At 38.9% G+C, this 72,089-nt stretch overlaps 1 protein-coding gene across 1 annotated transcript; it reads right to left on the reverse strand.

Moving 5' to 3' along the window:
- Positions 1–26,829: 26,829 nt before the first annotated feature.
- Positions 26,830–49,068, reverse strand: LOC132485893 (dual specificity protein kinase CLK4-like). The gene is made up of 14 exons (XM_060092498.1): positions 49,044–49,068; positions 46,091–46,251; positions 41,202–41,256; positions 39,279–39,446; positions 38,138–38,228; positions 37,673–37,739; positions 34,617–34,733; positions 34,358–34,524; positions 34,057–34,151; positions 33,677–33,806; positions 30,819–30,901; positions 27,924–28,003; positions 27,111–27,201; positions 26,830–27,028 (listed from the first exon to the last, which is right to left on the reverse strand). Exons 2-14 carry the CDS (start codon positions 46,249–46,251, stop codon positions 26,894–26,896), a joined length of 1,440 nt encoding a protein of 479 aa, XP_059948481.1. The 5' UTR covers positions 49,044–49,068; the 3' UTR covers positions 26,830–26,893.
- Positions 49,069–72,089: the final 23,021 nt, after the last annotated feature.

The following is a 72,089-nucleotide window of genomic DNA, read 5'->3' on the forward strand; positions in this document are numbered from 1 at the left end:
GATAGCTTTTTCCTGCCCTCTTCCCTTCTACCTTGGCTATTCTTGTGTGAAGACATGTGCTTGGAGCTGCAGCAGCCATCTTGTGACCATGAGGAAAGACCAAGTGAATGGCAGCATTTTGTCTGTGTCGAGGCGTCAGGAGGACCTAGATCCATGTGCGGCACCCTTCGGCCAGCCTGAGATCCAGAGTCAGTTCCCCTTGATCGCCCAGCACCCCCAAGCCACTCCCGGGGCTCACGATACACCAGAAATACATCTACACGTGGAACACCTCCTACAGAACACCTACTGAACACTGGCAGAAGACCTCAGACCTCCCAAAAGGCAAGAAACTCCCCACGTACCTGGGTAGGCAAAAGAAAAAAGAATAAACAGAGACAAAAGAATAGGGATGGGGCCTAAACCAGCGGGAGGGAGCTGTGAAGGAGGAAAAGTTTCCACACACCAGGAAGCCCCTTCGCGGGTGGAGACTGCAGGTGGCAGAGGGGGGAAGCTTCGGAGCCGTGGAGGAGAGCACAGCACCTGGGGTGCAGAGGGCAAAGCGCAGAGATTCCTGCACAGATGATCGGTGCCGACCAGCACTCACCAGCCCGAGAGGCTTGTCTGCTCACCCGCCGGGGTGGGCGGGGCTGGGAGCCGAGGCTCTGGCTTTGGTTGGAGCTCAGGGAGAGGACTGGGGTTGGCGGTGTGAACACAGCCTGCAGGGGTTAGTGCACCACAGCTACCTGGGAGGGAGTCCAGGGAAAATTCTGGACCTGCCGAAGAGGAAAGAGACTTTTTCTTCCCTCTTTGTTTCCTGGTGTGCGAGGAGACGAGATTAAAAGTGCTGCTTCAAGGAGCTCCAGAGACGGGCGTGAGTCACGGCTAACAGCGCGGACCCCAGAGATGGGCATGAGATGCTAAGGCTACTGCTGCCACCAACAAGAAGCCTGTGAGTGAGCACAGGGCACTATCCACACCTCCCCTCCTGGGAGCCTAGGCAGCCTGCCACTGCCAGGGTCCCGGGATCCAAGGACAACTTACCTGGGAGAACGCACGGCGCCCCTCAGGCTGCTGCAACGTCCCACTGGCCTCTGCCACCGCAGGCTCACTCTGCATCTGCACCCCTCGCTCCCCAGGGCTGAGTGAGCCAGAGACCCCCCAGGCAGCTGCTCCTTTAACCCTATCCTGTCTGAGCGAAGAACAGACGCCCTCCGGCGACCTACACACAGAGGCGGGGCCAAAAACAAAGGAGAGCCCTGGGAGCTGTTAGAACAAAGAAGACAAAGGGAAATCTCTCCCAGCAGCCTCAGGAGAAGCGGATTAAAACTCCACAATCAACTTGATGTACCCTGCATCTGTGGAACACATGAATAGACAACGAATCATCCCAAATTGAGGAGGTGGACTTTGAGTGCAAGATTTATTATTTTTTCCACCTTTCCTCTTTTTGAGAGTGTGTATGTGTATGCTTCTGTGTGAGATTTTGTCTGTATAGCTTTGCTTTCACCATTTGTCCTAGGGTTCTATCCGTCCTTTTTTTTTTTTTACTTAAAAAATTCTTATTCTAAATAATTATTTTTATTTTAATAACTTTATTTTATTTTATCTTATTTTATTTTATTTTATCATCTTTCTTTCTTTCTTTCTTCCTTCCTTCCTCTTTTCTTTCTTTGTTTCTTTCTTTCTTTCTTTCTTTCTTTCTTTCATTCTACTTTTTCTCCCTTTTATTCTGAGCCGTGTAGATGAAAGGCTCTTGGTGCTGCAGCCAGGAGTCAGTGCTGTGCCTCTGAGGTGGTAGAGCCAACCTCAGGACACGGGTCCACAAGAGACCTCCCAGCTCCACATAATATCAAATGGCGAAAATCTCACAGAGTTCTCCATCTCAACACCAGCACCCAGCTTCAGTCAACGACCAGCAAGCTACAGTGCTGGACACCCTATGCCAAACAACTAGAAAGACAGGAACACAACCCCACCCATTAGCAGACAGGCTGCCTAAAATCATAGTAAGTCCACAGACACCCCAAAATAAACCACCAGACGTGGACCTGCCCACCACAAAGACAAGATCCAGCTTCATCCACCAGAACACAGGCACTAGTCCCCTCCACCAGGAAGCTTACACAACCCGCAGAACAAACTTTAGCCACTGGTGACAGACACCAAAACCAAAGGGAAGTACGAACCTGCAGCCTGAAAAAAGGAGACCCCAAACACAGTAAGATAAGCAAAATGAGAAGACAGAAAATCACACAGCAGATGAAGGAGCAAGATAAAAACCCACCAGACCTAACAAATGAAGAGGTAATAGGCAGTCTACCTGAAAAACAATTCAGAATAATGATAGTATATAAGGTCCCAAATCTTGGAAACAGAATAGAGAAAATGCAAGAAGCATTTAACAAGGACCTAGAAGAACTAAAGATGAAACAAGCAATGATGAACAACAAAATAAATGAAATTAAAAATACTCTAGATGGGATCAACAGCAGAATAACTGAGGCAGAAGAACGGATAAGTGACCTGGAAGATAAAATAGTGGAAATAACTACTTCAGAGCAGAATAAAGAAAAAACAATGAAAAGAACTGAGGACAGTGTCAGAGACCTCTGGGACAACATTAAAGGCACCAACATCCAAATTTTAGGGGTTCCAGAAGAAGAAGAGAAAAAGAAAGGGACTGAGAAAATATTTGAAGAGATTATAGTTGAAAACTTCCCTAATATGGGGAAGGAAATAGTTAATCAAGTCCAGGAAACACAGAGGGTCCCATACAGGATAAATCCAAGGAGAACCATGCCAAGACATATATTAATCAAACTGTCAAAAATTACATGCAAAGAAAACATATTAAAAGCAGCAAGGGAAAAACAACAAATAACACACAAGGGAATCCCCATCAGGTTAACAGCTGATCTTTCAGCAGAAACTCTGCAAGCCAGAAGGGACTGGCAGGACATATTTAAAGTGATGAAGGAGAAAAAAGTGCAACCAAGATTACTCTACCCAGCAAGGATCTCATTCAGATTTGATGGAGAAATTAAAACCTTTACAGGCAAGCAAAAGCTGAGAGAGTTCAGCACCACCAAACCAGCTTCACAACAACACATGCTAAAGGATCTTCTCTAGGCAAGAAACACAAGAGAAGGAAAAGACATATAATAACAAACACAAAACAATTCAGAAAATGGGAATAGGAACATACGTATCGATAATTACCTTAAATGTAAATGGATTAAGTGCTCCCACCAAAAGACACAGACTGGCTGAATGGATACAAAAACAAGACCCATATATATGCTGTCTACAAGAGACCCACTTCAGATCCAGAGACACATACAGACTGAAAGTGAGAGAATGGAAAAAAGATATTCCATGCAAATGGAAATCAAAAGAAAGCTGGAGTAGCAATTCTCATATCAGACAAAATAGACTTTAAAATAAAGACTATTAGAAGAGACAAAGAAGGACACTACATAATGATCAAGGGATCGATCCAAGAAGAAGATCTAACAATTGTAAATATTTATGCACCCAACATAGGAGCACCTCAATACATAAGGCAAATACTAACAACCATAAAAGGGGAAGTCAACAGTAACACATTCATAGTAGGGGACTTTAACACCACACTTTCACCAATGGACAGGTCATCCAAAATGAAAATAAATAAGGAAACACAAGCTTTAAATGATACATTAAACAAGATGGACTTAATTGATATTTATAGGACATTCCATCCAAAAACAACAGAATATACTTTTTTCTCAAGTGCTCATGGAACATTCTCCAGGATAGATCATATCTTTGGTCACAAATCAAGCCTTGCTAAATTTAAGAAAATTGAAATTGTATCAAGTATCTTTTCTGACCACAATGCTATAAGACTAGATATCAATTACAGGAAAAGCTCTGTAAAAAATACAAACACATGGAGGCTAAACAATACACTACATAATAACAAAGTGATCACTGAAGAAGTCAAAGAGGAAATCAAAAAATACCTAGAAACAAATGACAATGGAGACAGGACGACCCAAAACCTATGGGATGCAGCAAAAGCAGTTTTAAGAGGGAAGTTTATAGCAACACAATCCTACCTTAAGTAACAGGAAACATCTCAAATAAACAACCGAAACTTGAACCTAAAGCAATTAGAGAAAGAAGAACAAAAAACCCCAAAGTTAGCGGAAGGAAATAAATCATAAAGATCAGATCAGAAATAAATGAAAAAGAAGTGAAGGAAATTATAGCAAAGATCAATAAAACTAAAAGCTGGTTCTTTGAGAAGATAAACAAAATTGATAAAGCATTAGCCAGACTCATCAAGAAAAAAAGGGAGAAGACTCAAATCAATAGAATTAGAAATGAAAAAGGAGAAGTAACAACTGACACTGCAGAAATACAAAAGATCATGAGAGATTACTACAAGCAACTCTACGTCAATAAAATGGACAACCTGGAAGAAATGGACAAATTCTTAGAAATGCACAACCTTCTGAGACTGAATCAGGAAGAAATAGAAAATATGAACAGACCAATCACAAGCACAGAAATTAAAACTGTGATTAAAATCTTCCAACAAACAAAAGCCCAGGACCAGATGGCTTCACAGGGGAATTCTATCTAACATTTAGAGAAGAGGTAACAGTGATCCTTCTCAAACTCTTTCAAAATATAGCAGAGGGAGGAAAACTCCCAAACTCATTCTACGAGGCCACAATCACCCTGATACCAAGACCAGACAAGGATGTCACAAAGAAAGAGTTACAGGCCAATATCACCGATGAATATAGATGCCAAAATCCTCAACAAAATACTAGCAAACAGAATCCAACAGCACATTAAAAGGATCATACACCATGATCAAGTGGGGTTTATTCCAGGAATGCAAGGAGTCTTCAATATATGCAAATCAATCAACATGATAAACCATATTTACAAATTGAAGGAGAAAAACCATATGATCATCTCAATAGATGCAGAGAAAGCTTTCGACAAAACTCAACACCTATTTATGATAATAACCCTGCAGAACGTAGGCATAGAGGGAACTTTCCTCAATATAATAAAGGGCATATATGACAAATCCACAGCCAACATCATCCTCAATGGTGAAAAACTGAAAGCGTTTCCACTAAGATCAGGAACAAGACTAGGTTGCCCACACTCACCGCTCTTATTCAACATAGTTTTGGAAGTTTTAGCCACAGCAATCAGAGAAGAAAAGGAAATAAAAGGAATCCAAATTGGAAAAGAAGAAGTAAAGCTGTCACTGTTTGCAGATGACATGATACTATACATAGAGAATCCTAAAGATGCTACAAGAAAACTACTAGAGCGAATCAATGAATTTGGTAAAGTAGCAAGATACAAAATTAATGCACAGAAATCTCTGGCATTCCTGTACACTAATGATGAAAAATCTGAAAGTGAAATCAAGAAAACACTCCCAATTACCACTGCAACAAAAAGAATAAAATATCTAGGAATAAAACTACCTAAGGAGACAAAAGACCTGTAAGCAGAAAATTATAAGACTGATGAAAGAAATTAAAGATGATACAAATAGATGGAGAGATATACGATGTTCTTGGATTGGAAGAATCAACATTGTGAAAATGACTCTTTTACCCAAAGCAATCTACAGATTCAATGCAATCCCTATCAAACTACCACTGGCATTTTTCACAGAACTAGAACAAAAAATTTCACAATTTGTATGGAAACACAAAAGACCCCGAATAGCCAAAGCAATCTTGAGAAAGAAAAAGGAACTGGAGGAACCAGGCTCCCTGACTTCAGACTATACTACAAAGCTACAGTAATCAAGACAGTATGGTACTGGCACAAAAACAGAAATCTAGATCAATGGAACAGGATAGAACGCCCAGAGATAAACACACGCACATATGGTCACCTTATCTGTGGTAAAGGAGGCAGGAATGTACAGTGGAGAAAGGACAGCCTCTTCAATAATTGGTGCTGCGAAAACTGGACAGGTACATGTAAAAGTATGAGATTAGATCACTCCCTAACACCATACAGTAAAATAAGCTCAAAATGGATTAAAGACCTAAATGTAAGGCCAGAAACTATCAAACTCTTAGAGGAAAACATAGGCAGAATACTCTATGACATAAATCACAGCAAGATCCTTTTTGACCCACCTCATAGAGAAATGGATATAAAAACAAAAATAAACAAATGTGACCTAATGAAACTTCAAAGCTTTTGCGCAGCAAAGGAAACCATAAACAAGACCAAAAGACAACCCTCAGAATGGGAGAAAATATTTGCAAATGAAGCAACTGACAAAGGATTAGTCTCCAAAATTTACCAGCAGCTCATGCAACACAATACAAAAATGGGCAAAAGACCTAAATAGACATTTCTCCAAGGAAGATATACAGACTGCCAACAAACACATGAAAGAATGCTCAACATCATTAATCATTAGAGAAATGCAAATCAAAACTACAACGAGATATCATCTCACACCAGTCAGAATGGCCATCATCAAAACATCTAGAAACAATAAATGCTGGAGAGGGTGTGCAGAAAAGGGAACACTCTTGCACAGCTGGTGGGAATGTAATTTGGTACAGCCACTATGGAGAACAGTATGGAGTTTCCTTTAAAAACTACAAATAGAACTACCATATGACCCAGCCATCCCACTACTGCGCATATACCCTGAGAAAACCATAATTCAAAGAGAGTCATGTACCAAAATGTTCACTGAAGTTCTATTTACAATAGCCCAGAGATGGAAGCAACCTAAGTGTCCATCATCAGAGGAATGGATAAAGAAGATGTGGCACATATTTACAATGGAATATTACTCAGCCATAAAAAGAAGTGAAATTGAGTTATTTGTTGTGAGGTGGATGGACCTAGAGTCTGTCATACAGAGTGAAGTAAGTCAGAAAGAGAAAGACAAATACTGTATGCTAACACATATATATGGAATTTAAGAAAAAACATGTCATGAAGTACCTAGGGGTAAGAGGGGAATAAAGACACAGACCTACTTGAGAATGGACTTGAGGATATGGGGAGGGGGAAGGGTAAGCTGTAACAAAATGAGAGAGTGGCATGGACATATATGCACTACCAAATGTAAAATAGATAGCTAGTGGGAAGCAGCCGCATGGCACAGAGAGATAAGCTCGGTGCTTTGTGACCACCTGGATGGGTGGGATCGGGAGGGAGATGCAAGAGGGAGGAGATATGGGAACATATGTATATGTATAACTGATTCACTTTGTTATAAAGCAGAAACTAGCACACCATTGTAAAGCAATTATACTCCAATAAAGATGTTAAGAAAAAAGAAATTAAATGTAAAGTTGTGAGAGGAAAAAAAAACAAAAAAAATAAAAATAAAGTGACAGGGTAAACAAAACCAAACCAAAAAAAAAAAAAAAGAGAGAATGGCAGAGAATGACCTGGCACCCAGTCATGGCCCAGTCATGGAACTAACCCAGGATCTGCAGGCTGACTTCCAGGATTCTCAGGTTATGCAAGATAATTCAATGACTGTACTGTTTAAGGAATCACACTTGGGGATTTTGGTACTGACCATCAAAGACTTACTGACCACCACTTTCCTCTACATTATCTTATTTGCTCATCAGTACACAGGTAGTTGCGACCATCATATTAGGGAAGAGGAAGCTGGAGCTCAGGAAGTTGAAGAGGTTAGATGCCAGGGCTAGTAAATAGTGGGACTGAAACTCCATTTATCATCTACCCCTCTCTGCCTGCTGGTATAAATTCATTCAGCTTTCAGATCCCCGAACTTCAGGAGCAATGTTGCAAATCTTCAAAGCTAATGTGTAAAAGTCCAATTCAACAATTCCAAAATATATTTGTGAAAGGAATGTCCCAACAGTTGGCTCATTCTAAATGTGCTGCTATTATTATAAAGTTCTCCTAAACTTCTGCAAAAAAAACAAGAAAAAAAAAGAGTGGAGAGATAAAGTGAGCATGCCAGGAAGTAACTATAAACTTCTTTGGTTTGGGAGCCAGGAAATGTCAAGGAAACAAATGTAGCTATGATTTATACTCCATCTCCAATTGTGCCATGGGATTCAAAAATTGGCATTTTTATTAAAGCATACACCTTAGAGCAGTCCTGATAAGTGAAAAGCTTCTACAGAGGCCAAAAAAAGCTACATTTGATTCTGGGTTTTATGGTAACTTAACCAATATATATAGTTGATGGTAGGGAAGGAAAGGGCTTGAATTTTACCCTGAGTCTCTGGGTTTTTCTTGTTTTCAAACTGATTGGTCTGGAGAATGGAAGACCAACAGCCAACAATAAATCCATTGTAAACTGAAAATAGTTTCCTCTGAATACAACAAAATATTTCTTTAATTCTTGCATTAAAATTTTTGCTGTAGTATAGCAGCTATTTTATATACTCTAAAATTTAAGCTTTTATAATACTGTAACTATAGGTATAACTAATGGGGGGTTGATTACCGAGGCAATCTCTTTAAAGCACTTTAAAAGCATAATATCATATGCTTGTTTTGCATTTATATTTTTGGGTCATACTGAAGATACTATTGTTAATGACTCTTGCTCAAAAATCTTGCTTTATTTCTGAAAACCATTTCTTTATTTTGTACCACGGGAAGGGTCTTTAATAATGATGAGTTATCATGAATATCCCTTTTTTGTAGCTTCTATAGCTACATTATCAGGCACATCAGCCAGTCCCAAATAAGTTAGTTCACAGTTCTATTCCCAAGGGAACAAAGACAGTGGGTCCCATATTAACAGTGGCTTCTGTTGGCTTATTGTTTCCTTATTTTTTTCTGACATTAAAGTTGTGTATGGTTGGTAAGGATTTCTATTCTCTGAAAACAAGCTTGTTGGTAAAAGGACAAGCTGCAGGCATCCTCACATACACAACTACTTCAGCACAGGCTGAAAGGATGCTTCACTGAGAACAAATTAGAACTGAAAAACATGTTCAAGTACAAAGGTTCTTTCTTTAAGAGATTTTCAGTTCATTATTTATTTGTCCTTCATATCGAGGAGTTTTTCTAAAATATCTTCACATTTATTTAAACCCAATTACCAACTCCCACTATGCACCTCCCATGAGTCCCCTCATCTCAGCCAGGGACTCTCAGGGTCACTGGCCAGGCCATGTACATTTCCCATCCAGTGACATTTGTAAGAAGAATGGCTAGGAGCAGGAACAGACTGGTGCCCTGGGAAAGAGATGCCTTTTCAGAGGGACACTCAAACAGCCAGAAGCTGAACCCCAACTGCATTCATAGTGTGGCATCTCAGATGCTCCAAGTAGAGACTCCTCAACACCAAATTTGGTTAGCTAGTAGCACGAAGTGTTAAGATGTGTCCTATGCTAATGGTATAGCCTGCAGAATGCTATAGCGAATTTCAAGTGGAAATCCCAGTATTTCAAATTTTCCCTTCCCCTCACTAATGAAGAGGAAAGAAGTAGGGAGGCGGGGGGAGGGTGGTATGGAGAGAGAGAGAGAGAGAGAGAGAGAGAGAGAGAGAGAGAGAGAAACAGAGAGGGTGAGAGAGAAACAGAGAGGGAGAGAGAGGGGGAATACTCTGCCCAGTAACTCCTTGAAAGCAGGATGAAGCCTCCTATGATCTGCATAGTTCAGGACTTGAAAATCTCAGCAGTGGCTGCTTTCCCAGGACTCCCCTCCCTATTAGAATGGACACAATTTGCAAGTTCCTTCTAAAAGGTTTTACTGCGATTTCTGATTTACTCAATCAAAGCTTGCAGTTTATTTTTTATTAAGTAAAAGTGGCCCCCCATTCGAAAGAACAGCCACAGTTATAGCACTAACAGGGAGAAATTTTACTGGCCCTCCATAAATCAATTCAACATCCTTGTCTCTAAGGATTTGCCAAAAGGTAATGGGCTGCAATTATGAAAACATCACCAGGAGTTGCCAGCAGGGCTCCAGAGAGATTTCTAAAGTCTGCAGGCACTTTCAAGAGGAACATAGGAAATCATTTCATGAAGCAGCAATTTTGCCCAAAACCAAGTTAGAAGAGATGTAATACTGGCTTAAATTAAAGTGACTAAGAAATAGGTACGGTGAACACAAAGGCATGGTACAGTCTTCTCCCATTCACCTTAAAGAATCCAAATTAACTCAAAAATGGATACACAGCTACATTAATAAAGATCACAGCTGGGCACAGTTCAGGGGAAATGGTAGTAACAGCCCTGCCCATCCTCTCCTCTACCTTGAAACACTGTGGTGCTATTCATACTACAGTTGAGGATGCCCCTTTGGGGAGTATGCTTGCGACCTTGGGGTAGCTGCCTTTCCTAGGAAGAAGAGGATGGCTCAGGCAAGGGAGGCCAGCACAAACAGGGGCACTCTGGCCAGTCTACCACCACTGTTCTATGGGGAGGTGCCCTGCTGGAGGTTTTGATCAGCATGATGGGTGAGAGATTTGAAGTCCCAAATGTGGCTCCTGCTTTGAAGACACATAGCAGCAACCTTAACAGAAGTGTCAGAGAGTCTCATATGATGCTTCCAGCAAGGAAACTCAGCATCTGCTGTGTCCACAATGCCCAGGTGGCATCGCCTAGGTGGCGTCGACCGAATCCAGAGTCTGTATTTTTTGGCCCAGACTGTTTTTTATTCCCCTCACCCTGCCAAGCTGATGTTGGCACCCCCTCAGGTCTGGGTTGCCCTGGGTGAGCGCTGAGCCCAAGCAACCCCAGGCACAGCACAGCATCTCCAAGATGGACCTGTTCTGAAACACTTTCCTGAGGGGCCGTAGGGTGGACAGGGCAGGTTGGATTGACCATGTCCCTCCAAGGGCCCCGGCCAGGTTCTGACTGAGGTTTCCTGCCACCAGGAAACCTCCGTTCTGCTGGGGGCCCCACACCTCTGCAGGTATATCAGCGTTGGGAACAGTAGCTGTTACCAGTGACAGAAGTCACCACACACTTCCTGCAAGAGCTTCTTCATTATCCTGCCACAGGTAGGAAGGCAGGCCCTTAATGCAGGCGGGAAGCCACCGGTCCGAGCGCACACACCCGTGGAGACTCGCCCCCAGATCAGTTATTACAAAGCCCGCAGTCTTTCCTCTTCCTCCCCCTGCTCGTCCCCGAAACAGCCCTTCTAGGTCGTTTTTCACGCAAGCAGACCCTGAGGCTGGAGCGGGAACAGCAGGACCCCTCGGCCGCTAGCATCCCGGCCTCCCTCCCCACCCCACCCCACCCCCGACCCCACGCAGGCTGTTCGGACGGACTTGGGCGCTCACGGCTGGCGGGCGACCGCTCCTCACCGTGACGGCTCCCAGCGCACGGACACTCCCAGCCCCGGGCTCAGAGACTTACCTCGCGCAGCAGGTGCTCCAGTTGCGGCTCGGCCCAGGCGACCAGGGTGTCCAGCGACCCCGCGCGCCACAGCAGCTCCCGCTCTTCCTCGAGCGCCGCCACCCGGCCCTGCAGCGCGGCAGCCTGGACACCCAGCAGCAGGCAGGCGACCGCCGAGCCGGCGGAGAGCAGCAGGCACAGCGCGCTCACCGCCCAGGTCCCGGCTGCTGTCGCGGGGAGCCGCGCACCGCCGCCGCCCGTCTGGCAGCCCTTCTGCGCGTTGCCGCCGGCGCCCTGGCCTGGACTCATGGTGTGCTCATCGCGGGTTGACTCTCAGAGAGGACGGTGCACAGAGCCGGGGTCGCTGTCTGAGCATGCTGGAGAGCCCGAGGCATGAGGTCGGCCCGGCACGGGGCTTGGCCTCTGGGCAGCAGCGGACTTCGGCTCACGCCCCCTTCCCTGCCGCCAGCTCCTCCACAGCGGCCTCTTTGGGCAGTTTCCTCTATGCAAATAGACCCTGCCAGAAAAGGAGCCGGGACCCACCCAGGGGAGGAGCGGCCAGGCCGGCACTGCGCGGCGAGGGGGCGGGGGCAGAAACGGAGCTGGCTCCTCGGAGCCCCACAGCGCGTACCTGGCTGACCCCGCGCGCAGCACGCACCTCCGCCCTCACCTGGACGCCGGGCTGCACCCACTCCCGCGCATGCACCTCTGCGACTCCGCAGCCCGAGTTCCAGCTGCGATCCCAAAGGTCTGTGGTGCACCCAGAGACTCAGAGCGCCTTCTGCAGCCTACCCCTGGCTGTGGCATCATTCATTTGTTGGGAAAATTCCCCTCGACTTGTGAATTAACCTGACACTTTGAAGTGTCAGAAGTTTTGAAGTACGAAACTTCAAACCCTGTGGAAAACTTAGTGAATCCTTTCTAGATGGTGCCCTAGCGCCGCTTGGTGGTGGAAAGCGACCTCTTGTGCATTCATATTTACAGACACAGTCAGGGTCGGGATTGAGCCCAGTGGAAGGATGCCTCTTAGAATATTTAATACTCTCACCATTTTTTATGTGCCAGACATCCGGTGCTAGAAACAAATTGTAAGACCTTGTTCCTGACCTAGAGAAGTCTTTCATTTGAGAAAATTTAGGCTTTAACAAATGCAAATGATAGGGGAAAAGAACTCCAACTTTTGATGAGCTGATGGCTTAATTCTGTAGTGGAAACACAACTTGGCCAAAAATAGTCATCTAGTATGCACCACATTTAACCTATACTGCGATTCTGATGCAAATGTACACCCCAGGGGTAAAGTAGGAAAGCCTGAATGAGAATCAAATGGCCGGAACTGTCTTTTTCAAGAAAGGGGGGCAAGGCTGGAAGTCAAAAACATTCTCTGCTGGCTCAGATTCCTACCAGGCATATTGTATCCTAAAATGGGTCCCACATAACTCTCCCACTAACTCCAGTAATAATCAAATAAAAACAACAGACTTGCTTGGACCTTTGTAATTTGGGCAAATCCACAGCCGTTTTTGAAAACAAGACCTGTTATATCTTCCCACTCTCTGGGTATCTTTGGATTTATTAGCGTCTTTGGATAGATTACTTATCACTTAATGCTGTTGAGGACCTTCAGCTGACATATTCCTCCTTAACTCCTGAATTTGGAGGGGAAAGTTACCTCCAAGATTGGAATAAAACAAATGGTTGGCATCTCACCTCTGCAACTTTGTAGCTGTGACCTTAGGTAACTTGGGGTCACAGTTAAGTGGTTATACAGAGATAGGTCTTGCTAAGATCTAGCGTATGCCCAATAAATTGTCTGAAAAGTACTTGCTCAGCAAACTGGATTGTCTTCTTTGAAAAGAGGCCAACACCATGTACGAGTGGGCACATCATTCTTGCTACAAGCACATAGGCAAATTGCCCAACACCTTCATGTATTGTTCACCATATTCCAGAAGCTTCTGTGTATTAAACAAGCCAAGCTCATTGGTCTCTTTGACCTCTGCCCTTGCCTACAGCCTCACTATCTGGAATATCCTGCTCTCGATCTTTGAGCAAGTTCCTCCTTCAGGTCAAGGTCCTCAGGTCCTTAAACCTCACTATCTCCAAAAGACCTACCCAGACTGTCCAATCTAAGGAGGCTTCACTCACAGTCCTCAGAAGGATTACTCAGGAAGATCATTTATCACTGTTTGAAGTTACCTTTTTATTAACAAGACAAAGTTATCCATTTGTCTTGTTCACCCCTGTTTTCTCAAAGAGCAGTACAGGATCTGGCAAATATTTGTCAAGTGAATTAAGGAAAGGCGAAAATATGTTTACTGTCTACAGCTTAATTTAAAAGACAAGGCAGAAAATACTCTATTTTGTAAGCTGGGGTCCTGGAAGGAACAGATGGCATCCTCAGACTGAAGACAGTCTGATTGTAGAGACTGTCTACATGGTGGGGCAGATAAAGGGAAGCCAACAGGGGATGTTGAAGAAGCACTCTGGAGTATAAACAGTGGGAGGCCACTATCATCTCTAGCTACAGGGGGGAGAAGAAGGAGCTGTGTGGGAACCCTGTGAATGCTCGGAGCGCAACAAAGGTCAGCTCAACAGGAGCTGTGGCCTTTGGTCAAGGGATACCACCTCTGCAAAACCATGGCTTGGAAGGTAAGGAGCTGGGGGATAATCTCTCTCTCCTCTTACTCTCTGATCTGATGGGCCTCCCACTGACCAAACCTACAGGGCAAGGGAGCCCAGATGATGCAATGCAAAGAGGTCAGCCTCCTAAGGGCAGAGAGCTGAGTCAGAGTGGTGGAGAGCAGATCTGGGGGGTGGGCAGGAATCCACTGCATTCCCTAACATGCATATAGATTACCAAGGTCAATCTACCTACTGCTGCCTCTGAAATGGCTAACCTGTCAGCGATAGGCACTAGTCCTCAGGGAGACCAACTGGCTACTTGGTGGCAAATCAACTACTTTGGACTCCCTTCATCCCAGGAGGGCCAGCAATTTGTCCCTCACAGGGGTGGATAGCTATACTAGGTATGGGCTTGTCTTCCCTGTTTGCAGAGCCTCAGGCAGCACCACTATCCATACAGATTCCCCATTCCACAGGTGTGGAGTCCTATATAACAGAGCATCTGACCTGGGAACCCACTTTACAGCAGAGGAAGAGGGGCAGTGAGCCCATGACCATGGAGTGCACTGGTTGTATTACATCCTGCACCAGCCAGAAGCAGCCAGCCTCGCAGAACACTGGAACTGCCTTTTGAAGGCACAAGTGAAGCACCAACTCAGAGTATTCAGAGACAATATGCTAAGACTGCAGTACCATCTTTCAGGATGTGGAATACGCATTAAATGAGGGACCTCAGGCTTCCCTCGTGGTGCAGTGGTTGAGAGACTGCCTGCCGATGCAGGGGACACAGGTTCGTGCCCCGCTCTGGAAAGATCCCACATGCCGCAGAGCAGCTGGGCCCCTGAGCCATGGCCACTGAGCCTGCGCGTCCGGAGCCTGCGCTCCACAATGGGAGAGGCCAAAGCAGTGAGAGGCCTGCGTACCACAAAAAAAAGAGGGACCTCTACATGACACTTTTTTTCCAATAATGCATGGGTCCAGGAACCAAGGGGTAGAAGCAAGAGTAGCTCCACTCACCATCACGTCCCGTGACTCACTGGGGGATTTTGTGCTTGCTGTCCTCACAAAGCTGGGCCCTGCAGGGTTGGAGGTCCTACTTCTCAAGAGTGTTACACTTGCATGGGCACACAACAAGGATCTATTCAACTACAAGCTATGGCTGCTCCCCAGGGCACTTTGAACTCTGTGTCCAGGGACCTGAAGTCTAAGAGTCACCATTTTGGCAGGAATAACTGACCCCCAACAGTAGGGAGAGGAGCCAACTTTTATACAGTGGGGACAGGGAGGAATATGCCAGGCACCTTCTGGCACTCCTTTGCCCATCCTAACTGTAAATAGCAAGTGCTGCAACCCAGCCTGATGATTGTCAAGGGCTCAGACTCTTCAGAATAAAAGGGCATTATAAAATATTTTATTCAAAAGGGATTACTTGGGTCAGATATGGTTGATAACCACTGTATAAGTTTATAAATAATGTTGATAATGAAGAGGTTCAGATATATTCAAAATGCACTGTTTAAGAAAGCAGGGGTACTTAAACATTTTTTTAAAATTTCCAACAAAAATGGTTCAAATTAAGATTTAAGTCTTAAAAGGATAAGTTTCAATTACATGAGGAAATTGTTACTTAGAAAAGGCAGTATGATATTGTGGAAAAAGCATCAGGTATTGATGTATAATGCCTAAATTCCAGTTCTGGTTCCACTAATAGCTCACAGCTACTTACTATTTCAGACCCCCAGTTTTCTAGTTTGCAAAATGGATATACCAACAGGGACTAGACTTACTCAATCTGAAACTAGAAAACTAAACAAACTATATGAAACGGCAGTTTTCAAGATACTGGACATCAGGCAATGAGGGACAGTGACCCTTGGGAGATGGGGGAAAAATGAAGTGAGCCCAAGGATTGTCCCACCTTACTCTATGGAGAGATGTTTTCAGGCCACAGGGCAGGAAGGGGGACCCAGGCAGAGCCACCCTAAGGTGAAGGAGCTGCAAGTCCAAGGAAGCTGAGGCAGTTAGAATTTGCAGGGTAGAGGACTGGAGAGCAGAGCTGCACACAGAAAGAGAACTCTCCACCTGAGATCATCACATTTGTGAGGAAACTACTGGGGCCAGGACAGAACCACTCAAAAGGATGAGACTCTAATTAGAGAGGAAGCAATCCCCACAGCCCACAGGCCAGGGAGAGCTCTTCTTCCCACCAGCCAGCATGGAAAACCTTATAATTCAGAGGGCATTGGGTAGAGTACTCAAAAGATTTTGCATCAATAGTGAGCATAAACTAGCCCTGGACTAAATGCTGCTCTGGTCCTGCCTAATAAAGCTTAAACCCCAAACCTGAAAAGATCAAAATGATGCAAGTAATTTAATCATGTTCCATAATAAAGCTCAAGTGAATATAAAAATACCCAATAACCAACAAGGTAAAACAAAAAGCCAAAATTACCAGGCACACAAAACAGCAAGAAAATATAACCCATGATAGGAGAAAAAGCAATCAATCAAAACCACCTCAGAAATGAAAGAGATGATAGCATTAGCAGATAAGGATATTAAAGGTTATACCTGTATTCTATATGTTCAAGGAACTAAGAGGAGAGACTGAACATGTTAAGTAGAGACAAAAGATTTTTGTTAAAAGATCTAATCTAGAGGCTAAAATGACAATGTTGAGATGAAAATTAAACTGTATGGGATAGGTTAGATAGGTTAGACACGGCAGGAGATTAACAAAGTTGCAGTAGATGGGACTTCCCTGGTGGCTCAGTGACTAAGAATCCACCTGCCAATGCAGGGGAAACAGGTTCAAGCCCTACTCCGGGAAGATCCCACATGCCATGGAGCAACTACACCCATGCATCACAACTCCTGAGCCTGCGCTCTAGAGCTCGTGAGCCACAACTACTGAAGCCCGTGCACCTAGAGCCCATGCTCTGCAACAAGAGAAGCCACTGCAATGAGAAGCCCGCACACTGCAATGAAGAGTAACCCCCGCTCATGGCAAATAGAGAAAGCGATGCACAGCAATGGAGATCCAACACTGCCAAATAAATAAATAAATATTTTTTTAGAAAAGGAAAATATAGCAGTAGAAACTATCTAAAATGAAACAGAAGGAAAAAGCTTGAAAAAAAAAGAAAAAAAAGAACATGTATTATCTCTTTAAAAGATAATAGATGGCTTAAGGCAAAAATAACAATGTATTGCAGGGTTTTAACATATGGCTAAGTAAAATGTATGGCAAAATGGTATAAAGCCCAGGAGGGGAAAATGGTAGTTTACTGTTACAAGATTCTTTTACTGTATGTGACATAGTATGATGTCAATTACAAGCATACTGTGATAAGGATGTATACTACAAACTCTAAAGCACATGCTAAACACACACACACGCACACACACAAACACATACACACGGTTTAGCTAATAAACCAGCTAATAAAGTAGAATTATGAAAAATACTCAGTTCAAAATAAAGCAGAAAAAGGAAAATGGGAAGAAATGGGAAAAATTAAAAAATAGGAAGATGGTAATCTAAACCCCCAAATATCAAAAATCCCATTAAATATAAATGGTCTAAACACAACTAACAGGCAAAGATTGTGGCACATATATACAATGGAATATTACTTAGCCATAAAAAGAAACGAAATTGAGTTATTTGTAGTGAGGTGGATGGACCTAGAGTCTGTCATACAGAGTGAAGTAAGTCAGAAGGAGAAAACAAATACCATATGCTAACACATATATATGTAATCTAAAAAAAAATAAAAAAATGATCATGAAGAACCTATGGGCAAGACGGGAATAAAGATGCAGACCTACTAGAGAATGGACTTGAGGATATGGGGAGGGGGAAGGGTAAGCTGGGACAGAGTGAGAGAGTGGCATGGACATATATACACTACCAAATGTAAAATAGATAGCTAGTGGGAAGCAGCCACATAGCACAGGGAGATCAGATCAGTGCTTTGTGACCACCTAGAGGGGTGGGATAGGGAGGTTGGGAGGGAGGGAGATGCAAGAGGGAAGAGATATGGGGATCTATGTATATGTATAACTGATTCACTTTGTTATACAGCAGAAACTAACACACCATTGTAAAGCAATTATACTCCAATAAAGATGTTTTTTAAAAAAAGATTGTCAGATTAGATAAAAATGCAAGACCCAAATATATACTTCCTACATGAAACACTTCATAGATAAATAAATAAATAAACGGATGGAAAAAAGATGTACCATGGTAACATAAAAATGGAAATAGTATCTATTTGTGCTCATTTCATATAGTTCCAATAGGACTAAAACCAAAAGGATAAGAAAATCATTTATAGACTATAGAATACTGTATAAATCAAGAATATAGGGTATAAATCAAGAAATGGTGAAAATAACAGCTACTTTATATAAATTACCTTATTTAATCCTCACAACCACTCTTGGGAAGTTAGGTATTAGTATTTCAACTCATAGATGAGACTACAGAGAATACCTAATTTGTCTACCTATACAGGGAATCCCAGGGTCTAAATTCAATCTGACTCTGCAGGCAAGCATTGTCACACAAGTCATATTGTTCTCATGTGTGCAATTATTGTGAGGACACACAACATAACTTAAATGTTCCTAAAAATAATTTGAAAAAATATTAAAAAATTAATAGCAAGATCTTTAAAAATTAAACTCCTTTATTAATGACATACTCTAATCATTTAGGCCTGTTATTATCAATCATTCTCAAAACTGTACCTACCCATGTTGCCTTTAGTTAAGAGTAAATCCAGCAGCGTTTAAAAGCACTGGGTTTTTTTTAAAAAGGTATCTAAATTGGAAGGGAAGAAGGAAAACTGTCATTATATGCAGATGGCAATGATACTCTATATAGAAAACCATAAAGACTCCACACAAATGCTATTAGAACTGATAAATGAATTCAGCAAGGTAGCAGGATATAAGATTAACATACAGAAACCTGTTGCACTTCTTTACAGTAATAATGACATATCAGAAAGAGTAAGTAAAAAACAAATTCATTTTATAATCACATCAAAAACAAAAAACAAAAAACCTAGGAATAAACCTGACCAAGGAGGTGAAAAACGTATTTGCTGAGAACTGTGATACATTGATAAAAGAAACTGAAGATGACTCAAAGAAATGGAAAGATATCCCATGTTCTCAAAGTGGAAGAATTAATATTGTTCAAATGTCCATACTACCCAAACCAATCTACAGATTTAATGTGAGCCCTATCAAATTACCCATGACATTTTTCACAGAATTAGAATAAATAATCCGACAATTTATACAGAACCACAAAAGACCCAGATTTGCCAAAGCAATCCTGAGGAAAAAGAACAAAGCTGGAGGCATAACCCTCCCAGAATTCAGACAATACTACAAAAGCTACAGTAATCCAAACAGTGTGGTATGGGCACAAAAAAGACATGGATCAATGGAACAGAATACACAGCCCAGAAATAAACCCACCCACTTATGGTCAATTAATCTTCGACAAAGGAGGCAAGAATATACAATGGAGAAAACGCAGTCTCTTCAGCAAGTGGTGTTGGGAAAGCTGGACAGTCAGCTGCATGTAAATCAATGAAGTTAGAACACTCCCTCACACTATACAAAAAAATAAACTCAAAATAGCTTAAAGACTTAAATATAAGACATGATACCATAAAACTCCTACAAGAGAACATAGGCAAAACATTCTCTGACATAAATCATAGCAATGTTTTCTTAGGACAGCCTCCCAAGGCAAAAGAAATAAAAGCAAAAATAAACAGATGGGACCTAATCAAACTTATAAGCTTTTGCACAGCAAAGGAAACCATAAATAAAACAAAACTACAACCTATGGACTAGGAGAAAATATTTGCAAATGATGTGACCAACAAGGGCTTAATTTTCAAAATATACAAACAGCTCATACAACTCAATAACAAAAAACCCAACTACCCAATGAAAAAATGGACCTAAATAGATATTTCTCCAAAGAAGACATCCAGATGCCAACAGACACACAAAAAGATGCTCAGCATTGCTAATTATTAGAGAAACGCAAATCAAAACTACTGAGGTATCACTTCCACCAGTCAGAATTGCCATCATCAAAAAGTTTACAAAAAATAAATGCTGGAGAGGGTGTGGAGAAAAGGGAACCCTCCTACACTGTTGGTGGGAACATAATTTGGTGCACCCACTATGGAAATCAGCATGGAGGTTTCTCAAAAAACTAAACTAGAACTACCATATGATCCAGCAATCCCACTCCTGGGCATATACCCAGAAAAGATGAAAATGAATTCTAATTTGAAAGGATACATGCACCCCAATGTTCATAGCATCACTATTTACAATAGCCAAGACATGGAAGCAACCAAAGTGTCCATCGACAGATGAGTGGATACACACACACACACACACACACACACTAGAATATTACTCAGCCATGAAAAAGGAATGAAAAATGGCATTTGCAGCAACATGGATGGACCTAGAGGTTATCATACTCAGTGAATAAGTCAAAGAAAAATATCATGATATCACTTATATGTGGAATCTAAAAAGATGATACAAATGAACTTATGTACAAAACAGAAATAGACTCACAGACATAGAAAATAAATGGTTACCAAAGGGGAAGTGGGGTAGGAATAAATTAGGAGTTTGGGATTAACAGATACACACTACTATATATAAAATAAATGACAAAGACCTACTGTATAGCACTGCGAACTATATTCAGTATCTTGTAGTAACCTATAATGGAAAAGAATCTGAAAAGGAATATATATATATACACACATATATATGTATATATATTACTGACTCACTTTGCTGTATACTTGAAACTAATACTTCAATAAAAATAAAATTCAAACCTCATGATAAAAAAAAGGAGCACTGTTTTTTTTAAGTTAAAAAAACCTTAATTTTCATTTATATTTGTAATGGGAATCATTTTAAGTCACTGGGAGGAGGGGGTGCATGGGAACTCCTCCAAATCTACAATTAATCTTTAATCTCATTACATGTAACTGCTGTTGATAGTATCTAAAGAACTAGACCTATGAGGTGTCTGCTCCTTTGGGATATTTAGGATTTAGGATTAAATATCCCAAAGGGACAACAAATTGTCCCTTTACAATTAAATCTGTGCTAAAGTCTTTTAATTATATATAACTTCTCCCCAGAATTGCAACATTTAAAAACAAACTAAAACCAGGAAAGGAGTGAATATAAGAAAATATATCTGAATAGTTGACCATTCTTGATTGGTTAAAAAAAGAAAAATTCTTTGAAAATTCTTTGAAAATTCTATTCCCCCTTCCAGTTTCAGTGAAATGTCACAATAAAAACAGCTATGATAGAGAGTCAAAAGTAGAATTCTTGGGCTTCCCTGGTGGCGCAGTGGTTGAGAGTCCACCTGTCGATGCAGGGGACGTGGGTTTGTGCCCCAGTCCAGGAAGATCCCACATGCCGCAGAGCGGCTAGGCCCGTGAGCCATGGCCGCTGAGCCTGTGCATCCGGAGCCTGTGCTCTGCAACGGGAGAGGCCACAACAGTGAGAGGCCCGCGTACCGCAAAAAAAAAAAAAGAGAAAAAAAAAGTAGAATTCTTGATAGTTTTGTAATTCCTGGTGCCCTAAAGAGGAACAACCAACATTACTGGGAAAATTTAAAAAACATGAAGTCACCTGGGTTAAAGCATTTATAGAAAGCAAAGTAACTGCTATTTACTAGGGGTTAAAGCATTTATAGAAAACAAAGTACATAACTGCTATTTACTAGTGGGTCAACTAAAAGCCAGGTAATCTGCTAGATTAAAAAAATTTTAAATTTTTGGCTGTGTTGGGTCTTTGTTGTTGAGTGCGGGCTTTCTCTAGTTGTGGTGCGCGGGCTTCTCACTGTTGTGGCTTCTCTTGTTGCAGAGCACGGGCTCTAGGTGCATGGGCTTCAGTAGTTGCATTGCGTGGGCTTAGTAGTTGTGGCGCACAGGCTTAGTTGCTCCGTGGCATGTGGGATTTTCCCAGACCAGGGATTGAAACTGTGTCCCCTGCATTGGCTGTTAGATAACAGATATTATCCCTCAGTAATTCCAAGTAAGGAAGTACAGTTACTTTAAAGTAACTTACTCCTCCAAACACAGAGAAGACCTAGGACTAAAGTTGAAACCATACTAGTAAGAAGTCTGAGCTCTTTTAATTCATTGACCTGCTACCCCAAAGAATTTACAGACAGGTAAGAAATGAACAAAAAGGATCGGGATGCTTCTTTATATTTCAATTTCAATCTACAGGCTTGACTAGATCCAAATTCATTTTTTTTTTGTTTTAAAGGCAGTGTTACCCCACAGGTGCTGTGTATTTCCTATTGCATCACCTCAGACGCATATCAACACATCTATCTGGTTGCCAACCTGAGGTTCAGCCTGATCCCTTCATTTTAAAGTTCTCCATCAGTTTTCCCCTCATGGTTTTAGCATCCACTGATGATTGGTGCCCAAATATAGTATTTCATAAAGAGTAGCAACACAGTGTATTTCTAACATCCCTTCTGTATTTATCAGAAGGAATACTATAAAAAAAACTTCACTAACTCTCAGTTTACAGGATAAGTGGGGACTAGAGGAAAGGACACCACTGCAATGAAATATTGAATATGGGAAATTCCCTAAAGACAAATGACCAAGTTTCAATTAGCAAAGAAATAAAAAGAGGAGAAAAAGGCACATAGTGATTAAGAGATCTGAGACAAATTAGCTATGTGTGGACCCTGACTCGGTACTGATTCAAACTAACTTAAAATAACTCTTTAGACAATCATGAAACTTTATAGACCCTACCAGATAAGGAATTATTTTATTAGGTGTGATACTCGCATTAGAAACTCATGGTAAAAGATACACAGTACAGAAATATGGATGAAATGGTAAATGGCATTTGTACTTAAATGCAACAGGAAAATAAGTTGGGGAACTGATGAAACAAAATTTGCAAAATGCTTTTGATTTTTTAAGCTGGGCTATATATATTTAGAGGTTCATTATTCAACTTTTGCATTTTATTTTTAAAAATCACTAACATAAAACTGTCCGCAAAGGCTAGACTGGCCAAGGAATTGTAAAGCCAACCTGACTTAAAATTTTACCTTCCCTCTATGAAAATATGGAAAAAATAAAACCAATTAACCAACTAATTGGATCAACTCTTTTAAGAATTAAAATTGTTTCTACCTATTTATTTGCAAACGTGCAATCTACTAAGCCAACAATTACTGATGCTATTAATACTGTTAATGACTCATGAATTCTTTTGTTCTATTTCAAAAGGTTGCCTTTTTTTGTTGTTGGCTGCTTGGCATGTGGGATCTTAGTTCCCTGACCAGTGATTGAACAAGCGCCCCCTGCAGTGGAAGTAGAGTCCTAATCACTGGACCACTAGGGAATTCCCTGAAAATGCAGCTTGTTAAACAAAGTACTAGATGTTCAGATTTACAAATTTTTTAAAACTTATTTATTTTTGGCTGTGTTGGGTCTTCATTGCTGCGTGTGGGCTTCCTCTAGTTGCGGTGAGTGGGGGCTACTCTTCGTTGCGGTGTGCAGGCTTCTCATTGCGGTGGCTTCTCTTGAGGAGCACAGGCTCTAGACATGCGGTCTTCAGTACTTGCAGCACATGGGCATGCGGTCTTCAGTACTTGAAGCTCATGGGCTCAGTAGTTGTGGCTCTCGGGCTCTAGAGCTCAGGCTCAGCATTTGTGGCACACCAACTTAGGTGCTTCCGCCATGTGGGATCTTCGCGGACTGGGGCTCAATCCTGCACCATCTGCATTGGCAGGTGGATTCTTAACGACTGCACCACCCTGTAAGTCCCTGGATGTTTAAATTTAAAATACCTTACTTGCACCAAATTTTGTGGGAATCAGAAATTTCAAACTGGAAATGAGTTAAAAAGCCAGGCCACTAACTGATAAAGTGTTTCTTCATTCCAGGATGTCAAGGTAAGTTTAAATATAGGTTATCTGCTTATCTACTTAAAACAGAGTATATTTTCAAATTATCATACCATTTTAACCATTTTGATGGTTGAAGCTATGTATCAACTACTAAAGAAAAACGTGAGAAAACTGGAATCCAAGTAATTAAACTATTGGCCATTACATTCATTTCATCCCATTTCACAGAACCATGAACAAGAATCAAACTGAAGTTTTTAACTCAGTAAGGTGTATTATCACAAGAAGGCACAATGCTAGAATCTAGGATACCTGAGTTTAAGTCACAATTCAGCCGCAATTATTAGGAGTCGTGGCTGAGTCATTTCTAATTTCTCTAGCATCAAGCCCTACAAGATTATTCAGAGGAATAGTTTTCAGTTGTACAAACTACAAAACTCCACTGGGTATTTTTCTACTGTCAACTGCGTAAGTCAATTTTATTCGTCTACTCCAAAAATTTTGATGAATGCATGGATGAGAACACCTGAGCAAATAAGCAGTAGCAGAAAACACTGGAAATAACCTATTTAGCTGCACTTTTAAAACTAGGTTTGACGTCAATGGAATTTCTAGAAATAGTAAACGATGAGACATCAAATCATGAGGGAAAATACCCAGTTACAAACGATCCATATTTATACACTGGCCATTCTAAACCTTTCCTGTTAGTGCTGAAGCTCCCAACACTGTCAAATAAAAACCTGGTGCTTTCAGAAATTGAGTCCAGAAGTACAAGGAAAAAGGCAAATAAGAGTAGGAACCTGAGAGTTCACAGAAGATGGGAAGGAAGGTTAGCAGGAGACACTCATATGATACCAGAGGTACCATCCTCACCACTAAACTTTTCTTCTATCCTACCTAATTCACTGAAGTTTCACTTTAATTCCTAAACTTCCATGAATTGGGCCTGGGAACTAGCAAATACCCTTAGTGAAGAATGTAAATACTTTTCAGCAGGGAAAGGGGTTAGCAATCATTAACTTCTTAGTAAGAAAGAGTGTGGATAGTTTTCTTTCCTCCTATATCCTGAGATCAGCTACTCCAGAGGAATGAGTTTCTGATGGGGGAGAAAGTAAACATTAATTTGGGAACCTAGAGCACTTGTAGGGAAAGGTCAGGAGGCTTCGGTAGTACAGTGGCACTAGCAGTATGGAAATGGAGAGGAAAATAAAGGATGGCTGACTTCTTAATCTCTATAACGAGATTGCTGTGTTAAGGAAAAACCTTTTCTTTACATCAAATGCTCCTTTAAAAAAAACCTTATAACATATAACATAGTTGAACTATATGTGGACTGCATCAGAGGCCTAAGAATAATTTAGGCAGTGATTCTATGGCAAAACTTATTTCAGCTTTCTTAAATTCCTAATCAATGTCGGGAACATAGCTTTACTATATGTGCAAATGCTACCAGCGGATCATGTAAAGAAACCCACTTGGTATCACCATTTGTCATACCAATAAATTACATGCATTTTATGTTCAGAATACAGATGAAACTCAAATCTTTGGTAATGCACTTCAGAAATGGGAATACTTTTAACAAAAAACTTTATCTGGATAAGCAATCATGAATTCTACAACAAAAAAATTTTTACCTGGCATACTGATCAAAAGTTTTGTGTTTTTTTTTTTACTAAATTATCATTTACCATGTAGTTTTGTTTGTTTTTTTTTTGTTTTATTTGTGGTACATGGGCCTCTCACTGTTGTGGCCTCTCCCATTGTGGAGCACAGGCTTCAGACGCACAGGCTCAGAGGTCATGGCTCACAGGACTAGCCGCTCCACAACATGTGGGATCTTCCTGGACCGGCGCACGAACCCGTGTCCCCTGCATTGGCAGGTGGACTCTCAACCACTGTGCCACTAGGGAAGCCCCTACCACTTTGTTTTTCATGTGTAAACAGGTAAGCAGAAAACAATACCTACAGACAAACAAAAAGTTCATTATGTTAACCAATCAGGGTCTGGAAACTTCTGCAGTTTCCTTCCCAAGTGTTCTCCGATCAAATCATCTTTTTTTTGTTTTCCAGTAAACAGTAACATAAATACAAATTGTTTTATAATAGCCATAAAGTCTCATAGGCTGAGGTTTAAGTATTTATACTTCATATGGTAAGGAGACAGATACTGGACAATTTCTAGACTCCTGAAGATTTGGCATTAAAAACAAAAACCTCAGTCATCAGAATTCCTATTTCTACATTTGTGACTAACTACATAAATAACCATTGGAAAACAGGACTTTCCAAGCTAACTTTCCAGTTAGACTTTAATCTTAAAAGATGTGTGTATGTGGTTTTATTAATCTATTACGATGCGCAAGTTGGATGTCTTTCCATGAATGCTACTTACCACCACTGACATCAACCAATGAAACAGAACACAATACTTACAATTTAATGAAATTCCAACAGCAAACAGTTCTTATGGGTTTTGGTTTCTAATACCTGCCTACCTAAAATTAATAATACTTATTACCTGTTCAACAATTACAGAAAAATCTTTTAAAGTTAAGGAAAGTTTGAGGTAAATAAAGAATATTCATTTAAGAATGAAGTAGTCAAGATTTCCTTTTACTCAAAAAAAACAAAAAACAAAACACAAAAATCACTTCCAAGAGTCAACCTCCATGTACAAAAAGGCAAGATCAATCACTGGACACAAAGGATATTCCAAAGGTCTTTAAAAATGGTAATTAATCTCAAAAAAGGAAAATTAATTTTAGCTTTTATATTTCATTCATTATCAAGACCATATTTGCTTAACAAGATAATTATGCAATTGATACAAAACATACAGCATTTACACTTAACTGTACAAAATAATTTAAGGTTTATAAAAATATTAGAATGTTTAGAGTTGACTGACACAGTCTTAAATAATCTCTTCTAGAGAAGTATAGTAAGACCACTGATTTCCATTTTATTTCTATTTTAATAAGTCAAAGAAAGGATGCTGCAATGCTTCGTCCAAGGTAATTCTTTTCACTGGATCATATTCTAACATTCTTTGAATCAGGTCAAACAGTTTCTCATGTTCTTCATCATGACAGAGCATAAATTCCTGAGGGGAAAAATGACTTTGTTTAAGAAAGACAATAAAAAATAGTTAAAACAGGTTTTTTTTTGTTTTTTTTTTCTTTTACCTTTAATGGTTTGCAGTGTCTCGTAACATATCTACCAGGAGAACTATGTTTCTCCCAATCTAGCTGATTATGAAGAAAATACTTCTGTTTCCTATAGGAAAGAGAAGTCTGGATTAAATTTTAAGAAAAAAAGAAACCCCAAACCCACATTCTTACCCTGCCCCAAACAGGGGATTGGGGGAAAAGATGGAACCATAGACATCTCTCTATATATACATAAACATACAATTTCTAAAAATCTCAGCAATAATTATATCGGCTACCTTATATGGTATTTTTCCTAATCTTGTACCCTCTGAAGTTTTAGTATCCCACCTAAGTTGTACCATATGTGAAACAATGCCAGCTTCAAAAACAGAGGTTCCTAGATCCATTCCTGTAAATTCTGATTTCACTAGATCTGGAATGGGGCTAGAAATCGTTAACAATTCCCTGGATGACTTCTGCGGTGAAGCTACGTTTTGAAACCACTTATAGTATTCTTGTCCAAAGACGTACATGTGGTTTGCAACAGTCTGGAATTCAAATTTAGATAGGACTCCAAAATCAAGCTCTTTTTACTACTCTATGTATTATTTTTAAATCAACCTAGGAAAACATTTATGCAAAGGTTAACCTGAGTATAAAAACACCACTTTATTTACTGGATCACAAAGTAAATATTGCATTACTTTTCAAAAACTTGACTTCATGAAAAAGAATTCAAAATCTACAGTCTTTGGAATAAGCAATAACAACAAAGATGGGTTTTCTATAGTTTGAATATAGGCCACTGCATGTACCCAATAAGGACTTTAATCTTAAAAAGCATACCTTGTTTTCTGAATCATGTCTGTTGGTATGGGTCCTAATATACGTTCCATCATTGCCAGGTGTTCTTTATTATCATTAGTCTAAAAAAATAGGAAAAAGAAACTTAGCACTTTCCATTTCCCTACACGCACATAAAAGGATAACACAAGAAAACAGTGTGTCCGGGACTTCCCTGGTGGTCCAGTGGTAGAGAATACACCTTCCAATGCGGGGGACGTGGGTTCGCTCCCTGGTCGGGGAACTAAGATCCCACACGCTGCGGGGCAACTAAGCCTGCCCACCACAACAAGAGAGCCCGCGAGCCACAAACTACAGAGCCCACACACTCTGGAACCTGCACACCACAAGTGGAGAGAGAAAACCCACGTACCGCAAAAAGAGAGAAGCCCACGTGCTGGAATGAAGACCCAATGCAACCAAAAAAAAAGTAAATAAATAAATGTTAAGAAAAAAAAAAAGAAAATAGTGTTTCCATAAAAGGACTAGATTAGACAGCTATACAATTTATATTACACTCTACTTCAAAGATGGAATAAAACTGAATGAGCTACACTGATTGTCTGATTTCTGAAATGAATTGGTAAGGTTTGTATAGCTGACTGAGGAACAACTTTTTAAGTATATTTTACTGAAGTACAGTTGATTTACAATGTTCGAATAATTTGTTTAATGTAAAACAGAACAGTTTTTCCTTATTTGTATTACTTGCACTGTTTAACTGAGGGATGACTGGGAAGATTACCAAAAACCTGGCTACTCATTTTATCGGTTGCTTAACTAACCTCCATCACCCAATGGATAGCAACTTTGTAACACTAATCCTAGACAATAAAAATACAGTCCCAATAATTCTTACAACAACCTTGAGCTAGGACTATGGGAACATAACTTTCAAAGAGGTTAAGATACTAGCTCAAGCTCATATAGCTCATCAATGAGGAAACCTGAGCTGTGAACCCAAGTCAAAACTCATATTCTTAAATTACACAGTAACAGAGCTTTGGCTAAAGTAGAATAAATTGTTAAACTAAATGGTACACTCCTAAGCAGAGGCTGGAAAGCTTCTTCTATAAAGGACCAGATAGTAAATATTTTAGGCTTGGATGGTCACAGATGGTCTCCACCACATATTCTTTTTCATTTTTTAAAGCAGGCATCAGATAGGATATAGTTTGCCAATCCTTGCTCTGAAGAGCAGAGTCTATGTGCAATGCTTTTTAAATCCATTAACTACTGTGCCTAGCACACTGCTTTCAAAATGTTCTTAAGTCATGACAGGAATAAATAATACAAGCTCCATTATCTTCAAAAAGTTCCTTAGTTGAAGACTATTTTGGGGGGTGGAATTAAAATATAAACCACATCTCAAACCAAAGTTAATCATCGACGCTTAAGATCTCAGAATGATTTACAATCATAAAACCATCTGAAGGATTTTATATGTGTCAGAATGAAGAAAGCATGCACTGTGCTCAACTTTTTCCTTGACCCTATAGCTTACTACCACAAAACCAGACACCACCCCCTAGAAATGTCCGACAGCTATGTTCTAGATATCAAACTTGTCTACAAACTCAGAGTACTTTTAACAGATCTCTACGGAGTAGACAGAAGTTTGGTGAGGTGCCCCATAGCAGTGAACACATATATTCTGCAACAGCCACCTAAGTGACTTATAATTCATCACAGCTTCCTCCCTCCTCATCCTGCATTGCCATAACCTCAAAGCAACCTTGACAGTATTAGCCAGGAACTTCCTAACCACCCTCACCCCATCCAACAACACACCTTGATCAAATCACAACCCTCTTAAAGTTCTCCAATGGTTACACCACTTGAAGCTTTCAAGACTTTTCGTTTTCCGACATAAGCAAAATTATGAGGAAAACAAGTAGAGACCTAAATAACATTTTCTCCTTTTTGTTCTGCCAAGTAAGCCAATAACTATTATCATTTCATAGAAAGAACATTTTAATACCAAAAAAAAAAAACAGGAGAGATAATTTCTAAATGAAAGCCAGGACGGCAACCCTACAAAATCATTTTCATTTTAGACCGGTCTACATTTGGAAACCACTGACTCCGAGGATAAAACAAATACCTTTCTATGGCAAACAAGTCCACTATGAATCAGTACTTGCCTACTGACACCATTTTCCTATTTATCCAAGACACTCCGGCAGCACTATTCATCCTTCCTCAACTAGAGTAGCTTCCTTTATGCCTCTTGCATTTATGAATACCATTTCTTCCTGATATGGCCATCACACACTCTAGTTTTCTGACAAACCCTTACTCTTCCTTATAGCTTGGATTAAACTCCCTATTCCTCAGTGATGCCTTCTCGAAGGAAACTTAACCGTTCACCTTTTCTGGGTTCCCTTCTACATTGTTCCATTATAGCAAGTATCATATTGTACTGTACGTTTTCCCATGTCTATCCTGTGTATGTCTTCCTTGAGGAGAGAGATGCTGTCTTTTCATTTTTATACACACAGTGCTTAGAAATGTGCCTAGGGTGTCATACATGCTTAATACAACTTACTGTTTCTGAATTCTTTTAATAAAAGTGCAACATAACCAGAGCTGAATTAAAACTGACCATAGTAACACTAATGTAAATTTATGAAGGAGCATCACAATCAAATGGATCATATGAAGTCAATATGAACCATGTGTTTAAAAGCTCCACATGCAGAATGAATTATGACCATTCACTGAGAGTATTTCATTCAACTATGGTTTTAGAGAAGGTTGACTATTTTGCACATGGAAGTTTACATCTTAAGAATAATGACACTATGGCAACTTTCCAATATGGAAACAAAAACTTTAACATGCCTTTAACATTAAAGCTCATTATGAATCAGTAAGTAACATTTACTAAATACATACCTGAAAGACTGTGAAACCAAGGTAATATTCAATAAGAATGCAACCTATGCTCCAAACATCACATGGCTGAGACCAACCTAAAGCTATTTAAAAACAAAACCAAACATTTTAGTATGCAACAATTTTTAATTGCCAATACACAATATCTTTTCCTATGTGGGTGCTCTCTTTATATAGCCCATTTAGGAGAATATGATAGTAAATTCAGGGTTTACATTTTTAGTTTTATACCAAACATTATTCAGTATGCTTTCAGACTCCTCCATATCCTTGTATCAACTTACAGTATTTTAACCTGGGGGAGGAGGCATTTTATGGAAAGTAAGAGGGGTTAGCAAATATTCCATAGTCTCTGAATTGCTTGTGCAATGAGGAGCACTGTTATACCCACTTAACGGTTGTTCTATGAAATTTTACATTTTATTAGTGCAAACATAGGTCAATAATTATCCTCAGAGTGTAATTACTAACCCCTTAGCAATTACCATCAGCTTGATATCTGAGTTTATTTCTTCCATTAAAAGAACTAGTAGTGTCACATAAATTATGTAAGAATTATAATGGATATTATAAGCAGTGTCACCCATAAGCAGAATTATACAGATATTTAAAGTTCACATAGAGAGGTATCTATATATGTACTTTCAGGTTGTCTATACATGATCATATATTTTCTCCTTCAGAATTCTCAATAGTAACATTATTCAGAAAAGAAAAAAACACCTAGCCTTAAGTCTCTATCTATTTAGAAAGGAAAAGAGTAAACCTAAACCATACAGATGTTTTAACCTTTTATAGATTAAGTTTTTAATAAAAAAATAAAGTACAAATAAAACCTACTTTAAAAGACATTTCAATTACTTTCAGTAACATTACTGAATTTAAAGACAAAGGAAGAAACAATATATTCAAGGAACTTGACTATGATTTAGCCATTTTTGTTAACCCTCATGGTACTTATCACTTGAACAAAAGGATAATGGAGCATGGTTTCTACTTACAGTAACACATACAAAATCTGCAAATGATAGAGCTTGGATCTAAGATGAAAGTTTTCTTTTCCAGCCACTCCTGTCTCCCAGTCCAGCTTTCTCCCAAGTGACTGTAAACTACCTCATTCTCTTATGGCTCAGCTCTCATACTCTTTGGAATTTCACATCATTCACTTTTACCAACTTCTGTTTACTACCAACACCCAAGACATGAGACCAACTGCCCTCCTCAGTGGTGGCACCTGACAACATCTTCCTCTTCAACCTAATTCTGCCTTAATCCTCAGGAGTAACACTTCACAAACACACAAAGAACCCTTCTAATCTTCCCATCTGTTCATTTCTTTTCCTAAAGACCAATAACCCCAATTTCAGATTTATATCAACTATCCCCAGCCTGGCCACACATGGGACTGTATTATTACTAAGAATCACTGTATCTTATGCAATCTAGGAGGAGGCCATTAACTAACTGTAAGATACACCACTGTTTTATGAACCAATAACCAAGAAAAAATGCCGTTTTGTCTTATGTTTCCTCACATGTTAAAATGTGGAGAAAAATCTTCTTCTTAAAATTGATAAAACACAGCAAGTTATCTCTTTTTAAGCTCTGAAAATACCTCTCTGTCCACAATCTCTTCCCACACTCTATTCTTTTACCTTCATTGCAGCCTTCAGTCCTCAACCATGAATACATTTTCTAAACTACTGCAACACAGCAGCTTCTTTCAGACCATACTAAGCAGAAATCCTAGTAACATCAATCTCAAAGATGAGCTCCAAACCTGTGCTATCCTATGTGGTAGCCACTAGCCACATGTGGTTATTTAAATCTAAAAGTCTAATTAATTTAAAATTCAGTTCCTCAGTCACACTGGCTATACTGAAAGTACACAGTAGTCTACGTGTGGCTACTAATGGCTACCATGTTGGATAGTGCAGATATACAACATTTCTATCATCATGGAAAGTTCTACTAGCCAGCACTACATACTATTCTTAATTTCCTGTCCCTTTTACTAATTCTTTACTCTAGGTAAACGTCATTAGTTTGCTTTCACACTCATATTCTCAACTACCAAGTCCTCTTCGACAAAAGGTAAAAAGTGGAAAAGACTGATTCCACAAAGATGTTTTACTATCCAACCTCGGTTGAAACTTACTTTTGGCAAAGTAATATGCTTATACCATTTAACTATCTCCCAATATCACCTGATCTGAATTTTTCCCACTGTCTCCAAGCCCCCAAATCCATCTCTGACTTCCTTGCTCTATCAACATGACTCGGTCTCGAACTTTTAAATTTTGAGGCATAAGATGCGCTCTCCCTCACTGAGTTCCCTTTTATTAATATTGAAAAACCCTGCACCTTAACTAATTTTCCTTTCCATGCTTTCCCATGTCAAAGATGATCAAAGAAGCTCTCCTCTTAGACTAGCCCCTCTTTCTTCTCCTCTTAACCTCCATCCACCCTACATCTAGACGTCTGCCAGCCAAATCTTTAGCATTTTCCCCAGCACCATGCTTTGTGATGAGACGAAAAGAGGTGCCCACATCGCTTCAAAATCACACTGCTGTCATGGACTTAGCCAATACTGCTTGTTCTCTTATGATCTTGTAAGACTGACTTGTTCAAAAAGAACCACCACCTGGAATATCTTTACAGACGATATCACATTTTTCCCACTCAGGAAAAATATTTATAGCAATGTCCAGACAGCTTTTATGCAAACAGAAAACATTTTCTGTACACTGCTAAGAAAATTACAGCTATCCCCCAACTACCTGCCCCCCAATAAAAGCTATAGAGAACAAAAAATCTCTTTTTCAATTAAAATATCAGGAAGTCTGGTATCTACTAACCCAAAATGACCTCTGGAGCTCTGTAATGCCGTGTAGATACCAAAGTGCTATGATGTTCATCATCGTATGTTGCACTTCCTAAGTCAACAATTTTGATATCCGTGTTTTTCAGTGTGCGTTCATCACGTTTCTAGAGATACAGTTAAGTAAACACAAAGATCAATAAAGATATGAAATATTTTATAGCACTATCCAAAAGGCTTGCACATGAATTCTCTTTTTGATTTTCAAAATAACCCCATGAGAAAGGCAAAGGATTACCCTTTTGGGGTTAAACGTCAGGATATAATAAGCCTCAAAGGTAAAATTCCTCATCCAAGGATCACCAAGCTAAATTAATTTTAAAGACAACTACCAAAATTAAAACAAGTATAACTTACCATTTTTGAATTATACTTGACTATATAGTCAGACTCCACAAATAAAATATTTTCAGGCTTCAAATCTGTATGGGTTAATTGATTATGATGCAAAACTACAAAAGAACAAAAAGACATTATTAGTTTCACTTACAAATTTAATCTGTACCGGGGGAAAGGAGAATTCGTAGTAGAGGTAGGGATCAAAAGTGGTTTCATCTTTACTTGCAACGTGCATTTTTAGTGACAATGGTTTGATATGTTGCTTGTCCAATAAAACCTTTAATTTACTGGTATTTAAAAATTTAACAAGTATACTTACAATTTACTGACTGACAGATCTGATATGCCATTTGCCTGATATGGTCAATTTGAAAGGGCAGAAAGCTATTTTCTTTAATGAAATCATAGGTACTAAGTCCCAGGAGTTCGAACACAATACAAATATGACCATGATGATCAAACCATTCTAGCATCTGGACACATCGGCTAAAACAGATCAGAATACAAATAATTCAGTTCACAGAATTCTGATTATTTCATGTAACATAATGGATCACAGTTCCAAGTTTATTACTTACAAGACATTATTGGGATCAGTACTATTTAAATGCTCCAATACTTCGATTTCTGAATGAGCTGCTTCACGATATTGTCCCATACTTTTTATGATTTTCACTGCTACATGTATGCCACCCCTTAAAAACAAAATGAAAATGGTAAATGTACAGAAGCGCGTTGAAGACATGTATCCTCTAAAGCAGCTGTCACCAACCTTTTTGGCACCAGGGACCGTTTTCATGGAAGACAATTTTTCCATGGTTGGGGGGAGGGTGTGATGGTTCAGGTGGTAATGCAAGCTATGGGGAGCAGCAGATGAAGTTTCACTCGCTCTCCCACTGCTCACCTCCTGCTGTTAGGCCCAGTTCCTACCAGTCCACGGCCCAGGGGTTGGGGACCCCTGCTCTAAAGCATCATCTTGTTAAGTACCAATCACTCTATGCTATTTTCCTAAAATAATCTTTCAGGGTATATTATAGCAGATCTATAAACATTTTTTCAAAACATTTTGACAAAATATACATTATACAGAGTGATGATTTCTCTTAATACTTATGAACGTTAATGTTTGTTTCCAAGTTTAAATTTACCTAGATTTTATAAGTAGTTTTTTTTAAAAAAGGATAAAAATATAAACCTTGAACATACTACTGCTGAAAACATTTACTCATTCACCAGGCTAGACCGACTGTGCCAGATGTTGCATTGGAATCACTGTTAAAAAGAGCTTCTCCCACGTACCTCACAGTCTAATGGAAAAGACAGACACTTGAACAACTTATCATTAGGTTAGAAGTGCCTGGTATAAGGAATAGAGAGAAGAAAGAGCCTAACCGTCAGAGTTAGGGCAGCTCAGACTTCTTCAGAGAAGAAAGACAACTATCAGTTTGTTAGATAATTCTGGCAAAGGAGACACCATCAATAAGTCATCAAGCCAAAAAACTGTTTAGTGCATTCACTGATGCGAATATGTATAAATAGCAACAATGTATGGCAGCGTGTTTTAGACCGGGGCATCTGTAATACAACTTAAAAAGTGCAGAGGGAATTCCCTGGTGGTCCAGTGGTTTACAACATGAGCTTTCACTGCCGTGGGCCCAGGTTCAATCCCTGGTCAGGGAGCTGAGATCCCGCAAGCCACGTGGCACGGCCAAAGAAAAAAGCCGTAAATGATTTTGAGGAAGAGGATTTCCAAATCGTCATCTTCCTTCTGTCCTCTTTTCTAAACCTGATCTTCTTGAATACAAGCCAGCAGTCAACCCTGCATTTTTCACTATGGCCTTCCCACATTACAAAAGAGAACCCCATGCACGTGAAATTAATATGTCAAGGTTTGTGCCCTAGGCTGCTTATAAAAAAGAAAAAAAAAATCTTTGAGGCAAAAATTTTTCTAGTGGCTGGATAGCAAACCTATTCCAAACTCATTTCTTTTGACAAGGTCCCAATGAAGTTGTGGGCTGATATATAATCATCAAAATAAATTTTTAATGATTTATCTCCCTATGATGTATAGCATATATCTCAAGACTTAAAAGAATTACTATAAAACTGCTGTGACAAAACTTCTTCTAGTCTCATCTATTTCATCATATGGACAAGTTTTCTAACTGCTAATATGCTATAAAAATGAACAGTGCTAATAGCTATAAAAATGAAAAATGGATAATGGTGTTAGCTAATGCTACTATAGTAATCATATTGCAGTATATAAATGTTTCAAACCAACGTTATACAACTTAAACTTATAAGCTTTCATATTACTTGTCAATTAAAAAAAAAGAAAAATGGAAACTTAATGTTAAAACAGTAAGATTTATCTATGGACACAGGAACTCATTTTTTAAAGGCCCCAACCATCTCAATAAAAGATATATTTTCAATTACATTGTATGTTTTAGGTCTAATAAGTATCAAAATTTGTAACAGATTTGTACTTGATCAATTGAATACTATTCATTGGAATATCTCAAATACTCAAGTCTTGGAACCTCAAGAAATTTTTAAAAGACCTAAATGGGACAACTAGTGAAATGTGAATCAGGTTGTAGATAAGCTGGCAAAACTTGAAAATACATATAACATGTAAATATAGAGAATGATTAAACACTGTAAAATGTTAACATTTGTGGAATCTGGGTGAAGAATAGATGGGAATTCTTAGCAACTTGCCTAAGTCAAAGTATTTCAAAATATCTTAAAATTTTACTTTATGTTCACATTTTTGTCATAGAGAGGAAAGGGTGATAATAAAAGACATTTAGGATAATATTCTTTATGAAAAGAGAAGTAAAAGTTAAGTTCAAGATAAAGCATTTCTAAGTATTCAAGCAAAGTTTGTTCATGGATGACAGGAGGTATCAAGCTGTTGTATTTATATTCCCCCAAACATATTTAGAAAGAGAAATACGTTTTTTTAAAAATCAGCATTTACAATAAGCTGGAAATTACATCCTCAACTATTTTATGATGAAAAGTTGAGATGTCAATTTAGAAATGTGCAGTTTCCACTAAACTGTTTTAAGACGTTCACTTACAAAAAAACTTGCAACCGCAGAATAGAGATCCTAGAGGAAAACATGAAAATGAAGCAGAGAGGGTCAAATAACAAAAAGTTTAGTATAACTCATTAAAGAATCTGGACTTTATTCTGTAGGCTTCAAGTAATATAATTTATTTATAGTTTGAGAAGCTAACCCTAACGTGCAAATATTATCCTTTGGAAATAAAAGTTTTTGAACCAAGAAGATTAGACATGCTAATTTATTGTCTCTGCAATTCAAAAGTAGGGTAAAGCACTCCAAATCTCTTATAGAAAGCTAAGGACCTAAGTTCTGGGAAAGTCTTCACTTGAACACTGACATTAATTTCAATGAACTCCATCTGATAAACATTTTCAGCATTCTTGGTCAAAATCCATACTTATGGTAAATAAATCATACACAGTTCAAGAACTTTTGAATACTTATACCTCCCAGGAAAACACATAGCTACCACTTAAATTCCATTTCATCTAAATTATGGATCCTTCTCCACCAAAAATATCAGAATGTTCAAAAAAGAAAAACAACAAACTTACATGCCATGATCAATGCACTCTACAACTCTGCCAAAGGTCCCTTCTCCCAAAGTGTTCACGATTTCATCTAAAGTGAGCGGGGAGAAAGAAGTGTAAGTACATGAGTACAAATTATCAGTTATTCAAATAATGAATGCTTAAGTGTGGAATTTTTTCAAATGCTCTCTATTAAAGCATAATTAAGGTTCCAGCCCTCAAATTATTTTATTTTCAGCTGCTACAAAAATAATTTAGATAGAGCTATCTTTCTTGCTCTAATCTCAAATTCCACTGATTATTTTGGAACTTTAGAGTAGAAATATTTAAACTCTATAGAAAAGAAGAAATACAAAAGAACAACAAACAAACCCACAAAAAACAAAACAAAAAAGCAATGAAGAGTTCTTTAGCCCCCCGCTGACAAACTATTCTTAAAAAGATTATTCTGTCTGCAAAGTTTAAAAAGTGTTGAAAAATATTCTATACATCTTGCTTTTAGAACGTCTCCACTTTGGCAGATCAGGTGACCCTCTTCATCATCTTCTATACTCCTGGATCTTTTCCTTTGGTGGCTCTTCTGGAACGGCAAGTGGGCAGCACCAAGATCGTCCAGCCAATCAATATAGCAGAGTGAATTCAGGGCAGAATACGCAATTCATTCAGCACGGAGATATTCAGGCATTCAGATAAGCACCAGGCCACGAAGAGTTGGCAGGAGCAATTTCAAATTCAGTCCCCAGAAATTCACAGGACACAGTTTATGTTACAGAAGAAAAACATGGCAAGATTTTCAGATAAGTTACTTAAAGTGGCAATAGAAAAAACAACACAATTGTCTCTAAAATACTGACTTAATTCAAGTCTGAAATTCAAAGAATGCAATGTCATGATCTATTAATCTCGTTATAAAGTAGCCTATGCTGTTAGTTGAAATGTCTAGTTTGGCAGGAAGATGTTTTAAAATGTCAAGATTAGTTCAAATTGATACTTAGCAATATTTTTAAACATACTTATTAAAATAAAAGGGGAAAATAAAGGCTAATGTCAATGTTTGATCTAATCAATGATAGTTCTACTGAAGAAAACTTGGGGAGGAAAATAATAATTCATAGTTTACTGCAAACAAGTGAAGATTCATGAGTGTAAAAAAAAAGGCAGACTTTCTGGACAATAATTTCCCCTTCAGCACCCACTTTCAGAATTCCAATGGAACTAATTGCAGATTGTGCTATACACAGGGTAAGTATCCCCCAGTGCAACTTTCTACATTTGTCTCCAAGTACTGGGAAAGGGGTTTCTTTTAAAGTAAAAAATGATTAAGATGAAAGAAAAGATGGGTGCTTCATCTTTTCGTATGATTATGTTATAAAAGATAAAAATATTTTTAACATTAAAATCAAGAACCTCATGATCTGGTCTGCAGAAAATGAGTAAATGTGGGCATATGAGGACTAACTAATAAATGCAGATTAGTTGTAAGAATTTGGAAGTTTCCTTTAAGGATTCAAGTAATATAAACACAATTATATTCATATAGTATTATAAACTTTTTCAAACTTATTGGCTCAGTAAGAGCTTTTACACACAAATAAGTATCCCCCCAAAATAAAAACAAAATCAATCATACCGAACGTGACTGATTACTTGAACACTGTCTATTATGCTTCCTTTTAGGACTGCTTCTCGAGCTTCGGACTGAATATGTACTGCAGTGGATTCGATAACTGCTTTCAACGTCTCTGTGATAACGTCTAGGAACATATCTTTTGCAGTAGTCATTTCTGTATTCATCAATGTTAGGAACATATCTTTTGCAGTAGTCATTTCTGTATTCATCAATGTTAGGAACATATCTTTTGCAGGAGTCATTTCTGTATTCATCAATGCTAGGAACATATCTTTTGCAGTAGTCATTTCTGTATTCATCAATGTTAGGAACATATCTTTTGCAGTAGTCATTTCTGTATTCATCAATGTTAGGAACATATCTTTTGCAGTAGTCATTTCTGTATTCATCAATGTTAGGAACATATCTTTTGCAGTAGTCATTTCTGTATTCATCAATGCTAGGAACATATCTTTTGCAGGAGTCATTTCTGTATTCATCAATGTTAGGAACATATCTTTTGCAGGAGTCATTTCTGTATTCATCAATGTTAGGAACATATCTTTTGCAGGAGTCATTTCTGTATTCATCAATGTTAGGAACATATCTTTTGCAGTAGTCATTTCTGTATTCATCAATGTTAGGAACATATCTTTTGCAGTAGTCATTTCTGTATTCATCAATGTTAGGAACATATCTTTTGCAGTAGTCATTTCTGTATTCATCAATGTTAGGAACATATCTTTTGCAGTAGTCATTTCTGTATTCATCAATGCTAGGAACATATCTTTTGCAGTAGTCATTTCTGTATTCATCAATGTTAGGAACATATCTTTTGCAGTAGTCATTTCTGTATTCATCAATGTTAGGAACATATCTTTTGCAGTAGTCATTTCTGTATTCATCAATGTTAGGAACATATCTTTTGCAGTAGTCATTTCTGTATTCATCAATGTTAGGAACATATCTTTTGCAGTAGTCATTTCTGTATTCATCAATGTTAGGAACATATCTTTTGCAGTAGTCATTTCTGTATTCATCAATGCTAGGAACATATCTTTTGCAGTAGTCATTTCTGTATTCATCAATGCTAGGAACATATCTTTTGCAGTAGTCATTTCTGTATTCATCAATGCTAGGAACATATCTTTTGCAGTAGTCATTTCTGTATTCATCAATGTTAGGAACATATCTTTTGCAGTAGTCATTTCTGTATTCATCAATGTTCGGAACATATCTTTTGCAGTAGTCATTTCTGTATTCATCAATGTTAGGAACATATCTTTTGCAGTAGTCATTTCTGTATTCATCAATGTTAGGAACATATCTTTTGCAGGAGTCATTTCTGTATTCATCAATGTTAGGAACATATCTTTTGCAGGAGTCATTTCTGTATTCATCAATGTTAGGAACATATCTTTTGCAGGAGTCATTTCTGTATTCATCAATGTTAGGAACATATCTTTTGCAGTAGTCATTTCTGTATTCATCAATGTTAGGAACATATCTTTTGCAGTAGTCATTTCTGTATTCATCAATGTTAGGAACATATCTTTTGCAGTAGTCATTTCTGTATTCATCAATGTTAGGAACATATCTTTTGCAGTAGTCATTTCTGTATTCATCAATGCTAGGAACATATCTTTTGCAGTAGTCATTTCTGTATTCATCAATGCTAGGAACATATCTTTTGCAGTAGTCATTTCTGTATTCATCAATGTTAGGAACATATCTTTTGCAGTAGTCATTTCTGTATTCATCAATGCTAGGAACATATCTTTTGCAGTAGTCATTTCTGTATTCATCAATGCTAGGAACATATCTTTTGCAGTAGTCATTTCTGTATTCATCAATGCTAGGAACATATCTTTTGCAGTAGTCATTTCTGTATTCATCAATGTTAGGAACATATCTTTTGCAGTAGTCATTTCTGTATTCATCAATGTATCTCTGGTCCCGATAATATCTCTCATTCAAGAACCTTGCTTCTAAATAATGACTGCAAACACATTAAAGGATTTAAAATTACTCTCTTCGTTCTAGAACGCTTTAACCTTTAACCACATTTTAACGTGGTTAAAATAAAACATTCTCTCAAGAATTCCTGGTTTCAACAGCTAACTCAATAAAAGGAAAAAATACAATTTGATGAATTAGAATTTATGCTTAACTCACAAAACTTAAATAATTTTACTTTAACCAACAAGCAAATGGGTACATATATCTCTATTAATATATACTGCTATGAAGGAACAAACCTTGGGTCAAATCATTCAACATATTCAGTGTTTACTTGATTAAGTGTCCCTTTACCTTCTGGTGAAAGTTAAGGCCAAAAATTCACAAAACTGCTCTTCTGAAATTCATCAATCTTATGATATATGCATCTGTAACTAAGCTCTCTTCCTTTTTGCAGAGCCACACACAACATGAGGCAGGCAAAACAGGATTCCTTTCCTTCTTAATGTAAGTTAGGTATCTCTGGCACACAGAGTTCTTTCACCAAAGGTGTATTAGAGCTAAAAGGAATCTTAAATATATTTCAGGCCTTTCACTGTACAGATGACTACACTGAGATCCCTAGAAGGAAAACGATTTGCCATGGTTGTAGAGCACATTCTAAATCCTATTGTATGTGCCAGTATTATTCTACACACCACCTATTCCATCTCCTCTCCTCTATTTCGAGCTTCCTGTATCTTTCTGAGAAATAGTCAACACAGTGTTTGAAGGCTGCTTCATGTGCCAAAAATATCCAAAATATATGCCCCTCAAATGAGAAAAGGTTCTTGTAATTGCTTGTTTAGGATTTCCCAACCCCCTACTTCCCTTTGCATTTTGAGTTTCCTGTCACTACTGCTTGTGAAATAAACAAGAATTCAGGGAAAACAGCATCATCTGGTGCCATAGTGCTTACCTTCTTTTTTATTTTTTTAATTTTTTTTGTGGTACGCAGGCCTCTCACTGTTGTGGCCTCTCCCGTTGTGGAGCACAGGCTCCGGATGCACAGGCCCAGCATCCATGGCTCATGGGCCTAGCCGCTCCGTGGCATGTGGGATCCTCCCGGACCGGGACACGAACCTGTGTCCCCTGCATCAGCAGGCGGACTGTCAACCACTGCACCACCAGGTAAGCCCCATAGTGCTTAACTGCTGAATCTACAGATCCCTTTGAAAATCTAATTGAGAGGTATGGACCCTCTCCCCTAAGAAACGCACAAATGCGTAAACAAAACTTGGCAAGGAATTTCAGAGATCATGGACCTCAGGAAGTCAATGGATTCCAGTTAAGCAGCCTTGATTTGATGGAAAGAAAAAGACAGAGTCAACGGACCCAGTTTCCCATCCCCCTCTCTACCTGGAATGAGTATTCTTTTCAACAGTGTGAAGCTTCAAGAGGGATGCACGTGGAGCACTGAGGGAGAGAAGGGACACCTGCCCAGTCAGACACACCAGCTAAAATAATCCTGACAAGCAATGGAGTGACAGATGTTAACTAGACTGCCCTCACTAACCTCGTTCTTTTTCCCAGAATATGTTGTCATTCTTTTTTCTCAGGAGGCTGGTTTATGCAAAAATAAAGGAGAAGCATCTCTAAAACTGCTACTCAACAGGGCTGGCATCAAATCCAGGCTGGGGAGATGCAGAAACCCCCTTTCCCCAGTGTCAGCCTTAAGTTCTAGCCATTGGAGAAACAACTCAGGATATTAGGGTCTAAATCTGGGTCTAAGTCAGGGATCTGATGAGTTGCTTGGAACCGTTAACGGAGAGATCTACAATACGTCAAACTAGAAATTACCATACTCTAAAGGGCATCTGTTTAATTCTGTAAGGCATCCTTCCCATAAAAGTCTAAAATGTATCGGAAAACTCTAACACTAATAATCCTTAGCTGGACTAGTGCATGAAATTAGAGCTGCTGATAATCCATAAATAATCTATAGAATAACAAACATGGAGTGAAGTAATACTATGAGGATAAACTAAAAAGATGAGGACCTCTTCAGCCTACAACAACCGAGCCTTAGAGATTATATAAACAAAGTCTACAGAATTATAAAGGCTATATGGACAGAGTGAACAGGATGAACAGACTGATTGAATTTCTAAAAATAGTCACTGAATGTCCAGTGAATATTTCACTGTAGTTCTTTAAAACAGCCAAGACTAATGAGGCTATGGGCATTCGTTTTTATTTCCACACAGGTCCTGTGGAAGAAAAAAAATATATGAGGCAAAATCCCTGCCAACAAATAACTGTTCAATTTGAGATTACTCACACAAAAATAAAACAAAACTCAACCATGCAGGAAATGCCGAAAGCCTGGATATGAGTGCTTAGGAGAAAAGACTCATAATGCTTAAAATGGTCAGGGAAGATTTCGTGAAAAAGAAGGGAAGAGTTGCATCTTATAGGGACATCAGGATTTGGATAAAGTAGGAAGTAGAAGTGGTGCCAGGAAAGAAAAATGGCATATTACCATCTTACATTTATAGAGTACTTTTAGCCAGAATGGTTTAGAGATGAGTTTGTCTACATGTTACTTAGGAAATAGTAAGTAGACAATTTCAGCAAGAGCAATTTTCACATAGGGGAACATAGGCAAATAAATAAGCTGGGAACAGATCATCCAAAATCTTGCATGCCAGGCTAAAGGGCTTAAAACAGTGTTTCTCAAAGGGTGGTCTGTTTATTAACAATATCAAAATACTGAATTTTTAAAAATGAAGATCCCTGGACCCCAGGTCAGACTCACTGAATAATCTGGTAATATGCATTTTAAACATACCTCCAAAGTGATTCTATTCACACTAAAGTTTGAGAATCACTGGTTTAAGGCTTGATACTCTATGTTACAACAAGACATTTAAGGATATAAAATGTGTTCACAGTGTTCACAGCCACATCAGTCTTCCTGTGTAGAATTAATTGATTAAGCTTGTAGGAAGGGAGCAATTCACAGGCTACTTACAAATCAGAAAGAAAAGACACTCTGAAATATATAGGAAAAAAGGTAAGATAATTGATATACAATAAAAGCGCTGATAAATCATAAGAAAAATATGCTTTAATAGAAAAAATAGGCTAAGAATACAAAAATAATGTTCACAATCAACTAGACTTCAATTAAAAAAATATTCAAGTGTTCAATAAGCACATGACAGAGGACAAATTCAGCAGAAATTTAAACATTCAAATGAAAAGAAAACACTATTCTTGGCATTTCAAAATAGACAAGACTGGTGACAGCATGTCGTAGGGAGTGTAACTTGGTACAAACTTTCTAGAAAAATATGTGGAAAAATATGTGAATATGTAGCAAGAGCCTTATAAGAGTTCACACCCTTTCACTTGAAACTGTCCCTTCTTAGAACCTATTTTCAGGAAATATTCAGAGGCAAAGATTTGTATACAAAGATACTTTTCAGAAGAAATAACTTTACATCCAAATGAGGGACTAGCATCCCACCAAGAGTACCTTCTTTATATGCTTCTGTATTTTTCATTTTTTTCCAATAATTTTACAATAGAAAAACTCTTATGAAGATTTGAATCTTGAAAATGACTATTAGATTACTCCAGATTACGGAGAGCAATTACCACCAGACATCTCTGGTGCCAATATCAAAGAAGAAACTATTGGCCTAGTGGTTATTGCACTGACTCAGTATCATCTTTATGTGGTTAATTGTGAATATGAATAACTGTTCATCATTCATATCACTTCCTTTCGACACATACAATGCATAATAAATCCATGAATGGTTAGTACTATATGTTAAGCCTTACAGAGTATTTTGTAGTTATCTTAATATAGGGTACAGATATTCTTGTATAATACATTAATTAGCTCAGGTCATTGAAATCCTGGCATAGATTCTCCCTCTTCCCTCCATATGATAGTGTGTGAAGAATGATTAGTCTGCACTGATTAACAACAAGCTCACTGTTCTACAGAACAAGTCTGTTTTGGCATGGAGAAGGAAAAAAATTGCATACTGTTTTTTAAAGTAACCCCAGTTGGCTAATTTAGAAAGCAATCTGGCAAACAGTCCCAGTGGAACATCTGCACAAAACAAGGAGAAAACATAGAACCAACAAAAACAAATGAGAAAGGGAAATTAACGGAGGACAGAATGAAAGAAACTCTATTCACCTAGGCTTTGTTTAATCATTTAGGAACTTGAAAAATTCCTTCAATTCTGTATAAATGTAGTACCTCCAAATTTTACACTGGTAAGAATACAACAGAACAGGACACATGCCATTGGAAATTTTTAATGAGGTCCTTCTTACAACAGCCAAGCTTCTAAAAATCCCAAACATATCCACTGGCCTTATCTACAAATATAACCTGTAGAATACAGTATAAGCAACTAATCCCCAACACACTTTAACATTCTCACACACCACATGCTATTTTTCCATCTGGATGAACTCTTCCCGACCCTTCATTAGCTCTCATTTGTGGAACCCTAAATAAGTGCCCCAATGTACAGCTCTCCCTACTACATACAAGTTAAAGGCACTCACTGGTCCTTTAATCACTTACTTAACTTTCGTGTGTCTCATTTCCCACAACTATATTACTGGCAGCTGGGACTCCATCAACTGTCTCCTACAGCTCCCAAATGGACACAGATATGTGAGAGTAGGAACTCTGTTCTATTCACAGCAGTGTCTAGCATATAATAGGCACTCAGTAAATATTTTCTGAATGAGTATTTGTTGACTGATTTATAAAACAATCTGACAGATGAAAGCTATATAAGCTAATGACAAGTCATTACAACTATTAGTGTTAAAATGGTACTAGTTCAAGCGTAATTTACCAATAAGATTCTTTAAGCTGGTGATGTGGTTTACAATGTCTGTTCTCTTGTGTACTACTGTGGGATCTCCTCTTCCATTTGTGACTTCTACTATAGCTTTCATGTCCCAGGCTTTCTCTGTTATCCCAGTCAGGGCAGTGAGTTCTTTTGGAATGACTCATCTGTTAATGGAAATGAAAAGTGAGTTGTGGAATTTACAGGTGGTTATATTTAGTAAATCAAATATTTCACATTAATATTAATTAAATAGAAAAACCCCAGCACATGGGGTCCTACAGGTTCTAAAATCTTCGTAGGTAATGGTTCCCAAGGCATGGAGGCACTATCCCACTGGTATGTCAGATGATTCTAAGTGGCATACACACCTAGTATTAAATGATAACACTGTGAGACCTTAATGCACTTTCTTTCCATTCTTCTGGATATATTCTCAGCTTGGTGCATATCTTCAACTAACACTCGCTAACTGCCATTTTTAAAAAAAGAGTCAGGATTCAGGCTTACAGCCTTCAGTAGACAACAATATCTAGCTAGAAATTAATAACTTTTTTGGTTTTATTTTTATCATTACCTTCTTTCTATGGTAAATTATTACTAATCTCTTAAGTTATTGATATAATCAAATTATTAACTTATTGATGTTAACTTTAAATGTGAACTAATTTAAAACAAATATCACAAGTGTCATGCAGCTTTGTTCAAATACAGTGATACAAATAACTGAAGTCAGAGAAACACTTAGGGATAGAATATAGGAGATGAATGTTTATTTTCAGATCATCCTGCAACCATTCTTAAAATTAAACATATTTGTTGTAGATCTGGGGTGACTAAAGAAATGAACCTATAAGGATGAATATGGTCACACTGAAATCAGATAATTGTGACAATTCCTTAACTCCATCTACATCCTCACAGGTTCCATTCAGGATCAGGATCTGTGTTCTAACAATGTCATCCCATTCTGCCTCTTCAAATCTTAATTCTTTCACAAAGCAGTCAAGTTTTTAACAGTGATGTCCAAACTGTTGAAGAGGGTGAGGTTCACAACTCAGCAAGGAGCTGAAAACAGGTAAAATGGAGCAAAACCAACTTAGTTAACCTCCTTCAGTTAGCCCAAATGACTCAGTAACAAGCAAACAAATTCAAGTAAAAAATTTAAAAGATTTCAAATGAATTAAAAGACTTTAAAATGAGGCATCTCCTGGGAGGTATTCCCTAAGAAAATGTAGGTATCATGCCATCAGGGACCGAAGCCACCAAATATTTAGATCTTTCAACTCACTTCTCTTGTTGATTCTTAGGTCCAACAAAAATCCTAAAACTCTAGTCAGGGTTCTCACTGGAAATTGATAAGTGAGCATTCTGATTTACATAGTCATTTGAATATGGGAAACTGAAATAAATGACATTACAAATTAACCTGAGCCAAAAGACCATCAGAAAAGCCATCAAAAAAATTATATTTCTAGTGGAATTCTTCTAACCCTTCAATTACCCAAATTATATGTTAACCACATAGGAACTCTTTAAAATTGTTTAGTTAAGCATTCTTAAATCATAGCAAGCAAAATTACAACATCTGATGACTGAGGTTTATTACTATGATTATTATAATGTATTTTTTTCAAAACACGTGTGTCTGCTTCAGTTTTGTTTTTTTCCTTCTACTATCAGTAGGCCATAACTAGCTCACCAAGGCAGAATTCTTAAATAACCACAGTTATCAATATGCAAATATTAAAATAAGCATCTTGGGAGAGCCAAAGGTTTTTATTTCTCTAGCCAAGTTCATTACCTTAAATTTAATTCAGCTGTTAGGAAGCCGTCCCCCCCCCACCACCACTACTGTTCAGAGATATTTTCTCAGGGGGCCAAGAGAAGAATCCCAGATCCAGGTTATACAGATTAGGTTCCTTCGCATACAAAAAAAAGAAAAACTATCTAGAATTATCACACTGTTTCTTATTAACAAAGAATCCTACATGTTAGAATCATTGGACGTCCTTCAATAAAAACATCAGATACAATAAACATCAGATGTTTATATCCATCTTAGAAACCTGATTCTCTACTGCCCTTTAACACCCTATATTACCTGACAATTTGGCGTTATCTATATAAAAATATCTATATAGGTTAAAGTTATGATTAGATGGCTCCAAGAGTACTGTATGTAATGGATAACAAGAAGCCTGTGGGTGTATGTATGGAGCACAATCATACAAAGATACCTATAAAATAAGACCAGGTGGTTGACGTGGTCAGTTTGGAGCGCTGTTTCCTAAGAATAGTATAAGCATTTCATGGTTACTTAAGTAATCAAGGACAGGGTGATCCAAAAGTATCAGAAATGCACATCTGATGCAATAATACTATGCTCCACTTTAGGAAAAAGAGTTTGCAAAAAGGATGAGCCTCTCCGTATTTACCTCTCACAAGCACGAGCTAAATTCCACCACCTGGACTTGCAAACTAGCAGTTCCTCAGACGCCCAGTCCCCACCCCCCGCCTCTCCACCAGGGCACCTGGCCAGGGCCTTTGGCGCACTCAGAGGCAGAAGTCTGACCTCGGAAAATCCCAGAATGCTACAAACGGCCGAGGCCAGGGACCCAGAGTAAGGCTTGATCTAGGACAACACTTGCCCCAGGAGGCTCTCACAGGGTCTCACTCTGATCGGCGGGACGGGTCACGGGCCTAAGGAGCCGTGATATGAGTGGCCTGGCCTCTCTGAGACGAGTCAGCGGCAGAGCCGAGGCCTTTCCGCCCTTGGATTTTAAATCTACCATGACACTGGGGCAACTTTAGGTTTCAAATGCCACGAGCAGAGCTGTGCCCTGAAGAAACCCTGGTCACCGAGTCCCCGAATCCCGTCGTTTTTCCGACACCTGCCTTTCGAGACCTAAAAGACTGGGAAACCGCCCAGCCCAGAACACCCTATCCGAAACCTTACCTCCTCAAAAGCAAAAGGCCCTTTGGCCAATAACTGTCTCCAAACCGCCGTCTTCTCTCCCTATCGCTGCAACAAACACCCTACAAAATGGCAGCAAAACCATCTCCCCAAAACCCCACCGTCAGCCTCTAGCACCACTTATATAGGAGGAAGGCGCCTATGTAACAGAGCTCCCGCGCTCTCGCCCCTCCCCTAAGGGGCGGGGCCCAGTGTGACGTCGGGGCCGCGCCCGGCCCTCCACCACGCTGCTGTGTGGGCGGAGCAGTCCCGGCCCCGAGATGTGCCTTGGCTGAGGCGACTCCTTAGATTGTTTTCGTTGCGGGAGAACCTGGGTGAAGTCAGGAGGAGACGACTTAAGCCTGTGGCACGTGTCTGCTGCTACTCGAGGAGTTATTCTGAATGCAGCACCTCTCAGCAGAGCCAACCTTGGCTCCGTTTCCTGCTCTCCCGCCCCAGTGGGCCGCAGCACGGCTGAACTGTCAGGCAGAGCCACCGTGCAATAGACAAACCCCTAACCGGCTCGGTGCTAGGCCCAGGCTGGTGCTGGGGTTAGCTCAGTGAACGCGATTGTGTAGTCCAGCCCGCTTGGAACGTCCTGTCTAAAAATGGATTCTGATAAATAAGATGTCTTAGGAAACAAGCTCAGAGGTGCTTATCTTTTTAAGGCCTGTGTTCCTGATAAAAACAACAAAAAACAGTAAGTTTCAGTTGAGACTCCTTACAAAATTTTTCCTGTTGTGGTCCCTGCCTCCTGGGCAGATTCGGTAGCTGGAAGTTTCCCTAACAAACTTTTCCCCATTATTTATTCCTGTGAGTCAGTTTTATTTAACCAATGCAGAGTAATGTCTGAGAGCTAGTGAGCCCCGTTAAGGGGCTTGCTTACCTCAAATAAGGTATTTCACAGTTCTAAGGATCCCCAGACAGTTTCCCTTTGTGAGCGTGTAGAGTGAGAAGAGAGAAGAAGGCCAAAATCTGAGCCCTGGGGAGCACTTAAGGGACAGAGGAAAAGAGCCTGAGAAGGAATGATCAGAAGGAGAGGAGAACCAAGAGTTTGGTGTCAGAGTAAGCGAGAGAAGGGTTTAAATGAGGGAAAGGCTGACAGTGACAAATGCTGGGAAGGAGTCAGGTAGGGTTGGTCCTGAAAAGTGTCAAGGGGATTTTGTGTTCTGACAAACATTCGATGGATAAAAGAGAAAGTCAGAAATCAGATTTGGGAGGGCACGGTTGGACTCTTGCAGGCATAATTCCAATAGCATGTGGGTTTGTACCTTGTACCTTGTTAGGTGAAAGGAGGGCCCTGTCATTTCATGATCTAATATTGTAGAAAACTTGTGCCACCTACTTTGGATAAATTGAATTGTTATGGAGATTGTACCCCATGTTAAGAAGTGAAGAAGTGAAGTTGAAAAGATAATTGGAAAATTGGAAGTGAAAATACTTTATGCTGTAAATGAAACAGACATTATTCTCCTCACCTGGAATAGCCACCATTTATGCATCTACAATTGTAAATCTTACCCATCCTTTGAGGTCTGTCTCTAAGATGCTATCTCTGACTACATGAGTTCCCACCCATCTCCCTGCTCTTGACTACTCTGGTTAGAGATGAGGTCCTTAATCAGTTGGCCAACGCACACTGGTGTGCCTGGAACCACCAAAATATGATGACCAATTTTGCCCATAGTGTGAAATGTATTGGTTCTACAATTGATTACACCTACTATTTCAGGGACATCTATCAGCTGGAATGTTTATCTGAGTAGACTGGGCCATCTTGCGAGGTAGAGTGGGACTCAGCTTGAGGCATATAGAGGCATAAATTAAGCTGGCAGCAAAGAAAAGTTCCCCTTTTTTCCTGGCACATGAAGGATCTTTGTCTTGTGAGGCTAAAAGAGAATGTGGTCAGGACAGTGCACAGTTTTGCTCAAACAACAATATAAAGTTAAAAGACAGCCAAGTGGAAAGGCCCCCTACAGAGGGATTTATAGACATCCCAAAACAATGTTACCCAGTAGTGGAGTCTGCTTTGTAGTTGCTGCTATCTTATTTTAGTGTCTTTTTGAATATTTAAGTTTGTCTGCCACTTAAATATTAAGGTCTAATATTTGAAAGTGTGTCATGATCAGGAGGAGGTCGACAGGTATGGTGCTCCTATTTACTCTCTGTGGCTTATGTGCTTTGACTGGAGACAAGGACCTGATTTATATTATCTTTGGTATCTCAGTGGTACAACCCAGTACATATTTGTAGGTTGTTTATGGAAGCTGCTTTTGGTTGTTTTGCTCAGTTGGGTTAAGTTGGATTAAATCAAAGGTTGAAATTTACTCCCAGAATCCCTGGGCCAGTTGGCTTAATAATCTTACCTGGCACCTTAACCCTTTCTATTAAGTCAGTTACCTGGAAAATGAATACCTTGTATCAGGGGATTTAATAAAAAGTCTGTCTAATTTCTCAGAATCTACTACTAACACCCTAAAAACTGTCTAATCTGGTAACTTTCTCTTAACACAAGAACAAGTATGTCTAAGAAATCCTTCAGTTAAACCATATATAAAGAAAATCTTAGCTTTGAAGAGCAACCAGAGGAATATTCTTATCATATATTCTAGCACAGACATTCTACAAGTTTAAGTTCAGATATAGGAAACAGTCATCCCTGAAAGCAGAGTTCCAGAGTAAAAGTCTAAATTGTTGTGTAAATTACGTTTAACAAAAGATTGTCAGCTATATGGAGAAATCTTTACAAAGGTATAAACCTTTATGGGTTTATAATTTCTAAGTTGCTATTACTGATAATTACCAATCTGTATTTAATTAGATTTTTTTGTGTTTTTAGCTATCAATTAAATACTCATTAGGTGCTAACTACTTTGTATACATGATCTCATTTAATAATCTAAGCAACACTGTAAAGTGATCATTGGTTACTTGCTTGCAGTCAAGTTATCAAGTACCAGAACCGAGATTCAATCTCAGGACTTACTTGCTCCAAAGCTCTTGTGTTTAACCCGTTCTACTGGCTGCTTCAACTCATACAGCAAAGTACAAAACAACTTACTTTACTTAGTCATTAGGGAAGCCAGGCTGAGTTCATCTTTCAGCAAGATCAAAGGAGTTCATCTTAAAAAAATCACTTTTCAAGGTGATATATCATCAAGGGCTCCTCATGATGAAACAATGACTCAGTTTATCTCCAGCACATCAAGGTCATCAAAGGTCCCAGGGTGCCTTATTCACTGTTCAACAGCAAGTCACAAAGGGTCTCCCATGCATCCCATGCTGCCTAAGATGGATAACATCCCAGGTTTCTCCAATATTTCCTGAGACTGGTTGTGAGGAGACTCATACAGCACACCATGAAGCAGGATCCAATCATCAAACAGTGCCAGAAACATTCCCTGATACACAGTGCACTTTGCAGTGTATCAAAGGTGGGGAGTGGAGGGGTGCCAGGAGTGATTTAATTCAGAGGTTCTTTTGGGAATAGGATAAGCTGATCTTTCCAATCTCCTTGTCAATTTTCACTACCTCTAATGAAAGGGCTTTGGAACTAGGTTAATAAATTAGTTTCTCAACACCTGCTACCAATAGTCTCAACTATCAACCATCCAGTGAAACCACTGAACGGAAAATATATTTGCCTAAGTAAATTCCTAAGTTCTAAATTTCCTATGAATATTGTAGAATCCTACATAAGCATATGAAAACATGTAATATATATTTGTCTCCAAATCTTCTGGGGTTACCTTTTATTTTAATGTATAAATATCAAGCTCCTATTTCATGTAATTGTAGGAAGTACAGTATCCTTCAGAGTATTCTGATGATTTTTATAGAGGTGTTAACTTCTCTGGTGGCTTCCTGTCACCTCTCACTCTAAATTCCCATTCCTGGCTCTATCCCTCAATTCCTTTATACCATCTCATCTGCAGTTGCTGTCTTTGCTTCAGAACATTTTGTACCAAGTATTGACACAGACTTCTCCTTGATTCTCCAAAGACTAGGTACCTTTTATGAGGAATAGGCTTAAAATTTTGAGAATACCAGAGGGTGGGTACAGCACAGAAACAAAAAGAACTGAAATTTTGTATCAGAATTCACAATTCTGAAGGTCCCAATCATTTCTTATCACACATAATTTCTTACTGGCTTTCATCTCCTTAGGACTCAACTAGGGGAATGGATATAAGTAAAATGGATATATACTACACATTAGTTAAAAGCAATGAACAATTTTGCTAAATTTATGCTAAATTGACATATAGCAATATAAATAGACCTAAAAAGTTAATGTTGAATGAAGAAGAAAATGTGATTTATAAAACAATATCATTTAGGCAGATATTTAAAAACTGCAACTACACCACATGTTTTCGAGGATACGTATATATTTAAATAAATGTTAGAGAGTGGATTGGAAAGACAATATATTAAATACATTAGAGACGTGCTTCTCAGAGTTCTGAACTTTAGCCTAGGAGACCATTTAGGCTATGCACTCAGATTACTTTGTAGCTTTGTTGCCCTGGGTCTAATTTTCAACACAGTCTTCCCTGTGGCTACAGGAGACAGCTGAGTCAATAGTGTGCCTTAAATTGACAGCTGGCTGACCTGATCTTCTCAGTTTCCTTTTTCAGAGCTTTTAAAACAACTGACCAAAGGCAGACAACTCAATAACTCTTACAACTGCAATTGTCCCCATACTATTCACGTGCCTCCAGCTATTGCATAAGCTGATGTTTCACCTCCATCTGAACCTCATCCCAGTTCACCACCAGTGAGAGATTTTTCCTGGACCCAAAGGGCTCTGTTCTTTATTCTGTTTCACCACCTTCTCTCTCTTAGAAGCAACAATAAGGGACATCCTTGCCTTATTCCTGTTTGTAAAGGGAATGCTTCTAAAGTTTTAGTTAAGTTTCATGTTGTAACTTTTCTTCTCAATGTATTGTGGAAATAGGTCCATACCAATTAATACTTATATATAACCAATCCTCATTATTGGTGGATTCAGCTACTCATTAAAATTTATTTGTAACCCCCCAAATCAATACTCATAGTGCCTTCATGTTTATTCATGGGCATGAGCAGAGCAGCAAAAAATTTCTCAATGTGTACATTCCCAGCTGAAGTCAAGCAAGGCAATGCTCTGCCTTCTTTTCCAGTTCTCATACTGAAAAGAAGTGCCTTTTTCACAGTCTATTTAATAGTACATTTTTGTGCTTTTTCTTGGTGGCTTCCCTGTTTAAAATGGCCCCTAAGTGTGGTGCTGAAGTGCTATGTAGTGTTTCTAAAAGCAAGAAAGTTATCATGCACCTTATGGAGAAAATATGAATGTTAGATAAGCTTCATTCAGACATGAGTAATAGTGCTTTTGGTCATGAGGTGAATGTTAATGAATCAACAAGGTTTATTAGATAAGGTTTGTTTGTTTGTGTTTGCGGTACACCGGACTCTCACTGTTGTGGCCTCTCCCGTTGTGGAGCACAGGCGCCGGACGTGCAGACCCAGCGGCCACGGCTCACGGGCCCAGCCGCTCCACAGCATGTGGGATCCTCCTGGACCGGGGCATGAACCCGTGTCCCCAGCATCGGCAGGTGGACTCTCAACCACTACGCCACGAGGGAAGCCTTAGGTGAGGTATTTGTAAACAGAAAACCACATTTCAAAAATTATGGGCTGATTGGCTGATGAAAGTATTGTGAACCAGAGGCTCACAGAAACCCAACCTTATTTCTCCTAGGAGTGATGAGTAACTAGTCACCAATTCAGTGTTTTCAGCAACATTATAAAACCTAATTCCTGCAAATAACGAGAATCAACTACATATATTAAAATAAAAGAAACATTACATGGGACATACTTCTACTACAAAGTAATTTATTGTTTATCTGAAACAAACTCTACATATCTAAATTACATCTCTTTAATTATGTTTCCCTGATGGTTTGGATCTCAACAGTTCCTGGTTTTGTAGAATTTGCTTAGACATTTAATGCAGTTATAATCTGTGTTCCATTTAAATTGTACATAAACTTTCATTTTTTTAAAGTTTTTTTAATGTGGACTATTTTTTAAGTCTTTATTGAATTTGTTACATTACTGCTTCTGTTTTTGTTTTTTTTTGGCTGCAAGGCATGTGGGATCATAGCTCCCCGACCAAGGATTGAACTTGCAACCCCTCTATTGCAAGGGGAAGTCTTAACGACTGGACGGCCAGGGAAGTCCCTTATTTCATTCTTTTGTCCACTACTATTCTTTAGTGAAAAAAGACTCTCATCATCAGCATTATGACTCACTATACTGAACATGTGTTGGCATAAAATTGGTAACTGAGAATTGACCTTCCAATTTGATTTGTTGAAGTGGATAATACTATCTTTCCATTCTTCAGTATTACTTAGCATCTCTTCATCAAACTCTAGGTAAAAAAAAAATAAAGTTTTTCAAGTAATAAAATCCATTTCAAAAGATAGTCCTGGCAATTTCATAAAAATTACCTACGTCAAATGAGAAATTCTTTTCCATTTTAATGAGGTCCCTCTTAAAAAGTGTCTTGACACTTAACTCTCTAACACCATACACAAAAGTAAGCTCAAAATGGATTAAAGATCTAAATGTAAGGCCAGAAACTATCAAACTCTTAGAGGAAAACATAGGCAGAACACATTAAGACATAAATCACAGCAAGATCCTTTTTGACCCACCTCCTAGAGAAATGGAAATAAAAACAAAATAAACAAATGGGACCTACTGCAACTTCAAAACTTTTGCACAGCAAAGGAAACCATAAACTAGACCAAAAGACAACCCTCAGAAAGGGAGAAAATATTTGCAAATGAAGCAACTGACAAAGGATTAATCTCCAAAATTTATAAGCAGCTCATGCAGCTCAATAACAGAAAATCAAACAACCGAATCCAAAAATGGGCAGAAGACCTAAATAGACATTTATCCAAAGAAGATATACAGATTGCCAACAAACACATGAAAGAATGCTCAACACCATTAATCATTAGAGAAATGAAAGTCAAAACTACAATGAGATATCATCTCACACCAGTCAGAATGGCCATCATCAAAACATCTAGAAACAATAAATGCTGGAGAGGGTGTGGAGAAGAGGGAACACTCTTGCACTGCTGGTGGGAATGTGAATTGGTACAGCCACTATGGAGAACAGTATGGAGGTTCCTTAAAAAACTACAAATAGAACTACCAAATGACCCAGCAATCCCACTACTGGGCATATACCCTGAGAAAACCATAATTCAAAAAGAGTCATGCACCAAAATGTTCATTGCAGCTCTATTTATAGTAGCCCAGAGATGGAAACAACCTAAGTGTCCATCATCCAATGAATGGATAAAGAAGATGTGGCACATATATAGAATGGAATATTACTCAGCCATAAAAAGAAATAAAATTGCGCTATTTGTAATGAGGTGGATAGACCTAGAGTCTGTCACACAGAGTGAAGTAAGTCAGAAAGAGAAAGACAAATACCGTATGCTAACACATATATATGGAATTTAAGAAAAAAAATGTCATGAAGAACCTAGGGGTAAGACAGGAATAAAGACACAGACCTACTTGAGAATGGACTTGAGGATATGGGGAGGGGGAAGTGTAAGCTGGGAGAAAGCGAGAGAGTGGCATGGACATATATACACTACCAAACGTAAGGTAGATAGCTAGTGGGAAGCAGCCACATAGCACAGGGAGATCAGCTCCGTGCCTTGTGACCGCCTGGAGGGGTGGGATAGGGAGGGGGGAGGGAGGGAGATGCAAGAGGGAAGGGATACGGGAACATATGTATATGTATAACTGATTCACTTTGTTATAAAGCAGAATCTAATGCACCATTGTGAAGCAATTATACTCCAGTAAAGTTGTTAAAAAAAAAAAGAATTCCTGAGTCGTATGACTAATTTGTTTATTGATAATTTTCACTTGAGGTAATCAGTTAGATATCCTATCTTCACTAGGTGACTAGACTCTGCAGGAAACTTCTGCCTGAGCTCTCCTGAAACCAAGTTTCTACAAGCACATGTACATCAGCACAAATAACAGCAGTTTCATTCAGAGATGATGAATCATGTCTTCAGGCAAATAAGGACATTGTGAAGCTTGTTCCTGGATGTTCCTTTGAATTATCTTGCTCCTGTTGTGTTATATTATTTGCTTTTATTAAAAGCGTTATATGATTATGTTCAAAAATGTAGAAATAAATATATTTTAAAAATAAAAGTAAAAAATAAAATTAAAAGATAAAAAAAATTTAAAAAGTAAAAATTTCCCTGGTGCCTCCGCTATTATTGTCCTTGCACCCACAGAGAGCTACAGTCAACCCCTGACTCCCCAGGAGGCCCTGCAAGACCTCTAGGTAGGTCTCTGGACCTGCTTTGTCAGACCCACCTCTGCGTGTGTTCCTCTCACCAGCTTCTGCTCCTGAAGCTGGCCTGGAGCATGTGTGCTAGTGTAAGCCATCTGGGGTGCAGGCTTCCATGGGCATGGCACAAACCACTGGGACCTGCATGGCCAAAGGAGGCTTTGGAGGGGGATGGCTCACAGCCCACTGGGGCCTGCATGGCCAAAGGAGGCTTTGTCGGGGGCAGCACGCAGGCCACCAGGACCTGTGCTGCCTGGCGGAGGCTTTGACTGGGGTGGGGGTGGGGTGTTCCTGGTATTTGTTTTGGATATATCTCATATCTTTTTTGGTGCCTCTGTCCTCTTTTACTTTCTTCTTTTGTGTTAAACAGATATTTTCAAGTGAGGAATAAAATATGCATTTTAAGTTAAAAAACAATTTCAGATTAATGTTAACTTAATTCCAATATTACACAGAAACTGTTCAGATATGTTTCTCTTCCTACTCCCCGCTTTGTGCTATTTTACTGTAAAGTATATCTTTAACATTATGAGCCCAACAATGTTTCATAATTGTTTCAGGATACGTGCTGCTGAAGTGAGCACTATGATTATTGTTTTATGCAGTTGTTTTTAAAATTATTTGAGGAGAAAATGGTATGCATCATATCAATAGAATAAAGGATAAAAACCACTTAATCATTTCAGTAGACACAGGCATTTAACAAAATTCAATGTGATAAAAGCACTCAAGAATCTATGAATATGGCTTTCATTGTGGTGCATTGGTTAAAAATCTGCCTGCCAATGCAGGAGACATGGGTTCCAGTCCTGGTCCGGGAAGATCCCACATGCTGTGGAGCAACTAAGCCCATGCACCATAACTATTGAGCCTGCGTTCTAGAGCCCGTGAGCCACAACTACTGAAGGTCACGTGCCTAGAGCCCATGCTCCACAGCAAGAGAAGCCACCGCAATGAGAAGCCTGCACACCACAACGAAGAGTAGCCCCTACTCGCCACAACTAGAGAAAGCCCGTGAGCAGCAATGAAGAACAAATGCAGCCATAAATAAATAAATAAATAAATAAATAAATAAATAGAAGGAAACAACGAATACAGGGAAGCATCCTCAGCCTGATAAAGAGCACCTATGAAAATTCATGTTTAACATGATCCTGAATGGAAAATGACTGGATGATTTCTACCTAATGTCAGGAACAAGACAAGGATGTCTGTGCACATCATTTTCCTTCAACATTGTACTGAATGTTCTAGTCAGGGCAATTTAGACAGGGAAAAGTTATAAAAGGCATCTGTATTGAATAAGAAGAAGTAGAACTATATCCATTCACAGATGACATGAAATTATGTACAGAAAATCTCAAGGAATCCAATAAAGCATTATTAAAACTAATAAATGAGTCCAGCAAGGTCATAGGATACAAAATCAATAAATAAAAATCCATTGTATTTCTATGCACTTTAAATGAATAATCTAACAATGAAAATAAGAAAACAATTCAATTTATGATAACATTGAAAGGAATCAAATTCTTAGGTGCAAATTTCACAAAAACATTGGAAGACTTCTATACTGAAAATAACAAAATATCATTGAAAGAAATTAGAGGGTCTAAATAAATGGAAAAATATCCCATGTTCATCAGAAGATGAACAGTATTGTTAAGATGACAGTACTCCCCCAATTAATCTAATGATGCAATGGAATCCGCATCAAAATCCCAGCTGGCTTCTTTGTAGAAACTGACAGGCTGATCCTGTAGATCATGTAGAATTCATGTAGATTCATGTAGAATTGCAAGGGACCTTGAATAGCCAAAACAAGCCTGAAAAAAAAGTTGGAGGATCCATATTTCTCCATATAAAAGCTTACTACAAAGCAATGGTAATGAAGATGGGGGAAGGGTAAAGGCATACAGGTAGATATCTAAAACAGTAGAATAGAACTGAGCATTCAGAAACTCATAGGTCCATACTCAACTGATTTTTGACAAGGGCATCAAGGCCATTCAATAGAGAAAGAGTAATTTTTTCAATAAGTGATGTTGGAACAGCTAGATTACCACATGTAAAAGAATAAAATTGGACCTTTACCTCATAACTTATACAAAAATTAACACAAAATGTATCAAAGACCTAAATGCTAAGAGCTAAATCTATAACACTCTTAAAAGAAAACATGGGGGTATATCTTCAGGATCTCAGATTTGGCAATATATCCTTAGACATGATATCAAAAGAATAAGCAATAAAAGAAAATAAATTGGGCTTCATCAAAACTAAAAGCATTTGTGCTTCAAAGGACACTATCAAGAAAGTGAAAAGGCAATCTCAGAATGGAAGAAAATATTGGTAGATCATGTATCTGATAAGGGCATTGTATATAGAATATGTAAAGAACTCTTACAACTCAATAATAAAAAGGCAAAGAACCCAATTTAAAAATGGGTGAAGGATCTGAATAGACATTTTTTCCAAGGAAGATATAAAAATGACTGAGAAGCACATCAAAAGATACTCCACATACTTTCAAGATTCTCTCTTTGTCCTTTGGCAGTCTGACAGTGATGTGTCAAAGTGTTGTAACATTGATTATATCCTATTTGAATTTCATTGACTTCTTGGGTGTGTAGATTCATGTTTTTCATCAGATTGAGAAATTTCAACCATTATTTCTTCAAATATTTTTTCTGCCCTTTTTTCTCTTGCTTCTCCTCTGGGACTTTCATTACACGTTGGTTGATATGCTGAATGGTATCCTACAAGTCTCTGAGACTCCATTCATTATTTTTTTTTCATCCCTTAACTTTCTGTTCTTTAGACTGAATAATCTACATTGATCTACACCAAATTCAGCTGATCCTTTCTTCTGCAGCCTCAATTGTGCTGTTGAGACCCTCTAGTAAAATTTTCATTTCAGTTATTTTACTTCTCAACTCCAGAATTTCTATTTGGTCGTGTGTGTGTGTGTGTGAATTTTTTGTCAAGCTTTCATTTAACTCTTTAAATATGGTTCCACTTAAACATATTTCTAATACTTATTTGATGTCTCTATGTATTGCACCCAATATCTGGGCTTTCTTAGGGACAGTTTCTATTGACTGCCTTTTTATCCTGTGTATAGCCACACTTTCCAGTTTATCTGCACGTCTTATTTTTGTTGTTGTTGAAAACTGGACATTTTAGATAATATATTGTTCTGATACCACCTCCTGGGGTTGTTGTCATTTCTGGCTTCCTAGGGATTACCTTGGGTCAGCATAGCTTAGTAGTCAGTCAGATTGAATGCTGCTGAAACCACACTCCTTCTTGAATGTGACTCGAACTCAGCCAAAACTCAGATTGGGACTTGAACCCATGAGGAGAGGACTCAAACCCACTGTCTTTTAATTGAAACTGCTCACCTGGTGTCAGGACTTATTGAAGCTCAGGTTCTTTTTTCTCAATGCAGAAAGAATTCAGTGTGAGGCAAAGTGATTGGCAAAGAGTGAGCTTATTAGCATAGGATGCTTGTGAGAGATACAAATGGGCAGGCAAGGGAGCACAGCAGCCCCAAGAACAAAGCAGGCTATGTTTTTATAATCAAAGAAAAAGTGGGGAGGGGAGAAGACCACCTTCTTCCTCATTTTGTGGTAGATATCAAGGCTTACATCATTAGTTCCTCCTTTGGCCCTATATGGTCTAAATGGGACTGTCATGGTACTATTTAAACATACGTATATTAGCAGAGGGGTGGTAACATATACTAAAATATGGTACTTCATATCAGGTTTCAGTGTAATGTCCCCTTTCACCTAGTTTTTTTCCCCTTTCACCTATATTCCTGCCTTGGCCACATGCAGAAATGCTACTCTTCAAGAACCATTAACTCCCTGAATTCATGTAACAAGATTCAGAACCCATATCTACTGTCTTGCATTTTAATTATCAGGACTTGTGGCTTGAGTGTGCCTGGTGCTTGAATGTGCCTGGTCTTCCTTCAAGTAGTGTAGATTGTTGCTAGGTTACTGGATTCTTTTCTTGCATGGTCATTAGCTTACAACAGTCTTGCAGACTCCCTTAAAATTCTCTCTCTGTCTTCAATCCTCCAGTGGGATATTCAAATTAACCATTTAATTACCCTACTCTATCACTTTGAGTTGGTTAGGCTTCCATTCAGTGCAAAGGTGATCTATGTATGGGTTAGGGAATGCATTCAAAATTCAGGGAGTTAACAAGTCTGCCTGGGCTTTCACTTCTTGCTTGCACAGGGTCTAAATGTCAGTCAGATATGAACAGTAGACTGGGCTCCTCTCTGGTGTTTCCTGTGTGTGAATGTAGGCCTACCCATGTGCACAGCGTTCCAAATCAGCAGGAAAAAGTCAGAGTTTTCATATCCTTATTTGAACTGTCTTATTCCCTTCATTTTAAACTTTTGGCCGGTCTCTTGCTTGCCCCTATTGTTATTACAGCCTTAGGCAGCTTCCGTGTTGGCCTTTGACTGTTTGCTACCAAGCACTATTGTTTTTTTTTTTTTTTTTTTTAAATTTTTTTTTATTTTACAAATTTAATCAGTTATACATATACATATGTTCCCATATCCCCTCCCTTTTGCGTCTCCCTCCCACCCTCCCTATCCCACCCCTCCAGGCGGTCACAAAGAACCGAGCTGATCTCCCTGTGCTATGCGGCTGCTTCCCACTAGCTCTCTACCTTACATTTGGTAGTGTATATATGTCCATGCCGCTCTTTCACTTTGTCACAGCTTACCCTTCCCCCTCCCCATATCCTCAAGTCCATGCTCTAGTAGGTCTGTGTCTTTATTCCTGTCTTACCCCTATGTTCTTGATGACATTTTTTTCTTAAATTCCATATATATGTGTCAGCATACAGTATTTGTCTTTCTCTTTCTGACTTACTTCACTCTGTATGACAGACTCTAGGTCCATCCACCTCATTACAAATAGCTCAATTTCATCTCTTTTTATGGCTGAGTAATATTCCATTGTATATATGTGCCACATCTTCTTTATCCATTCATCCGATGATGGACACTTAGGTTGTTTCCATCTCCGGGCTATTGTAAATAGGGCTGCTATGAACATTTTGGTACATGTCTCTTTTTGAATTATGGTTTTCTCAGGGTATATGCCCAGTAGTGGGATTGCTGGGTCATATGGTAGATCTATTTGTAGTTTTTTAAGGAACCTCCATACTGTTCTCCATAGTGGCTGTACCAATTCACATTCCCACCAGCAGTGCAAGAGTGTTCCCTTTTTTCCACACCCTCTCCAGCATTTATTGTTTCTAGATTTTTTGATGATGGCCATTCTGACTGGTGTGAGATGATATCTCATTGTAGTTTTGATTTGCATTTCTCTAATGAGTAAAGATGTTGAGCATCCTTTCATGTGTTTGTTGGCTGTCTGTATATCTTCTGTGGAGAAATGTCTATTTAGGTCTTCTGCCCATTTTTGGATTGGGTTGTTTGTTTTTTTGCTATTGAGCTGCATGAGCTGCTTATAAATTTTGGAGATTAATCCTTTGTCAGTTGCTTCATTTGCAAATATTTTCTCCCATTCTGAGGGTTGTCTTTTGGTCTTGTTTATGGTTTCCTTTGCTGTGCAAAAGCTTTTAAGTTTCATTAGGTCCCATGTGTTTATTTTTGTCTTTATTTCCATTTCTCTAGGAGATGGGTCAGAAAGGATCTTGCTGTGATTTATGTCATAGAGTGTTCTGCCTATGTTTTCCTCTAGGAGTTTGATAGTGTCTGGCCTTACATTTAGGTCTTTAATCCATTTTGAGCTAATTTTTGTGTATGGTGTTAGGGAGTGATCTAATCTCATACTTTTACATGTCCCTGTCCAGTTTTCCCAGCACCACTTATTGAAGAGACTGTCCTTTCTCCACTGTACATTCCTGCCTCCTTTATCAAAGATAAGGTGACCATATGTCCGTGGGTTTATCTCTGGGCTTTCTATCCTGTTCCATTGATCTATCTTTCTGTTTTTGTGCCAGTACCATACTGTCTTGATTACTGTAGCTTTGTAGTATAGTCTGAAGTCAGGGAGCCTGATTCCTCCAGCTCCATTTTTTGTTCTCAAGATTGCTTTGGCTATTCGGGGTCTTTTGTGTTTCCATACAAATTGTGAAATTTTTTGTTCTAGTTCTGTGAAAAATGCCATTGGTAGTTTGATAGGTATTGCATTGAATCTGTAGATTGCTTTGGGTAGTAGAGTCATTTTCACAATGTTGATTCTTCCAATCCAAGAACATGGTACATCTCTCCATCTATTTGTATCATCTTTAATTTCTTTCATCAGTGTCTTATAATTTTCTGCATACAGGTCTTTTGTCTCCTTAGGTAGGTTTATTCCTAGATATTTTATTCTTTTTGTTGCAATGGTAAATGGGAGTGTTTCCTTGATTTCACTTTCAGATTTTTCATCATTAGTATATAGGAATGCCAGAGATTTCTGTGCATTAATTTTGTATCCTGCAACTTTACCAAATTCATTGATTAGCTCTAGTAGTTTTCTGGTAGCATCTTTAGGATTCTCTATGTATAGTATCATGTCATCTGCAAACAGTGAGAGCTTTACTTCTTCTTTTCCCATTTGGATTCCTTTTATTTCCTTTTCTTCTCTGATTGCTGTGGCTAAAACTTCCAAAACTATGTTGAATAAGAGTGGTGAGAGTGGGCAACCTTGTCTTGTTCCTGATCTTAGTGGAAATGGTTTCAGTTTTTCACCATTGAGGACGATGCTGGCTGTGGGTTTGTCATATATGGCCTTTATTATGTTGAGGAAAGTTCCCTCTATGCCTACTTTCTGCAGGGTTTTTATCATAAATGGGTGTTGAATTTTGTCAAAAGCTTTCTCTGCATCTATTGAGATGATCATATGGTTTTTCTCCTTCAACTTGTTAATATGGTGTATCACATTGATTGATTTGCGTATATTGAAGAATCCTTGCATTCCTGGAATAAACCCCACTTGATCATGGTGTATGATCCTTTTAATGTGCTGTTGGATTCTGTTTGCTAGTATTTTGTTGAGGATTTTTGCATCTATGTTCATCAGTGATATTGGCCTGTAGTTTTCTTTCTTTGTGACATCCTTGTCTGGTTTTGGTATCAAGGTGATGGTGGCCTCGTAGAATGAGTTTGGGAGTGTTCCTCCCTCTGCTATATTTTGGAAGAGTTTGAGAAGGATAGGTGTTAGCTCTTCTCTAAATGCTTGATAGAATTCGCCTGTGAAGCCATCTGGTCCTGGGCTTTTGTTTGTTGGAAGATTTTTAATCACAGTTTCAATTTCAGTGCTTGTGATTGGTCTATTCATATTTTCTATTTCTTCCTGAGTCAGTCTTGGCAGGTTGTGCATTTCTAAGAATTTGTCCATTTCTTCCAGGTTGTCCATTTTATTGGCATAGAGTTGCTTATAGTAATCTCTCATGATCTTTTGTATTTCTGCAGTGTCAGTTGTTACTTCTCCTTTTTCATTTCTAATTCTATTGATTTGAGTCTTCTCCCTTTTTTTCTTGATGAGTCTGGCTAATGGTTTATCAATTTTGTTTATCTTCTCAAAGAACCAGCTTTTAGTTTTATTGATCTTTGCTATCGTTTCCTTCATTTCTTTTTCATTTATTTCTGATCTGATTTTTATGATTTCTTTCCTTCTGCTAACTTTGGGATGTTTTTGTTCTTCTTTCTCTAATTGCTTTAGGTGCAAGGTTAGGTTGTTTATTCGAGATATTTCCTGTTTCTTAAGGTGTGATTGTATTGCCATAAACTTCCCTCTTAGAACTGCTTTTGCTGCATCCCATAGGTTTTGGGTCGTCGTGTCTCCATTGTCATTTGTTTCTAGGTATTTTTTAATTTCCTCTTTGATTTCTTTAGTGATCACTTCGTTATTAAGTAGTGTATTGTTTAGCTTCCATGTGTTTGTATGTTTTACAGCTTTTTTCCTGTAATTGATATCTAGTCTCATAGCATTGTGGTCGGAAAAGATACTTGATACAATTTCAATTTTCTTAAATTTACCAAGGCTTGATTTGTGACCCAAGATATGATCTATCCTGGAGAATGTTCCATGAGCACTTGAGAAAAATGTGTATTCTGTTGTTTTTGGATGGAATGTCCTATAAATATCAATTAAGTCCATCTTGTTTAATGTATCATTTAAAGCTTGTGTTTCCTTATTTATTTTCATTTTGGATGACCTGTCCATTGGTGAAAGTGGGGTGTTAAAGTCCCCTACTATGATTGTGTTACTGTCGATTTCTCCTTTTATGGCTGTTAATATTTCCCTTATGTATTGAGGTGCTCCTATGTTTGGTGCATAAATATTTACAATTGTTATATCTTCTTCTTGGATTGATCCCTTGATCATTATGTAGTGTCCTTCTTTGTCTCTTCTAGTAGTCTTTATTTTAAAGTCTATTTTGTCTGATATGAGAATTGCTACTCCAGCTTTCTTTTGGTTTCCATTTGCATGGAATATCTTTTTCCATCCCCTTACTTTCAGTCTGTATGTATCTCTAGGTCTGAAGTGGGTCTCTTGTAGACAGCATATATATGGGTCTTGTTTTTGTATCCATTCAGCCAGTCTGTGTCTTTTGGTGGGAGCATTTAGTCCATTTACATTTAAGGTAATTATTGATATGTATGTTCCTATTCCCATTTTCTTAATTGTTTTGGGTTCGTTATTGTAGTTCTTTTCCTTCTGTTGTGTTTCTTGCCTAGAGAAGTTCCTTTAGCATTTGTTGTAAAGCTGGTTTGGTGGTGCTGAACTCTCTCAGCTTTTGCTTGTCTGTAAACGTTTTAATTTCTCCATCAAATCTGAATGAGATCCTTGCTGGGTAGAGTAATCTTGGTTGCAGGTTTTTCTCCTTCATCACTTTAAGTATGTCCTGCCACTCCCTTCTGGCTTGTAGAGTTTCTGCTGAGAGATCAGCTGTTATCCTGATGGGGATTCCCTTGTGTGTTATTTGTTGTTTTTGCCTTGCTGCTTTTAATATGATTTCTTTGTGTTTAATTTTTGACAGTTTGATTAATATGTGTCTTGGTGTATTTCTCCTTGGATTTATTCTGTATGGGACTCTCTGTGCCTCCTGGACTTGATTAACTATTTCCTTTCCCATATTAGGGAAGTTTTCAACTATAATCTCTTCAAATATTTTCTCAGTCCCTTTCTTTTTCTCTTCTTCTTCTGGAACCCCTATAATTCGAATGTTGGTGCGTTTAATGTTGTCCCAGAGGTCTCTGAGACTGTCCTCTGTTCTTTTCATTCTTTTTTCTTTATTTTGCTGTGCAGCAGTTATTTCCACTATTTTATCTTCCACCTCACTTATCCGTTCTTCTGCCTCAGTTATTCTGCTATTGATCCCATCTAGAGTATTTTTTATTTCATTTATTGTGTTTTTAATCGATGCTTGATTCGTCTTTAGTTCTTCTAGGTCCTTGTTAACTGTTTCTTGCATTTTGTCTATTCTATTTCCAAGATTTTGGATCATCTTTACCATCATTATTCTGAATTCTTTTTCAGATAGACTGCCTATTACCTCTTCATTTGTTAGGTCTGGTGGGTTTTTATCTTGCTCCTTCTCCTGCTGTGTGTTTTTCTGTCTTCTCATTTTGCTTATGTTACTGTGTTTGGGGTCTCCTCTTTGCAGGCTGCAGGTTCGTAGTTCCCGTTGTTTTTGGTGTCTGTCCCCAGTGGCTAAGGTTGGTTTAGTGGGTTGTGTAGGCTTCTTGGTGGAGGGGACTACTGCCTGTGTTCTGGTGGATGAGGCTGGATCTTGTCTTTCTGGTGGGCAGGTCCACGTCTGGTGGTGTGTTTTGGGGTGTTTGCGGACTTTTTATGATTTGAGGCAGCCTCTCTGCTAATGGGTGGTGTTGTGTTCCTGTCTTGCTAGTTGTTTGGCATAGGGTGTCCAGCACTGCAGCTTGCTGGTCGTTGAGTGAAGCTGGGTGCTGGTGTTGAGATGGAGATCTCTGGAAGATTTTCGCCGTTTGATATTATGTGGAGCTGGGAGGTCTCTTGTGGACCAGTGTCCTGAAGTTCGCTCTCCCACCTCAGATGCACAGCACTGACTCCTGGCTCCTCAATTTGGGATGATTTGTTGTCTATTCATGTATTCCACAGATGCAGGGTACATGAAGTTGATTGTGGAGCTTTAATCCGCTGCTTCTGAGGCTGCTGGGAGAGGTTTCCCTTTCTCTTCTTTGTTCTCACAGCTCCTGGGTCTCAGCTTTGGATTTGGCCCCGCCTCTGCGTGTAGGTCGCCGGAGGGCGTCTGTTCTTCGCTCAGACAGGACAGGGTTAAAGGAGCAGCCTCTTCGGGGACTCTGGCTCACTCAGGCCGGGCGGGAGGGAGGGGCACGGGAGGGGCACGGAGTGCGGGGCGTGCCTGCGGCGGCAGAGGTCGGCGTGATGTTGCACCAGCCCGGGGCGCGCCGTGCGTTCTCCCAGGGAAGCCGCCCCTGGATCCCGGGACCCCGGCAGTGGCAGGCTGCACAGGCTCCCGGAAGGGCGGTGTGGACAGTGTCCTGCGCTCGCACACAGGCTTCTTGGCGGCGGCAGCAGCAGCCCCAGCGTCCCACGCCCGTCTCTGGGCTCCGCGCTTTCAGCCGCGACTCGCGCCCGTCTCTGGAGCTCCTTTACGCGGCGCTCTTAATCCCCTCTCCTCGCGCACCAGGAAACCAAGAGGGAAGAAAAAGTCTCCTGCCTCTTCGGCAGCTCCAGAGTTTTCCCGCACTCCCTCCCGGCTAGCTGTGGCACATTAGCCCCCTTCAGGCTGAGTTCTCGCCGCCAGTCCCAGTCCTCTCCCTGCGCTCTGACCGAAGCCCGAGCCTCAGCTCCAGCGCCGCCCGCCCTGGCGGGGGAGCAGACAAGCCTCTCGGGCTGGTGAGTGCCGCTCGGCACCGCTCCTCTCTGCGGGAATCTCTCTGCTTTGCCCTACCCAGGTATGTGGGGAGTTTCTTGCCTTTTGGGAGGTCTGGGGTCTTCTGCCAGCGTTCAGTAGTTGTTCTGTAGGAGTTGTTGCACGTGTAGCTGTATTTCTGGTGTATCTGTGGGGAGGAAGGTGATCTCCGCGTCTTACTCTTCCGCCATCTTACCCGGAAGTCTCGCACTATTGTTTTTAACAGAGCTGTGGACATGGGGCTTTTCCTTGGAACTCCAAGTCATATCAATCCCTTCTGGCACCAGCAAGGTCTATAATACCATGTTGCTGAGTCGGGGAAAGTGAGGATGGAACAAGTTCCAAGTTAAAATGTCACAGACCCTATTGTTCTTACCGAGGCTCAGTAGTTTTTCTTGAATAAATGTTTCTCAACTTGTATACTTTTAATTTCCAGAGTTCTGAAATGGTTGTTTCTAGTAATTCATCAGTTTTTTAGTTGCTTCTTTTGGAGAAAAGATTTGTCAAGGTCTTCTATCTGTTCTTCTGGAAACTCTTCATGAGTATAATTAAAATTTTTCTAATATTTATGTTTAAAACATAAAAAGAACAGGTAAAATTAATATTAAATTGTTTTATTGAATCCAATATATCAAAGTATCATTTAAACATGTAACTTATATAGTTTTTCCAGCTTTATTGAGATATAATTGACATATAACATCATGTAAGTTTATGTTGTACAACGTGATGATTGCTACAAGTATATATTGTGAAATGATTGCCACAATAAGGTTAGTTAACACTTTCATCACCTCATATAGTTACCATTATTTTTTGTGCAGTGAGAACATCTAAGATCTACTCTCTTAGCAACTTTCATGTATACAATATGGTATTGTTAACTACAGTCACCATGCGGTACATTAGGTCCAGAGAACTTATGTACCTTATAACTAGAAGCTTGTACCATTTGACAAACATCTCCCCATTTCCCCTACTTCCCAGCCCCTGGCAACCACCAAGCTACCTTTTTTTTTTCTGTGAATTTGGCTTTTGTACAGTCCATATAAGTGAGATCATATAGTGTTTGTTTTTCTCTGTCTGACTTATTTTACTTAGTTAATGCCCTCAAGATTCATCCATGTTGCAAATGGCAGGATTTTCTCCTTTATTACAGCCAAATAATATTCCACTGTACATATATCAAATTTTCCTTATTCATTTAAATTTTGAAGGACACTTAGGTTGTTTCTATGTCTTGGCTATTTTGAATAATGCTGCAATGAACATGGAGGTGCAGATATCTCTTTGAGACAGTGAATTCATTTTCTCCAGATGTATACACAGAAGTTGGATTTCTGGATTATATGGTAATTCTGTGTTTAATTTTTTGAGGAACATCCATAGTGTTTTCCATAGTGGCTGCACCAACTTACATTCCCACCAACAGGGCACAAGGATTCCCTTTTCTCTATATCCTTGCCAACACTTATCTCTCTCACTCTCTTTTTTTGATAACAACCATTCTAACAAGTGTAAGGTGATATTTCATTGTAGTTTTGATTTGCACTTCCATGATTAGTGATGTTGAGTACCTTTTCATGTACCTGTTGACCATGTATATCTTCTTTGGAAAAAAAAATGTCTATTCAGGCCCTTTTCCAATTTTTAAAGTGGATTATTTGTTTTTGTTTTTTTGCTATTGCATTGTATGACTTCTTATGCATTTTGGACATTAACCCCTCATCAGATATATGGCTTCAAACATTTTCTACCATTCAGTAGGTTGCCTTTTTATTTTGTTAATTTTTGTGTGTCTGGTGCAGAAGCTTTTTAGCTTGATATAGTCTTATGGGTTTATTTTTGCTTCTGTTGCTTGGTGCTTTGGTGTCCAATACAAAAACTCATTGCCAAGCCATGCCAGGAAGATTTTTCCTGTAATTTCGTTTAGAAGTCCTATGATTTCAGATCTTACACTTAAGTCTCTAATTCATTCTGTGTTAACTTTTGTGAGAAGTGTAAGAGGGGGGTCCGATTTTATTCTTTTGCATGTGAATATCCAGTTTTCACAACACCCTATATTGAGGAGACTATCCTTTCCCCATGAGTGTTCTTGGCTCTCTTGTCAAGTATTAGTTGATCATATACATGTGGGTTTATTTCTGGGCTCTTGATTCTGTTCCCATAAGTCTCTGTGTCTGTTTTTGTGCCAGTACCATACTGTCATAATTACTATAGCTTTATTAGTATAGTTTGAAATCAGGAAGTGTGATGTCTCCAGCTTTGTTCTTCTTTCTCAGGATTGCTTTCGCTATTTGGGGTCTTTTGTGGTTCCCTATGAATTTTAGGATTGTTTTTATCTATTTCTGTGAAAAATGCTATTGAAATTTTGATAGAAATTGCATCAAATCTATATGGCTTTAGGTAGTATGGACATTTTAACAATATTAATTCTTCTGATCCATGAACATGGGATATTCTTACATTTATTTGTGTTCTCTTCAATTTCTTTCATCACTGTCTTATAGTTTTCAGCGTAGCTATCTTTCACCTCCTTGGTTAAATTTATTTCTAAGTATTTATTTATTTATTTATTGATTTATTTTGGCTGTGCCTCGTGGCTTGTGGGATCTTAGCTCCCAAACCAGGGATTGAACTCGCACCCTCGGCAGTGAAAGCACAGACTGCTAACCACTGGACCACCAGGGAATTCCCAATATGTTATTGTTTTTGATGTTATTGTAAATGGGAGTGTTTTATTTGATTATTTTTAGCTAGTTTATTGCTAGTGTATAGAAATGCAACTGAGTTTTGTATGTTGACTTGGTTATATAAATATTATTAATAAAATACATTACATTTTTTAAAATACTGTCTTTGCAATCTGATATATATTTTACACTTACAGCTCATCTTAATTTGGATTAGTCACAATTTAAGTGTCTAATAGCATATTGGCTAGGGGCTACTATACTGAGCATGCAGCTCTAACATTTGTTAGAGTAGAGAAAAGCAATTGATTTTTAATATCAATCTTATGTCTGGTCACTTTGTTAAACTCTCTTGTTATGTCTAATTTTCTGTCTTTGGATTCTTTTAGATTTTCTATATATAAGACCATATCATCTGCAAATAATAATGGACTTGGTTCACCTGTTCCAACCATTACACCACTTATTTTTCTTCTGTTCCTGTGATGTCTAAGACAGTTATAAATAGAAGCAGTAATAGTGGGCAACACTGTCCTGTCTGATTTTACAGGAAATATTTCTAAGATTTTGCCATTAAGATAGATATGTATAACAGGTTTTTGGTAGCAACTTTTCACTAGATTAAGGTGGTTGCCTTCTATTTCTAATTTGCTTAATTTACAAACACACACACACATTCTTCGTAGGCATTTAATTTGCTCTTTATGCTTCTTTTGACATGGTCATATGCTTTTTATAGTAACATAAAAATTATATTTAGATATTCTCTAACTTAAGCTACCTTTGCATTTCTGATAAAACTTTCATATCTATACATTTTGGTCATTGTGGTTGTTTGCAAACTTTTTTTAAAAGGATTTTTGTATCTGTGTCCATGAAATAAATTGGGTCTCTCTCTACTCTCCTTTAATTCATTATCCACACAGAAGTTCTAGTAATCTTTGAAAAATATTAAACTGATTACTCTATATAAGGCTATCAATAATTTTAAATTTTAATTAAAAACAAATCCAAATTCATTACTATGACCTATAAGGCTTTACAAAATCTGGCTGCATCTTA

Source organism: Mesoplodon densirostris, chromosome 3, assembly GCF_025265405.1.
Source record: "Mesoplodon densirostris isolate mMesDen1 chromosome 3, mMesDen1 primary haplotype, whole genome shotgun sequence".
Lineage (NCBI taxonomy): Eukaryota > Metazoa > Chordata > Mammalia > Artiodactyla > Ziphiidae > Mesoplodon > Mesoplodon densirostris.

Bases quoted from the DNA above. Each gene is read 5' to 3' on its own strand.
- LOC132485893 (XM_060092498.1), bottom strand. From the start codon at position 46,251: ATGAGTCATTCCAAAAGAACTCACTGCCCTGACTGGGATAACAGAGAA. The intron at 33,807-34,056 runs GTAAGTTATACT...CTGTATCTCTAG, and splicing joins TCAAGTATAATTCAAAAATG to AAACGTGATGAACGCACACT. The intron at 28,004-30,818 runs GTATGTATTTAG...CTATTTTTTTAG, and splicing joins TTGGTTTCACAGTCTTTCAG to ACTAATGATAATAAAGAACA.